The sequence below is a fragment of the Sebastes umbrosus genome, chromosome 4, assembly GCF_015220745.1.
Source record: "Sebastes umbrosus isolate fSebUmb1 chromosome 4, fSebUmb1.pri, whole genome shotgun sequence".
NCBI lineage: Eukaryota > Metazoa > Chordata > Actinopteri > Perciformes > Sebastidae > Sebastes > Sebastes umbrosus.
In genome coordinates, this window is record NC_051272.1 from 27,835,529 (window position 1) to 27,898,411 (window position 62,883).

The 62,883-nt window shown below is 39.7% G+C and overlaps 1 protein-coding gene across 1 annotated transcript; it reads right to left on the reverse strand.

Annotated features, from left to right (window-relative positions):
* Positions 1–1,031: 1,031 nt before the first annotated feature.
* n4bp1 (nedd4 binding protein 1) lies at positions 1,032–30,592 on the reverse strand. Its single transcript, XM_037767311.1, has 12 exons — positions 29,997–30,592; positions 22,532–22,759; positions 22,205–22,378; positions 20,501–21,024; positions 17,658–18,012; positions 15,193–15,528; positions 11,983–12,218; positions 7,209–7,339; positions 6,536–6,632; positions 5,637–5,744; positions 3,766–3,867; positions 1,032–3,573 (listed from the first exon to the last, which is right to left on the reverse strand). The coding sequence occupies exons 1-12, from the start codon at positions 30,327–30,329 to the stop codon at positions 3,198–3,200; spliced, it is 3,000 nt and encodes a 999-aa protein (XP_037623239.1). The 5' UTR covers positions 30,330–30,592; the 3' UTR covers positions 1,032–3,197.
* Between the last annotated feature and the right edge of the window lie 32,291 nt (positions 30,593–62,883).

Sequence of the window (62,883 nt, forward strand, 5' to 3'; positions counted from 1 at the left end):
TTGATTCTGTGGCAAAGTGCGGCCAAACTAAAAGTTGGGAAAAGTGAGGGGTAATGTTATACTGTATAATGCTGCTAGAGTTCCTGGAGAGCAGCATGTGGAATTCCAAGCCATTTTCTTTTTGAACACTAACAGACAGCAGCAATCGAATGCCCTCATGCCCTTAACTTGAAACACATCCATGCAAACCATTAAAACTAAAAAGGCACACAAAATGTTTCAGGCATTTCCACAGTACAAAGACATGCAATGGGGCAAAGTGTGCACCTTTAAAACATTGAAAAGCCAGAATCTGATCAAAGTACGATGAAGAGCTTCTGTTTCTAATTTCTTTTCCAAAAGATAAAGAAAAATCCACGTCTACTTTGCCTACAGTTATCAGCAAATCTTTATCGTCACACACAACTGAAACCATTCAGTCACACATCATTTTTTGTTGAAAATAAAACTATCCACCTGGGAACTGCATGTGCAACCAACCAATGTTCATGGCAGTTATTTTAGCTAATAATTCATTCTGAAAAAGAGACAATCCTTAATGTGAAGTTTTAGGATTTCTCACTGAACACACATCATCATGCATTAAAAGTAAGGCTGTCAAACGATTCAAATATTGAATTGTGATTAATCGCAAATTAATGGCACGTTTTTTTATCTGTTCAAAATGTACCTTAAAGGGAGATTTGTCAAGTATTTAATACTCTTATCAACATGGGAGTGGTCAAACATGCTTGGTCTATGCAAATGCATGTGCATAATTATTATTGGAAATCAATTAACAACACAAAACAATGACAAATATTGTCCAGAAACCCTCACAGGTACTGCATTTAGCATAAAAAATATGCTGAATCACTTTATATATTACTGAAAATGTCACACATTTTCTTGTAAATGGGTGATGCTTAACTTTTGGCCATCAAAGTAATGTTGTCTCTAAAAAAATTAATTAAAGAAACAACAATTTCAAACACTGTAGAAGAGAGAACAAGTGAATAAACACTAAGCACTGCACACTCGCGCAAAAAAAGTTTCATTGGGACTGCCGTGTTTATTTTGTTTTTTCACATACATAAAACCATATGTGCACCGTAGCCAAAAAAAATGCTTGTATTTACAAAAAAGAAATCGATATACACAAAAGAATTATAATACAACAAAAAAATCCTTCAGTAATCCTTACAACAACATAACGAGTACAAACAAAACATATTTGTTGACACCTTGTAAAGTTTTTGTGCAGAAATTCTTTTTCTTACAAGGAGATAAAGTGTGTGTATATTACAAAACTCCGATGCAGCTGCGGCCGACATTCTCCGGGTGTAGGAGGGTAAAAAAACCCACGACAAGCTTTCTGACGATTCATCGATGAAACCTTGTTTTACTCACTATACACCATTACTTACCATCAGTGCATTCAATTTAGCTATTTAACACTAATTACAAAAAGTAACTCAAGTATATCTGTCGTCTTTGCGAGATTTTTGTTCTGGTGAGCAAAACGTATGGTGTGTGATTTCAGATTTAAGTAGGTCGTTTAACTCAACAAAAAGGATAAATCCAAACTCTTGTAGTGTAGTGGACCGACATACGTATCGCCTGAAGACCGAGGCAGATGACTCGTAAAGCATCTTAGAACAAAATGCTAATGTAAAACTAGTGACTGCGACCTCCTGAAAACACAGTTTAACAGTGTATCGAACTGGAACTGGGAACACATTCAACCAAATTTCAAAAACAGAGCAGCAAATTCAGTTTCAGCGCCTTCCGATCAGAGATCATTTATAAACTAGCAGGTTTGAGAAGCAACGCAGGGCTACCAGAGGACATGTCTCCTCCAATGACAGAGGACATGGGGGTGGGGGTTATTGTCATAGTGGTGGTACTCAAATACACTATCATTTCCTTCTGATTATTGAGCCAATTTCAGCCAAGTATGTGTGATCAATCTAAAACACAAGATTTCTGACTATACTATATATACAGTATATACTGTATTTATATAACTTGTACTGAAAAAGTACTGATGAAAAAAAAATATCTATCTATATAGATATTTTTTTTTTTCAGTAATTTTTCAGTCAGAAATCTTGTGTTTATATACAGTAAATATATATATAAACAAGTGAAGGCCAGAATATACAGGTAACATTTTAAAGATATAGAGATGGGCCGTGCTGCATTAATTAGAGAAATGGATTGCTAAGTGCGAATAATTCAGCCTGTGCATATACACACATTACGTGTCATACATATAGTGAACTAAATCTGAAATGATAATGATAAAACTACACATTGTAACACTGCCCATCTATATAGCCTCAAAATGTCGGCGTTACATACGCCTAAAGGTATTTCTTAAATGTGGTTAGCTGCAAAAATGTAAGTTGTGTCTAATCCAAATATGGCATTTGGGGATTTCTGTCCAACATTAAACTGTCACTAATACTGATGTTATGATGTTAAAGCTAGTGATGTCATCATGCTTCCTGAAAGTACACCGCCAAGAAAATAGGGGAGAAAAAATAAATAAAAATCAATCGGTGGTTCTGTTGATAACTCCAAGCTGCTGAAACTGCTCACTGACATTGAGTTTAAATAACCTGATACTGTCGACAGAACATAACAAGTGTATAACTAATATGTTGAAAACATAAACATGCAAAACCTGTCTATGTCCCAGATTTTATCCATAAAAAAATTGAATATTCAGAGAGGTGTGAGAGTCTGATGGTAAACAAGGTTTTGAAGAGGAAACCCATCATGTGCTGAGTTCAGTGTCACCAATGTGATCAAGTTCGCTGTTGTTGGTCCAGAACATCTTCTCCCAGTGCTGGTCCCACATTCAAGGAACCTCTGGACTGTTTTTCAAGGACCTGCAATGATTTATGACCTTCTGAACAATAAACACTTTGCTGCTTGACAAATATGGCAACATTTTGGTTCTGTAGACGCCAGTGTTGATCACCTTAATCAATTTAAGAGCAAGAGGAGGGAGAGAAAAATATCTTTAAAAAAAATACTTTTTTTTTTGCCAATAGCAGCTAGTTTGAAGATCAGTCTAAAATAATATTAAATCTAACTTTCCATGCCCTCCAGGCTGGTAAAATAAAAGAACGAGAAGAAAATAAATTATTTTTTATGCTGTATATTCTTGCATATGTGTGCATTATGTACTGTGTGTGTGAGCCAGTTGTTTATCCCAGCAGCAGCCCAGACAGGGCGTTCAGGTCTCTCATGTACGGGTTGTCGCTGAGGATGCGGTCGATCCGCTGCTTCTGGTCGGGGAAGATGTCGTACAGCTTCCTCTTCAGCTCTGACGTCTCCCCCGGCGACCGCTGGGGAGGAGGGGAGGGCGAGGGGGACGGGGAACGGCGGGGTGGGTGCCATTCGGGGGGGCCGGAGTGGGGCCAGTGCGTGGTGGGGTGGGGAGTCAGGGAGGGAGGGGGCCGGGGCGTGGAGGCGGCGGTCCGAGGAGCGGAGTGGAGGGCCTGGACGTAAACCGGCTGCTGCTGCTGGGAGGACGGCCGGAAGTCTGGGGGTCTCATCGGGGGAGGAGTGACTGGAGCCCTCCTGACGGGAAGAAAAAGAGAGAGAGAGAGAGAGAGGGAGAGAGAAGTATTCACATGACGTTACAATCATAAAAAGGATAGATATCATGGTTTTCTTCTGGGCCCTAACCTTACACACACACACACACACACACACACACACACACACACACACACACACACACACACACACACACATGCAGGCAAAACATACCTGTTGTCTTTACGCAGGAAGATGTCGAGATGAGGTCCGTTTTTCCCCAGAGGGTCATCAGGGATCATGAAGTGGTCCTCCACAAAAGTAAACTGAAGCAACCTATCAGTGAAAAGGAAAGAAATATAATTATTACTTAAAGTGAAATATGATGTTTCCCCCTTCCAAACTCCGAGCTGTATTTAATGTGGCAATTTACTCGTCCTTCCACGAATTTGCGATCTTGCATATTGCAAATCCCCATCTCCAGATGGGGACTATTTGTGCCAATAAAACAAGAATATTGTGTCCATTACTCCCACCCACATTAGCTTTTGGGCCAATAAGCTCTGATAAGATTGTGACACACAACAATAAGTTCATAAGTTCATCCTCTGCCTCCTACTCCTCCTACCACTCTGAGCTGAAGGACCAGATGCATTCATGGTCAGTATGTAGTGTCCGTCGTCCGACTATCGATTGATAGCATGCCGCTGATACACCAAAATTAACAAAATGGGTAAATTTTTTTTATTTATTACTTAAAGGCTACATGCCTCTGTTTTTTGTAATCTTCACTGTTTTTAATAAAAGAGTACGTGTTGAATTACATGGGATTTTTTATTTTTATTTTTTTACACCGTGGTATCGAATTGGGTATCGAGAATCGTGGAAATTTATTGGTATCGACTACTAGATTACTGGTATCGTGACATCCCTACTTGCTACTGTTCATTTTCTGAAAGCTTTCATGATCAATTACTTGAAATGTAGACAATAAATGTTGTTGAGTCCCAATTCAATTTGAATAAAATCACCCCATTTAAAAAAGGTATATAAGTGGTATTAACATTCAATAACATTGAAAATGTCTGCTGTTGGACTAATAAAGGATCATCTCATCTTATCTTAACATGATTCAAATTGAAATGTGTTTCTGTTTATTACTATGCAACATGTCTGAAGTATTTAGGTTGAAAAGTTTAGAATACAAATAGTTCTAATGGCATCTAAGAGTACAAATAGTAGTAAGCATTATGCTTAATCTGTTACAATTAAGAGGGGGTCCTTGGGAAATGTTCTCCCCTGTAAGGGGTCCCTGGGCCCAAAAAGTTTGAGAACCCCTGATTTAGGGCATGATGGTCCCTCAAAAACATTCAACAACCACATAGCAACCGATACAGGAATGTCTACATTACCTACCACATTGTTGATTTACTGTAGCAATGAGATCTGTCCTTTTTGTGCTGCATGTTATTTTGCTTTAAAGTAGGATCATGTTTAAAATTTCTCGGAAAAGCTTTTGAGGTGCAACAATCCCACAAAAACACCATGAGATCCTGGGGGATTGAACTTTTGACAGTTAGACGATGACGTGTCGCAGTGGTCTGAAGTCGATGCTCATTATCCAACCTGGCTTCACAACCTCCCTCTGGAGGAGGGTTGAACACAGGACGGACTAGTTTAACCAGGAATTAGCCTGTGACAGCATCACCATATAGCACTGATGACACGGGTTATGCACAGGTTCAACCAGTAGAGTGTGTCAGAGGCTGGTTTCCTGGAGTCAGTCAAATCAACTCCTAGTGAGATATTTGTTTTGTGAGGTTGTTTTTGGTATATTTGAAATCAGTTGTACACCTCAGAAGTCAAACAATGCTTCTGATTAGTTTTCCTCCGTGTATGTTAATTTGCTCTTCAGGTTCTGTTTGTTCTTCCTTTAAGCACTGTTGGTAAATGTAGATAAACTGGCTTTAAATAAAAACTACATCCTTAACGTTTGTCATCCAGCTGGCAGTCTGCCTCGGTGGACTTTCCAGTATCATGTTGGGTAATGGAACGTATAAGTGAATGGCTGACTGAGCTGCTGTGTGTACGTAACGGGCAATCACCTCTCTTGAATGATCTTGCGCCAGGTGTCCGAGGTGTCAACAAAGTCCCTCAGGTTGTCATTGGTTACGATAATACCGTCTGTTTTTTCTGCTAGGTGGAGCAGGAACCTAAAAGAGAGAGAGAGAGAGAGACTGGATTAGACACTCTGGACTTTCCCTATTGTTCAAAGGTCAGAAGTTCACTCCCAGCTCACAAAGGGGAATCCACCGCTAGAGGAACACCTTGATTGCTGAGTCAGGATGAGTTTTCAGTTCATTTTTACACAGATGACGTGATATATCTGTGATCTGCAGATCTTGCTGATCAATTTTAAGTTGCTGAGAGATCTGGCTTTCAGAACTCACAATCTGGCCTTACCACCTTCCCAAAAATCACAAAACAGAAGAGTATTTTAAATCATAATACTAGGACTGTCAATCGATTAAATTATTTAACCGTGAAAAATCGCATGATTGTCCATAGTTAATTTTGTATCTGTTTAAGATGTACCTTAAGGGAGATTTGTCAGGTATTTAATACTCTTATCAACATGGCAGTGGGCAAATATGATTGCTTTACGCACATGTATGTATACAGTATATTTATTATTGGAAATCAATTAACAAGCCAAACAATGACAAATATTGTCCAGAAACCCTCACAGGTACTGCATTTAGCATAAAACAATATGCTCAAATCATAACATGGCAAACTCAAGCCCAATAGGCAACAACAGCTGTCAGTGTGTCAGTGTGCTGACTTGACTATGACTTGCCCCAAACTGCATGTGATTATCATAAAGTGGGCATGTGTGTAAAGGGGAGACTCGTGGGTACCCATAGAACCCATTTTCATTCACATATCTAGAGGTCAGAGGTCAAGGTCAAGGGTGTGTGTGTGTGTGTGTGTGTGTGTGTACCTGTCGTCATGTGAGGATATTCTCTGGCCACACACCTCTCTGGAGGGAGTGAAGGAGAGCAGTCTCAGGTCTTCTAGCTGGTTTAGAAAATGTTGCTCTGTAATAAAATAACAATTATATTAATATTACATGATAATGAAATGGAAAAGGAAGAAATACACAAACATAGTTTAGTATCAGTATTATTAGAAAGTATTAGGAAAGTTTGACTCTGGAACTGAACATCTTGGTTTCTGCCAGTGTTTTGCAAGTCGGGCCCAAGTTGACTGCCTGCTGGGCCTAAGCATAGGGGATTTTTTTTTCTTAATGTATTTTTTCTAAAAAAGACACTTAGTCGCTGGGCCCATAAATATAAAATTTTAAAATTTTAAAATAATAAAATAAAAATAAATTATATAAATATAAACATTATAATATATACAAATATTTGAATATAAATAATAAATATGAAATAAATAAAAAAATTATATCTATGGTCAGTCCTCAAAACCGCTGGAAAATGAGGTCTATACCCTTTTTAAACACCCTTAAAGCTGAAAGTCAAACACTTAAACCTGCTAATCATGGTTTTATTGGAAACACAATGTGCTAGAGCAAAGAGCCACAAACAATGAGAAACACATCACTGCTCTATTACTTGAAGACTGCCCTGTATACACCTGCACACACGTACCTGTTGTGAGTCGGTCTCTCTTCTGACGCCACTGGGGGACAAATACTGTGATCTCCCTGTGGCCCCGCCTCCAAAAGGTCTCAACAGCCAGCGCTATTCCTCGACAGGAGAAGAACCGGTGAAGGCCGTGACTGGAGAGATCGGGACGAAAACAAGAGGGGTACGGTGAGATGGAGGAACATGTGGATAAATCAGGAACATGTTTGACAACACTTTCAGTTTGCATTGTCCAAACTACTGAGGTCCGTTACTGATAAGCAGCGTCTCCAGTGATATGACTTGACATAGAGTGGGAGGATGAAGAGGAGGAAAGATGTTTACCAGTAAGGAGAAACAAGGCTGCATATTAAATGCCAACTTTTTGACTACCAATCACATACTGTATATACACAGATCAGCCATAACATTAGGACAGTATGGGCAACCTGACCGGTCTGCGGCTACGCAGCCCCATACGCAACAAACTGCAATGCACTGTGTGTTCTGACGCCTTTCTACCGGAACCAGCATTAACTTTTTTCAGCAATTTGAGCTACAGTAGTTCTTCTATTGGATCGGACAACACGGGTTAGCCTTCGCTCCCCACGTGCATCAATGAGCCTTGAGTCCGACCGCGTCACTGGTTCACCGGTTTTCCTTTCTTGGACTAGTAAGTCGTGACCACTGCAGACCGGGAACATCCCACAAGAGCTGCAGTTTTGGAGATGTTCTGACCCAGTCGTCTAGCCATCACAATTTTGCCCTCGTCAAAGTCGCTCACATTCTTAAGCTTGCCCATTTTTTTTGCTTCCAAAAAAAAGTTCAAAGTACAAAATAATCACTTGCTGTCTAATATATCCCCCCCCAAAAAAATTGAAACGGAAATAAACTACAGAATTAGGAAAATAAAGCAGTGCCGCAAGCACTGAAATCTAATCATGTCTTACTGATGAGATCAACTGACAGGAAGTTCGGAATATTTAAAATATTAGCAGGACCGCATTGAACGTCAAACTGGTTTCAATGGTCTACCCTGCAACAGAAATAATGGTTAACCTGGCGGTTATTTTAGTAGTGCTCAATACAAAACAGCACCCAAACTGCACGTCACACCATCAGCTGACCTAGATCGCTGGTGGTGACGTGCATGGTCTGTACGTGCACGTCAGACAGCTGTAATGCAACAAATGGGTCGCTAGGACAGAAAACCACAAAACAACACAAACAACAAACACCAACAGAGACGAGAAACTCCCTGAGAGCAGCCAGCCTCAGCGAGCAGGAAGCTGGCTGCTGCTGCAGGCCGCAGACTCAAAACACTAGTGACGTCCTCTGGAATGAGTATTTATATATATATGTATATATATATGTTATTCTTTATTTGATGGTATTAGGTGCGTGTGTGTTAAAAGGAAATTCTGCCTCATTACTACACCTCAAAACCCTTCCATCTATCTCACAGTGATAATCATTCAATCTATTTTCATGTTGGGGAAATCTACTTCCCACTAGCCATAGTGGCAGGTGGACAAAAAAAAAGTGAATTTCCAACCAATCTCAAGACTGAAGGGCCAACTAGATATGTCTATTGTTGAGTAGGGTGAGTCCAAAAGGCCAGACTAGTGCTGGAGGAGTATTCTGCAAACTGATGTTCTCAGAGAAATAATTATAAAACTGTTCTAAATGGTCAAATTGTTCCCTTATGAATGGAGCTTCTGTTCGCTCTTCTTTCTTTTTCCATGTCATGTGCATTTCTGTCAGTTATGTCTCTGCTGGTAACTTCCCTGTGCACCGAGTTACTATCTTGATCCTCAATCTGGCCTCACATGAGCTGCGGTGAAGCAGAGACGCAGAGCAAACAGTCTGTGCAGCTGCTTGTTACACACGGTGGAGCGACACTAAATATTTAGCAGGTCTTTAGCAAAGTGACGTAGGCCGGACGAAAAAAATGCCCCCCTTTACACAAACAGTGATGCTGATGTTGACAGTACTTAAGTGTCAACACTGGGAAAAAAAACACTGATCTATTTTCCATTCACTGTCTCAGTACATGTAACGGATTACAAACTTGTTTTCTGTGACATACAAACTAGGGCTGTCAAAATGAACGCGATAATAACACCTAACACAAATTCATTTTAAAGCCACTAATTACTTTAACGCAATAACGCAACTTGCGATTTTTAGGGTGAAGGAACTGGTATCATTATACAAAACCTAAGGAATCCACTGGTACCAACCATACTAGCTTGTCGAGAAGGAGGCTCTTGACCTCTGACCTCAAGATATGTGAATGGAAATGGGTTCTTTGGGTACCCACAAGTCTCCCATTTACAGACATGCCCACTTTATGATAATCACATGCAGTTTGGGGCAAGTCATAGTGAAGTCAGCACACTGACACACTGACAGCTGTTGTTGTCTGTTGGGCTGCAGTTTGTCATGTTATGATTTGAACATATTTTTTATGCTTAATGCAGTACCTGTGAGGGTTTCTGGACAATAATATATATATATATATAAACACGTTTGTAGAAAGCAAGCATATTTGCACACTCCACTCTCATGTTGATAAGAGTATCAAATACTTGACAAATCTCCCTTTAAGGTACATTTTGAACAGATAAAAAAATGTGCAATGAAATTGCGGTTAATCATGATTAACTATTTTAATCAATTGACAGCCCTAATAAAAACACAAGACAGAGAGCAAACACACACACAGACCAACAGTCCGAAATACACACAAACACACTAGAGAACAAGATCCTTTTCATCTTGCGGTCAGAGCCGCGAAGCAAACTCAAGGGAAGTTCCACCGACTGCTGAAAAGAGAAAGTGATGAAGGACACCACAGCAGGAAGAGATTGTGCAAGCAGTAAAATCACCGTGGAAACCTGGACGTAATCTGATGAGGGAAAACATCTCAGAGCTCAAGAGGATACGTTTACAGAACCTAATAACCTCGTTCAGGATCAGGACATACCCTGATAACCTGCGATAGGGACACCACCATCATCAATTTGAAGCAGTTGTTTATCAGCCTATTTTATCTGTAGTTTGGGATTTATCCTATAAGTATTATTACTGTCAATGTGTACTTTATTTATTATATTTTTTTATATCTTATTTTCTTATTTTTTATTTTTTTTTTAATTTAACTTTGTTTTTTTTTTTGCTTTGGGGGGAAAAATACCAAAATATGGAGGGACAACCATTTGTGCTTTATTCTTACCTTTCTGTACACCTTACGCTACTTCCAATAAATTATTATGGAAAAAAGAAAAAAAGGAGAAAAAAAAGAAAACAAAACACTACAAATAATTGGATTTCAAAAGGTTCCATAAAATTGTTTAAAATATTTTGTTTGTCTTGTTACTGCGGTTTTAACAGTGTGCGTTAACTAATAAAAACAATAATGATGAAATCTTTTCGTTCATTCAGTATGACAGATGTCGAGTCAGAGGTTTCTGTTTAGGCATATTTCTCGAAAGGAGGCACGGAGGACGGGCGAGGGAGAGTGGGAGCGAGGCAGACCGGGAAAGGAAGTGGTTGCGAAATTGAGAAGTCAAGACGAAGTGATCCGGGATTAAGACTGTGACGACACATTAGCAGAGAGTGAGGAAAAAATAACAACAGGCTACACTCGATCCTTCCTTTGTTGCACAAGTTCTTAATAAAACAGAAACTACAAACTGATTTTTACTAGAAAAGGCCTTTCTTCCCAAAAACACCCCCGTAGTACTCCCCCCGCTAATTAAATCGTGTTGTTACAACTGCTTTCGCTCTGCCGGGCTAACACACTGAAAAGGTGATGAGTAACAACATTGTGTGAATGCGTGGGCTAAGTTTTGGTGCACCTACACGATAAGGGTTGTAGCTGCAACCTACGCACCGTAACAAGTGCTTCATTTAGATTGAGATTATGACTGAGAGTGTGTGTGTGTGTGACCTTAACTGATGATGATGGCGATGTTGATGGGAAGGGTGATGGCTTCGTGTGTAAAAGGAAAAACGTGGTGCGTGTACTACAGGTGCGGTATTAGAATTGTCATTACAGGAGCTACAACTCTCTACACTCATACCAGTAAGCAATGCTGCATCGGAGTCGGAAGATAAAGCAACATGCTCTGATGAATTTTACCGGATATTTTGCCTGCAAGGTGTTCAGGGGAACATTTTGCGATACGCCAAGTATTGTGATAAGATTTATTGCTAAAAAAAAAGTGATTTATTACCTTTATTCAACTGCAAATTATGCAGTTTGTCAACATCTGTTTTTATCTAATAAGACACAGTTTTCACTCTGTTCATCTCAAGAGGTTTCATTCACATATCCTGAGGTCAGAGGTCAAGGGACCCCTTTGAAAATGGCCATGCCAGTTTTCCTCGCCAAAAAAAATGAAAACATAGTTACTAATATTATATTCGATGTCTGCCAGTAGATCCCCCTAAATGTTACACACGGGTCCTTTAAGAGTTGATGGTTTATGTAATAAAAGTGTGTATCGACAATATTGCCATGCAAAATATTGCAATACTATGCTGTATTGATTTTTCCCCCACCCCTAACATACATCCGGACAACCCGAAAACATAATGCGTCTCCCCCACCTCTCGCTGGCGCGGAGGCATACAAATTGAATTCTTTTTGACTTAAATGTCCTTCTCATACACCATGTAACGATAGATCCAGCTTCATACCAGTGCAAAGATGCCCGGCCAGTTTATAATTGCTTATGTGTGTGTGTGTGTGTGTGTTTGTGTGTGTGTGGGGGGGGGGTCGCAGACTCACGCCATAGCCACGTTGCTGCCGTCTATGATGATGTGTCTGAGCTCCTGACGTCCTGGCTCATTTGGCAGCTTCAGAGTGTAGGGAGTCCTCAGCGACTGATGGAAACGAGCGAAACCCGTCACCGGGGGCGCCGGCGGGTCGTTTGCAGGAGGAGTCCTGGCTCCGACGCCGTGAAACCCCATGTGGCCGATGGTCTGATAGGGAGAGGCTGAGGGCCGGATGATGGGCTGAGCTGACTGAGGGGGGGAAATAAAAATAAAAAAGACTTGTAAAATAACAGAAAAACAAGGAAGTGATTCATGATATGAATCAGAAGAACACCCATCCGCCATGAGTGGGCACGTTTAAGATCTCATTCCCAGCTCTGTATTGCAAAATTTGGGTGGGGAAGAAAAAAAAAAGATCTTAATATTTTAAGCCTTTTTTACATGGCTGAACAAGCAGATTTTTTCGTACGAAGGAAGATTGGACACACAAATCGAAAACATTCAACAGAATAAAAATCCGTATTGCCATCTACTAGCTCAGCTTTTTGTAGCAGACACAATTAATAATAACTAAATAAATATTGTCTCATTTTATTTCATTATTCATCAGTTTCATCCAAAAGTAAAACTGGTTCTTTAAACATCTAGTCGACAACCAGAAATGATTCATCAGTAGGAAAGTAAGCTAAATCTGACTAATTGTGACGTTATCTGACTACTGCTTTGTCAACTTCCCTGACTTTCCCAAGATATTCAAGAAAATCCAGTCCAGCAGGAGCCTTGGAAACTAATCCCCTTAAGGACCCGATCAGACAGAGTGTGTTTTTGTAATCGTTTTCAATGAGATCGAAGCGTTTTGAGCACCTCGTGTTTATCTGCTCTGTGCGCCTCGCATTTTCACAAGAGCGCCCTGAACACGTTGGGTTGAATTTCTTTTTAAATCAGAACGGAAAAGTGCCCGACGTCATCAGGGTTTTTTCAAGGGCTGTCAAAGTTACTGTGATAAAGCGTTATTTAGGTTGTGGCGGGCTGTTTTAAAGCTAAAGTGTAGATACTGGTATCCAATGAAACAAGAAAACCTTGTCATATTACCTTGTTGCGAAGGAGGTTAAATAACACTCTGAACTTGGGCTAAATTTTGCCAAGGAAAAACTGCCATGGCCATTTACAAAGGGGTTCCTTGACGTCCGACCTCAAGATACAGTATGTGAATGAAAATGTGTTCTACGGGTACTCATGAGTCTCCCCTTTACAGGCATGCCCACTTTATGATAATCACATGCAGTTTTAAGGCATCATAATCAGCACACTGACAGCTGTGGTGGCCTGTTAGGTACTGCATTTAGCATAAAAATATGCCTAACTACTTACCTACTTGTAATATTTGTCACTGTTTTGTGATAATAAATATATACCTACATTTGCATAAAGCAAGCATATTTGTACACTCCCATGTTGATAAGAGTATTAAATACTTGACAAATCTTCCTTTAAGGTACATTATGAACAGATACAAAATGTGATTAATTTTTGATTAATCGCGATTAAATATTTTAATCGATTGACAGCCGTAGTTTCTTCTCATTGCGGTGACTTTTGCTGGATACCCAGAGCTTTATGACTTTACCAACCCGTAGTTACCATGATCTGAACAGAAAAAAGCAGGAGGCAAATTAGTGCAGTACTCGAGATTTTGGGTAAGTTCATTCATTCAACATTCATTTAAACCTTGCTATTAACTATTTGGGTCGGGTACAGTTCATGGTTTGTAATAAGGTAACGTTAACACTCATTTGATGGTTGCCTAGCAACATATGCAATAAAAAGATGCAGCAAACGGCAAAAAATGCTCTGTCAGATCGGGCAACAAAAAGACAGTGAGGCACGCCTCGCGTTTTTCCACCCCCAAAACACACTCTGTCTGATCAGGGCCTAACACTCCTTCGTCACGCAAAAAACAAAGCAATACATTGTGGGGGATCCAGACATATTTTAAGACACATAAAAATACTCTTATAGAAATATTGTGCATTTACTGTTCACAAACTGCTTGACACAATTTGTCTCCTTTCCTACTTCACTGAAAAGTGAATTTGCAGTGTGTGTGTGCTGGAGGTTTGAAGTTGTCACATCACAATTGTTAAGTTTCGTATTGGACCATGATTGGCTTCCAAACAAGTTGTGATATTACAAATCATCTCGTATGTAAATGTCTTACAGCCGTTCACAACAACCACGGATTTTCGTCCTAAAAATTTGCATGGAAATTTATGAAAGCAGATTTTGCGGGTTCTTACGAATACTTGCACACCCCTGTTCGGACGGCCCTAGATTTCAGTGGATCTCCATCAATGGAAATATGTGTTTGACCAATGAAATCCTTTTTCTAACTGATCGCTGTCATTCTGCATAATAATTAGCCATGTGCTTCTGTTTGTTGCACGGAGAGTGTGTATTTTCGGGTAACGGACAAATTTGCTTTTTTCAGTCCAATGGGAAATTTTTTAGACTATTGGTGTTTCGGAATAGCAATGGGCCGTCCCCTTCTCAACACCCAATAATGTACGACAAACACTACTACCTCAACACAAAACACAGGGTTTTCACCCAGGAGACTGCAGATCGCATCCTGTGTGAAACCAATCACATATTCAGTTTCATTCAGTTTTACAACGTGTTAGAACGTGTTGCTAAGTTTCACTTTCACTTTGACAACGTAGTAGGCCCCTAATGACCCGCATCTATGGTGCTTATAGCGACTGATAACGGCTATTTAATGGCCTGATAACAGTTGAATCTGGTGAATTTGGGGTCCGATAGTTTATGTATTGTGTAGTTAATGTTAGCCCCTTCAGACATTCTCTGTCTGGAAAGGTTTTTGTGGAGTGGACACGGGCATCATTTAGGAGGAAACTCATTGAGCCTCATTGACAAAAATAAAAAACAGCAACACGGATAATTCGCACCGGAACCAGTGTGAATAGTCGTCATGCGGAAAATTAGCCGGCAGATTTTTCGTATTCCCGCACCGCATCTTCGCATCGCACTGGTGAGGAACGACTTTTAAACTGAGATTTTAAAACAGAGAAATGTTCCTCCTTCAGCACATTCATGTGAAAACATTAAAGTCTTCTAGTGCCAAGCTCTGCACATATATCATCCTGCACAGTGACGGCCAAACAGGCAAAACACATTTATGAGTGGACTTTAAGGTAATACCTACACTGGGGGTCGAAGCTAATGACGTGATGGTGGCGGCCAGCCACTGAGGCGTGCTGCGCAGCGCCGTCACAGTCTCAACTTTCACGACTCCTCCCAAAGTCTGAGTCCCGCCCCTCGACAGGTAGTCCCTCTGCGAGACGCCGCCCCCTCCCCGCGCCAAGTAGTCTGTTCTGGATCCTGACTGGGTGTCCAGGTGTGGCACTGTCATCATCCGGGACGTCCTACTATCAGCTGTTTTGCTATTGGTGGGGATGACATCGTCGTCATCGTCGATGGTAATGATCTCGTAGTTTCCTGCTCCTCCTTGAGCACTAGAGCTCCTCTTGATAGTGATGGCCTGAAATGAGATTTGATAGGATTTGTTTTTATTTTAGGAGAAAAACAGCAGAATGCATTACGCTATTCTGTTGTCAGAATGTTGATACCATTTAAAGATCACTCATTTAGCACGTTTTGATACAAATTAGTCAACATTATTAGAAATATTTGTATCATCTTTATGACTCATACATTTGTTAGCAGAGACCATCAATATGATGACTTAATGATTATCACAATTTTAAATGTATCCATATTGTCATGCCATAAGTGCGATGTTTCATTGATAAATCTGATGCCAGCTTGATGAGCAATGAAATGAGCTGACAGTATGTGGTGTGATAATATTGCAGATCCATTTAAGGTGAGTCATAAGGTATGAAGTGATTTATTGTAAATGATTTGAGATGAAGAGATGAAGAGATCAGACTGCAGGATAGAAGATAAAATGGGGAGAAGGCGGCTTTGAAGGAAACATTTAAATGCGTCATGGGAGTTAAGATATGAGAGATGTAAATGTGATGTGATTAAATGTGGATTTCACAGGTGAGATGAAGGAAAAAGATGGTAAAGTACCTCATGTTAAATTAGCCGAAATTGATCATGCAAAAGAAGCAAATCAGTCTAGTCAGTCAGTCTTGTTCCGTGACTTCAAATCTTCAACCTTCAGGTACTTAAAAATGGTAATTAGGTCAATCCCTCATCTCACGGTCCAATACAATGGGTTAGATTAAATATGGGTGTTTTATCGAAGGAAAAGAAGAAAAAAATAATGTTGAACTGATAATAAGAATGGGACGATATAGGATTTTATCATGTATCTCCATAAAAAACACTCACAATAAGTTGATTTTGTTGAATTTCCATTAATGGGATAATCGTGAATATTCTCACGAGCGACTTGGTAAAGCTGTCTAGCTCGCTATCATGGTAGAGTAGTGAAAAATAGAGCCCGAAGAAAGAACAGACTCACAATCTTGCTGTTTTTTATTTATTTATCCTGTATTTCCACAGGGGGGCCCTTATGATTTATGATGACCTTATTTAAAATGATTTGATTGTTTTTCACTTAAAAAAAGATGTGTGTCATGCAATACAAATATTTGTTTCTTAACAAATGTAAGGTAAAGTGATTATCAGTATGTTTTAGTGTCATTTTAAAAGGTCTTATTGATAACATTGTTATGTAGACAAATATATATATAAATATATATATATATATATATATATATAAAATACATCCACAGCTTTTAGAAAGGTGCCAAACAAAAGAATGGCTTTTCCTGAAAACAAATATTACGATTGTGAATGAATCATTTAACCAAATGAATGTTTTGTTTATCTCTGTGGAAGATATCCGATGTTTGATTCCCACTTCTAACAAAGGTTGCGAGCCAAAAGTAAAACAACGTTGGTATCAAGTGGTATCTTTGGGTCGTCAGTTAGTGTGGGAAAAAACAGATAAATGGCTGAGATTGACGGTAAGTGCCTGGCAACGACTTGTTGTGAAGTGAATGCAATGAAACGGGGGAGGGAGAATGCAACATCTAGAGGCTGAATGTTATCAATAGCAGCTTTAAGAGTTTTAAGCATATTTTGATGATTATTATAATAACATTAATTGCAATTGTTTTGGCCAAGAAAATCGCAATCTCGGAACTCACTGGCTATCGGTCCGACGACGAATAAGCCTCTGGGGGCAAGGGGCTCTATTTCTGGGGTTCCGGTGTAGCCAGCGGATATCCGGGTCAAAACTTCCTCTTCCGTGAACTGCTCATTATTTACTGTCTGATTAGCAACTTGAGATGCCAGACTTGAGTTTGAGTTGAGAGACAACGTGTAACAACTGGACTGTTTCACAAGTAGCCAGTTTACAAACTCATTTTAAACCAATAAAAAGCTAAATCATCCTCAGACGATAGCAGGTGGGTTCTGAGATTGCATTTTGGCCAATGTGTTCCGCCTCTTTTGCTCTCCACACACTCAAGCAAAGCCTGCTCCATGTGTTTGTGATTGGTCAATACTACTCAGACTACAAATGGAAACCAGAACGCTTCCGATACCAAAATCTTATGATCGCGACATGACATTTTCATATCGTACCATGTCTAGCTGAGTATCAACAATCTTTTTTTGAAGGGTTGTTACCTGCTGAGTGCTGGTCTCGCTGCCGCTGCACTGTCTCCGGTGCCCCAGACCGTTGCTGCTGCCTCCGTGCTGATTGGGCTTAATGTTCTCTTTAGACCGGCCTGGGTCTACCAACGCTCTGCTCAGCTCGCGCTCCTTCTCTCTGGATCGATAGACCGCAGAGGAGGACGACGACGATGAGGAGGAGGAGGGAATGTCTGTGGAGCGCACAGAGTTCAATCGTCTTTCTTTTTCCCCTCCTTCTTCACAACGTTTTGTTTCCTCAACGATTTTCTCCAGAACGAGGAAGGTATCTTCTGTCTGTCCCGTCTCCTTAACGACGCGCTCCACCACTTCCTGCTGGTAACCCATGGTTCTGAAGAAAAGCAGTTTTAACAATTTTTTGTTTTGTAGTAAGAGAGGTGTAGCAGAGTTGAAGGATAGCGTCACATTTTTTCAAAGCTGTCTTCAAACAATACTCACATGCCCATATGTACACTGAAAGAGTTATTGAAGGCTGTTATGGTTTCTTTACTGGTCCAATACTGGCTGTGAAGAAATACCTTCCTAACGCAATTCTAATGTAAAACACCTCTTCCTAACATACAGCGAGCAAGTGAACTCTGACGAGTGGAGAGTGAAAAAATTGTCCAGATATACTATGAGCGATGTCACTCTCTATTACATATAGAGCGCGATATTGATTAACTGTCAATTTTGACCTGTGAAAATAGGTTGGAGGTGCGTGAAACTTTGCATAAGTAGAGCCAGGGCAAGTGATTTTTCAAACAACCGACAGGTCACTCAGCCTGTTCGCTGACGCACGGAGCAGGTTAGGACATCTTCATTGGAAAAAACTGATGTTCGCTCGCTCGTTCACATCGCGTCCAGTTAGGAAGAGGTGTAAGATGCAGGACGGTTCCACAGTAGAGGGTGACACGGGAGTGGATTTTCACTCCTGTCCCATCCCACTCCCACATAAAAACTCCTGTCCCGTCCCAATACCGGAAGAATGACTCCCGTCCCATCCCGCTGCCGTGTTTATTCACATTAGAACAGCATATTTATATATAAAAGCTGACCTATTGTTATTATGACTCCCGTCCCACCTGCTCCCGTTGACTTTTTCCAGTCACATGATGAATAGTGAAATTGACTCCCATCCCACAGGATTCCCAAAAGAATGTCAGCCTCTAATCCACATTCCTTATTTTGTGCTCTAAAGCTTGTGCTCTAAATTTCAACTAGGGCTGTCAAAGTTAACGCGATAACGCTTTAACGTAAAATCGTTTTAACACCACTTATTTCCTTAACGCATTAACACTATTGATACTTTGGAGGTTGTAGCTCAGTTATAAAGTTAGAGTGAAGATACTGGGATCATATGAAACCTAAGGAAAACCTAAGGAATCCATACATTTCCCATAATCCAACATCCAAATTTTAGCATGGAAAAACTGGCATGGCCATTTTCAAAGGGGTCCCTTGACCTCTGACTTCAAGATATGTGAATGAAAATGGGTTCTATGGGTACCCACGAGTCTCCCCTTTACAGACATGCCCACTTTTTGATAGAAGAACCCATAGAACCCATTTTCATTGACATATCTTGAGGTCAAAGGTCAAGGGACCCCTTTGACAATGGCCTTGCCAGTTTTTCCCTCACCAAAATGAAGCGTAACTTTGAAGCGTTATTTAGCTTCCTTCACGACATGCAAGTATGATGTATGGTTGCTACCAATGGATTCCTTAGGTTTTCTAGTTTCTAGGGCGGACCCGAATGCTTCGACGTCCAAATCAGTATTCGAATGCTTCATTTTTTTTGGTTTGTTTGTTTGTTTTTTTATATATAAGTATGTCATCATAAAGTATAAATCCCAAAATAGGCCATGAAATAAGGAATAATCCCACAACACTATTCATTATTCATATTCAACATTAATTATTATAGTTGTGTGTAGAGGTGCGTGTGTACAGTAGTGCGGCAGCGGCACTGTCCCGGGGGATGAAACAGGGGAGATGGAGACAGACAGAAGAACAAGTCGAGAGCGAAACCTTGAGTACCTTCGAAAATTTCTATTCGAAGCCCAGAAAATGGTATTCGGGACAGCCCTACTAGTTTCATATGATGCCAGCTTTAAAACTGAGCCCGCTACAACATCCTAAAGACAGAAAAGCAGCCGGGCCCGGATTTTTAAGACGTTAATTAAAAATTGATACAGCGTTTTGGAGAATCGATACACCATCGCAAAACATAGTATCACGATACTCGTGTATCAATATTTTCTTACACCCCTACCTGTTCGTACAGAATTACCTTTTTTGTCACTATCCCACCACTGCTGCTCAGCAAGGAAACACAAGGAAATGTCATATTACAAAGACATCAACATAGGGACACTTGATTTGACTAACTTCAGTCTACTGAAGCCTCATATTAGCTTCAGCTGAACTTTAGAAATTAACTTTCTGCACAGAAATAGGACTGTGGATTTTAAACCCCATCTCCTATAATGAAATCACATTACAAAGGTATGATTTCACAGCCAGTATAGACAGGAGGAACAATTACAGCAACTGTTCAGTCTTTCTATGTAAATATGGGGATATGAGCATTGTTTTTAATACTGACTTGAAAACTGTAAAATCCTTTCACACACAAGAGAAAAAGATGAACAGTAAGTTATCTAAAACCCTGTATAGCCTGAAACAAAACCATGAATAGAAATTTAAATACAAAGTCAAACTCCCCATGTTTTACTTGACTACAACAACATATTCGGTTAACAAGTAATTCCCTTAATAGGCCTTGTGTAATAATGATGAATTCCTTTGCAAATATATCAAACTATCATGACCTTTACCTGAAGAAATTGACCAAGCAGCGGAGGTTGGTTTCCGGGCTTACTGCCTCCCCGTCATCTGAGACTCCTTCACTGGAGTCCAACATGATGGCACCGACTACTGTGTTTGCTTTTCCTGAGGAGGAGGAGCAGGAGAGGGACGATGAAGCCGAGGGGGTTTTGGATCTACAGCTGCTACTGCCCCCCCGGCCTTCTCTGTCCCTCTGTCGCTCCCTCTCTCTCGCTCTCTCTGGCGACTCGTCCCTCCGCTCCAGAGAGTACTGTCTCTTTGTGTCGCGAGTCTCGCTCTCAGATGAGCGCCGCTTGTGCGATGGCCGAGTGCCGTTGAGCAGGACGGCCTCGGTACCCAAGCCCGTCGCTCCTCCTGCTTTGCCGCCTCCGCCGACGGATGCTGCTCCGCTCCCTTTCTCCTCGAAGCTGGTGCCCAGGATGCGGTTGGAGAGTTCCGTCACAGGGGTGCTGCTCTGCGAGCGGTCCTGGTCCACCTCCGCCATGCTGGAATGCAGCGTCTGGTTGAGCTGAAGCTGGAAAAGGGAACAAAACGTCACCTCGGTTAAGAAAGTACAGGAAAAGTTCCCCCTCAAAACCCTCATGATCGTACTTCCCTGCGTGTCCTACATGGTTCTCCTTACCAAAACCAGAGTTTGTCACAAATTCTCTCTTTCACTTACTGCACAGCTGCCAAAATTATCAGACTTAAACTTTACTGCTGTTTCATAAGTTGCACTGAATTAGAACGGCTGCTAAATGCCAAAAAGTAACACTTAGTAACACAAAGAAGCTTTTATAAACTCTTTGCATGTTTGCAAGGATTTGAAACTTTTAAAATATAAGTTAAAGTGAAATCTATTGTCAAAGCATTTTCAAACTCAAAGAAGCATGGCAAAGACTGCACAACTACATCATAGAAGTGGATGTTTGTGCCAAATTTGAAGAAATTCGATTGAGGTGTTCCTTTGATATCATGAGAATGGGACGGACTTAAGGTCATAGTGACCTTGACTTTTGACTACCGCAATCTAATCAGGTCATCCTTCATTCCAAGTGGACGTTCCTGAGATAATGCTTTCACATGAATGGGACAAACATAAGGTCACAGTGACCAGTGAGGCATACAAATATGCATATTTAATTGTGTAAGACTGTGGTCAATCTGGCTAGACCTATCTTCCAGACATACCCTTGGCTACGCGCCTGCTTCAAAGACAAGAGTAGAAAGTAAATTCACTTTAGTCAGAGTGAGATATTTCACTCCAATACATCTAGTCAAAACGACAATGAGGTACAAAGGATGTCTATTCTTTAACAATCCAAACTGCATCCTTGCACCTTAGTTGAAAAATTACAGCTACACTAACTCTGACAACACAGAATTTGTACGTTTTTGGGTGAGCTGTGGCAGAATGCCATACACTGCCCAGGGTTTTACATATAACATAAATTAACATATGCAGTTACATTTTGAAGTGCAGCAATGGTCAATAATGGAATAGGACACCTCACCTTTTTAAAAACTAAAATTCCACAGGCCACTGGGAAATCATACAGCATGATGTTATATTCCCAACAACCCAGCAGATACATTCTGCTGTTTTCTAAATTTGCTGCAGTTATCCAAAGGCACTATAGGGACTTCAAGTTCCAGCTGGACACAGTGGTTATGCTGTAAAGTAATAAATCATATTAAAAAAGGCCTACACTAACCAGAGAGGATGTATTTGTGGTAGTGGGGCTGTGGGCCAGTCCCAGTAGCTCTTCCTTCAGGGCACTGGGCAGCAGAAGAAGCTCCATAGTGTACTTATCATCCCTTTCCTCCACAAAGGACTTGAACGCTCGTTTCACTGCGGGCTCTCTGTCGCTCGGTAGACTTCGCTTTTCCTGGATACATCACAAACACACAGATTTTCGATGGGACTAAGAACGTTGCTGTAAAGCCTTCTCCAACTACTAGATTTACAGTCAAAATACTTATCACAGATGTACAGAAAAGTGAAGAATGAAGATGGCTGAACAGATCATTAGTACCCCTACCTGGAATAGTGCTACAAATTGCTGAACTCTGCTCTGGGCCATCACTACGGGTTCAGCCCGGCCCAATAACCGCAGGCGGCCTGGCTCAGGCACCACAACTTCAGCACTTGTGTCCCGTATGAGCCTGTCCAGGAAGAGGCCGCGGGCACCGGCAAAAATACAGTGCATGTCCACTGGGTACCACTCTTCTTTCTGTAGTTCCGGGTCGCAGAGTCCTCGAACGTATTCCTGCACGACAATGAGAAGAAAAAACTGTGATACAGGACTATAATTAATATATATGACAGTAAGCCAAACAGGGCTCTCAAGAGTCCTACGGTACAAGAATTTTAGTGACACATGCTCCTAAAATATATCTGTGATCTCTGCAAAAATTCAGAATGAAGCACATTAACCCCCTGAGATCCGTGGGATCGTCGGCAATCCCGACCAACGTTACAGTCTTTCAGAGGCTATATCAGGTTGAGTTTTAGAGGTAGAAGGTACATACTGTATATCATATGAAGCTAGAAAACCTAAGGAATCCATTAGTAACAATGCTTGCCAGCTTGTTGGGAAGGAGGCTAAATAACGCTTCAAAGTTGGTCCCTAAACTGTCTTGGGTATGACTGTATGACTGTATGCTGAGACTCTTGTGGATCCAATGAGCCCAATTGGATTCATGTGTGATGATGTTAATCCCCATAGTAGCAACTTCCTTGGAGTGAGACAATTTTTTTTAAACTTGACCTCACTGTATAAAATGACCTGTGGTGACCTGGTGACAGCCTCATGAAATGTTACAACCACAAACTAGAGACCTAGGGCATTCAGAGGATGGATGGCTTTCCTAGGTAGATTGACAATAAGAGGGTTTTTGAGCAGTTTACAGGGCTAGTGCCAAAATTGCTGGTATGTGCTCTCTTAGTTCATGAGCACACACACACACACAGACACACACACACAAACGCCCCCGCAACTCGCTGAAACCAGCAAAACTGACACGTGCTGAAACTAAACACTTGTCATTGATTCAGGGAATCTCCTGGCTGCGGGAAATGTTTGGATGAATCAGCTGCAGGTGGGTGCGGTAACTTCCTCACGGATACTGTGTCACATTTCTTTAGCGTTAATGTGTAAACTCAATACTGAGAATGTAAAATGACTCAACTATGACTCCGCGGGACAGAAAGAAAGAAAGGACGTCAGACTTGAAAGTGAACAAGATCACAAATATTTGGGTGTGGCTTTTAAAATGAAACAACCAATAAAATTGGGAGGGATTTCCAGTAGGTATGGCCCCCTGCTATAACCACCAAATGAGTATGAGATACTGTAGCTGCTGGTACTATAACTAGAAATACAGTTAAAAATAGAAATCTGGTTTTTAGATTAGTTTAGTCATGGTTCATGACCTTCATCACCTGTCTTGCAAATGTCCCCACTGCGGGACTAATAAAGGAATATCTTAAAGCTGACCCAACAACTTTCATCATTTATTCCAAATGATATTAAACAGCAGCACACATAGACGGGCAGTCGCCGCTGCGAAGCAATGAAAGAAAAGGTTGATATTTGCCTATTAACAGTTAGGGATTGTAGTAAAATACACACCACATGAATCAAAAAGGATGCGAGTAGCTCTAGTAATTAAATTCTGGTCAGGCATTTTACGGCTATAGAGGGGAAACAGAGTGGCAATATTTTAGATTTATTTGAAGTTATGCTATAAAAGGAACAGTGTGTAACATTTCGGGGGATCTAATTGCAGAAAGGCTGTCCCGAATACCATTTTTTGGGCTTCGAAGCTTCGTGAGTAATATTCAAAAGGTATTCGGCGTTGCGCAGCAGGCTGACATGTTCTTCTGTCTGTCTGTCTGTCTGTCTGTCTGTCTGTCTGTCTGTCTGTCTGTCTCCATCTCCCCTGTTTCAGTGCCCGGGACAGTGCTGCTGCTGCTGCTACACACACGCACCTCTACACACGAACAATGATATCCGTCTGAGAATAACAGACAATAATTCATGTTGAATATGAATAATAAATAATGTTGTGATATTATTCCTTATTTCATGGGCTTTTTGGGGATTTATACATTATTATTACATTCTTATAAGTATATGTATATGTGGCGGCTGTGGCTCAGAGGATAGAGCAGGTCATCCACCAATCGGATGGTCGGTGGTTCGATCCCCGGCTGTCCTTGAGCAAGACACTTAACCCCAAATTGCTCGCGAAGGCATCTGTGTGTGAATGAGTATTTAGATTAGATCCTGATGGGAAGTAGGCACTGATAGCCTCTGCCATCAGTGTATGAATGTGTGTGTGAATGGGTGAATGCTGACATGTAGTGTAAAGCGCTCTGAGTGGTTGGAACATAGTACATAGGGAGCGGGTCCTCTTCACGGAGTCCGCCATGTTGCACTGCCATGTTTCTACAGTAGCCCATAACGGACAAACCAAACACTGGCTCTAGAGAGAGCCTTTCACGTTTTTACGTTACCTGAAGGCCACCGTAGTTCTCCGACATGCTTGTGAAACTGCAATAACGTGAGTCGCAGAGTGCAAAACCGGCGGCTCACGTTACCGCAGTCTTGGAAAGGGAGGAGTGAGCGGAAGGGTTCTCAGTTGGTTGCAATCTGCAACGACACCACTAGATGCTGCCATGTCCTACACACTGTCCCTTTAAGGAATCAACATTCATGTTCAAATTCAAACCATCAAACCAAAATGACTGATTTGACAGAAACTCTCCCTGTTTAGTCAAAGCCAAAATACACAACAAAGCAATATATATATATGACATATTCAGATATAAAAAGAAAATACTTGGCCGTTGATTCATTTCCAATAAAACTAAATACAATCCGTCACAAACTGTATTGCTCCTTCTGCAAGTAAAGCAGACAGCTTTTCATTGCCGACTTGCTGATGCTGTGAGAAGCAGCTTCAAACTGTGGCAGATTGTTGAAAGAGAAAATTACAAACGGTACTATTTTCAGTCACGTGCAGCATTTTTCTCGTAGTTAAACTTAGATGTAATCTTGTGAAACTACATTACTTACAAGAAAGGTTGTTTTGGGAATAATGGCAGTGCTTTCCCAACTAGAGGAAGCACCAACATACCTTGTGCAGGAAGCCATTTATGACTCCTGTGTCATTCTGACTTGAACAGAATGAATAGTAAAAATTACCATTTCCACATCACATTCTCGGTTGACTGGCAGAGCTTAGAACATCTGGTTACAGGGGGAGCAAGTTGCGCACTAAAGAGAGACTCATGACACAAGATGCAGAAGTGTGACAGATGCTCTGGTGTGGGAAATCACACAGGAATAAATACATGCTACAGATGCTAACGCAGCTATTTTGCATGTGTAAGTGTTGTGTATAATCTCTACATGAATCTCCGGCCCAGATGCCTTTTAAATTGATTGTTGTTGTGAAGTTTGTGAGTTTTTGAGGCAAAATTCCTTGGTGTTGTGATCGATCATAGATTAACTTGGAGACAATATACTGACTATATTAAAGGTACAATTTCAAAGGCAATAGCAATCCTGTATAAATCTAGGGATATATTTAATTATAAGGCCTTGTATATACTGTAATTCATTGCTCACTGATACTTCCTTATATATCTTGCTGCGTGGAAGTGTGGGGGGGGTCAACCTTTAAAACGACTATGAATTCAATAGTCTTATTACAAAAACAAGTTATACGTGCCATTAATAAGGCTGGTTATGATCACACAAATCCATTGTTTATAAAATCTCATGCTATGAAATTTAATGATTTGGTATAATATAAAATAAAGCAAATAATGTTGAGAGCTAAATTTGTAAGTAGTTAAAAGGAGATGCATTTCTATTGTTGGGGTTGAATTATGGAATAATGCTAACAAATGTAAGAATGTGTAACTCACTTTTGGTTTTCAAAAGAATGGTTTATAAAGCTTTTTTTGGAAGGTTACAAATGTGAATTATTTTCCTTTTTATTATCAATTGTATTTTCTGGAAAGTAGCTTAAATTGATAAGAATGTAGGATAGGCATATATAATATTATGCTTCTGCCTGTGCCTTTTCAGTCATATCATATGCTAGACTGTATATACTGTTTATATTTATTGCATTGTGTGATGACTGAATAAAATACTACTACTACTAAGTTCACTTTTGTGTCAGATAGTGTGATTCAGTCACACTAAGCATTGTTATATTACAAGTGCTGCCACATTGTCCCACAATTTTATTCATTAATTTCATTATGATTTGATTATTCCTTAAAAAAAGATTCTAATTAAGTGTATGATACAGAAATTAAGACATAAAGGAATATATACATGATTACATGATAGATGACAATTGTAATCGCAGGTTCATATCTAAATGTCAGATACAATTCTACAATAAATCCGTAACAACAAAACTTCCAATACGGACATCCCCAGGACCCGAAATCCTGTAAGATTGTAGTTTGCGGCCAGGAAATATATATATTTGGAAATAAGGGTTGCGTAACTGATACTGGCACACACTCTCTGTGATATCTACGTCCTCATAAAAAGAGGAATTAATAATTGAGAAAGAAAGTCATACAATATGTAGTAATAGCTGTGCACATATCCCCAAAATGGCTAAATACATTTTCAAAATGCTGAAATTGAATTGCAATATATTGTGATTTATCGATACATTATGTTTGCTTCTCAGACTGCAGACAACTGAACTCTAAACTATTTATTTTCCGTCACTTCTAGCTTTTTCCCTTTTATGGTTGCTTGGGGTCCCTTGACCTCTGACCTCAAGTAATGTGAATGAAAATGGGTTTTATGGGTACCCACGATTCTCCCCTTTACAGACATGCCCACTTTATGAAGATACCATGCAGTTTGGGGCAAGTTATAGTCAAGTCAGCACACTGACAGCTGTTGTTGCCTGTTCGGCTTGAGTTTGCCATGTTATGATTTGAGCATATTATTTTATGCTAAATGCAGTACCTGTGAGGGTTTCTGGACAATATTTGTCATTGTTTTGTGTTGTTGATTGATTTCCAAAAAATAAATACATACATGCATTTGCATAAAGCAAGCATATTTGCCCACTCCCATGTTGATAAGAGTATTAAATACTTAATAAATCTCTAATGTACATTTTAAAACTGATACAAAATGTGTGATTTAATTGCAATTAATCACGATTAATCATGACGCAATCACGCGATTAAGTATTTTTATCGATTGACAGCCCTAGTTAATACATTATTAATTGCTTTTGTTTCACAGATTTGTGATTTGAATGGCACAAGTCTATGGCGTCTGAGCTCTTTTAACACAAACAACTGCAACATGTAAACATAATGACTATATTTGAATGTGCAACAGCCATGAACTATTAAAGATACATTTGAAACTGAAAAGACATTATGTCCCTGACATTATGTCCCCCTCCCTCATTTGGTGGTTTCTTTGCCAACTGTTGGCCAGTGACAACTCTCAGGCTGACTACACAATGACAAAATCAAATGTCATGACATTTTTTTGCCTAGATACCGAGATGTTAATAGTGTGGTTAAACATTATGACTACTGTTGCTTTCACAGAATATCTGATCTAAATTAGGGGGTGGGTGATATTGTGTCTAAGAAAACACAGTTTGTCTTGCGGATATAGCAGCTAAGAAGGAGGAGACATTGATTATTTAACTATATCTCTTATGCTACAACTTCAGAAAGTTAACTTTGTGGCCAAGCCTTTATAGTAACCAGTAAAAACACAAACAAAACAGAAAATATCTAGGCCATATCTAATCTCAAATATGACATTCTGGCATAATATGCAGGACAGATAATAATGCACACAGTGCATTTTCATAGACTAAGCTACTGGAGTTACCCTGCACTATATTCATTTTTACCAGTCTCTTCTGCACTATATTCACTTTTTTTAATAGTCCTGTATCACAGCTGTTATTGTTTTATTTACAGTTGACGTGCATTACAATGTGTTATGTTAGTGTATCATGAGTAGTGTGAATGTGTATTTTTGTATTGTCACCATGTAAACTATGTTGACCCCAGGAAGAATAGCTGCTGCAATGCAAAAGCTAACGGGGATCTAAACAAACAAACAAACAAACCCTGCCCTATATTCAGTTTTAACATGTTTTCTTCATCTCCTTGTATTTTTATATCTGGTATATTCTTTTATACTTTGCACTACTAGCTATTTTACTGCCTTTTTACTAACATGTTTTGCACTATGGAACTGTGATGCTGGAAACTTGAATTTCCCTCTGGATCAATAAAGTTACTATCTATTGTAATGGCAATTTTCATATCTGCAGTTTAACACTGTACCTTTAGATAATCTCAGGGCCTCACATGTTCAACTTCGTCACCATAGGATAGTGACCTGACATTTTAGATCTCTGTAACTGCAAACAACAGATTGCTGAAATACCTGTTATGTCTTGTGATGCCCTGTTGTCTGCTGTGTGCTGACGCATTGATATACTTTCTATCCTTCTCTTCTTTGCACTTATCTTCATGTTATGCTTTAAATATATAAATACTGACTGCTGTTTGCTGGTTTCCTGAATGTGTCATGATCCGTTTCAATTGCACCGAGCAACAGCCTGTTACACTGCTTGTCGTTACAAAGTGACTTCAAGTTAGAGTGGATTCTCCAACAGGGACTAATTTTAACCACTTCCAAAGATGACGGTACAATTTAAAGATGCCTTTTGGGTGAGTCAGTGAGATTCTACTAATCTACTACTTTTTTATGTTTATGTTCAGAGCTCAAGTTGACAATGAATTATTATTACTGAGCCGTGAAGTCAGTGTTGTATTCGGTATGTTCACTGGAGTTTTGAGGTAATATCTGTAGTGTACCTTTATACTGCTACTGTATTTATGCTTTTTGTGTGGACAGTATCCATGGTACCATGCACTAGTAATGTATTTAGTTATCTGCATCGTTGACTACAGTAAACACTCTATCCTGTCTCTAGACTTATAATGTTCTTTGATTTATTTCCTTTTTCTCATTTTGAAACTCACTGAACTTGTATTGAATTGTTGCTTGGATTAAAACATTAACTATATATATATTTTTTTTTAATGTGTGCAGTCATGATAAGCAATACTCTTTGTATTCGGGGCTCACTTGCCACAGTCCACAACAGGTGGCTGTGCTCGTGAGTCCATCTGCAGATGTTTTAGTTATTAATGTATGCCTTTTTATTAAATTCACTGAAAGACAAGTTGTTACGTTGGTTTGTGTCTTGTTTTAACAGAAACTGCCACCACACTATCTATCTAAAAGTCCACACACTGGTGAGATGTCTGATAAACCAGCAGACACAGGTGCCAATCACATGACACTGACACACCTGTTAATCAGCCACCAACAGGCAGCCTAGCTAGCGTGGTGTTTACGTGGTCTTATCTTGTAAAATGCAAGTGAAACAGTCTTAACAGGAGCTCACCTTTGCCTTGGACACGTCGTCTCTGTTCCCTATGAGCTGCAGCCAGATCTGCCGTGATGTGTTGCTGCCGTGCGGCTGTCCCGTGTGGTCCAACAGACCGATGATGGTGAACGTCACTTTGAAAACCTGCTCCACTCGAGGCTTGGCGCACTTCAGCTCGTCTTGTTTCTCCTCCAGCACCGTGAACTCGTCCACGGTGGTGGTGTTGGTGGTGGGGCCCTCTGGCTGCTGCTGCTGCCTCCCGGCCGCCGCAGGGAGCCTGCTGGTCGGCTGCTCCGGACACGGTAGCTCGGTGACTCGTCTCATACCGAGGAGGGGCCGCGTTGTTGACATTCCGCCTCTCGGTCTGACCGTCGCTCCTGACAACCACGACTCAATATTCAAACCTCTCGCTGCTGTTTGAGCCTTTGAGCGTCTCCATGCTGTGTTGTGGTGTGTGTACTCCAGAGCAACGAGGCGTCTTTAACAGTCTATAACGACATGGACGCACAGAGAGGGAACACACAGCTAGCTTAGGAACTCGGAAGCCCCGAGTGACGTATCCGGAAAGTCCCAGTGATGGCGTCATCAAAACACGACAGTTAAAGCGTGCTCGAGATGCTTATCTACAGCTACAGCTACAGGCAGTGGAGGAGGAAGACAAGTCGTTCAACATGTTTAAGTACAAAAGCATTAGCATCAAAATATATTTAAACGTGCCAAATGTAAAAGTTATAATTTAGCAAAATAGTCCATTTCAGAATAATGGAGACTTATATAATACATTATTTATTATTATTATTATTATTATTATTATTGTAATTATTATTATTTTTTATTATATATATATATATATATATATATATATTGGTATTTGTATATTTATATATATTATTATTATTATTATTATTATTATTATTATTATTATTGTAATTATTATTATTTTTGATTATTTATATATATATATATATATATATATATATATATATATATATATATTGGTATTTTTATATTTATATATATTATTATTATTATTATTATTGTAATTATTTTTATTTGTATTATTGTTATATACAGTATATATGATATATATATCATATTTATATATATCTACATATATTATTATTATTATTATTATTATTATTAATAATAATAATAATAATAATAATAATAATTAATAATAATATTACATTATTGGGTGGTAAGTTGGGTGGTATGTAGGGTATATATATCCATATATATATATATATATATATATATATATATATATATATATGGATATATATCCATATATATCCATATATATATATATGTAAATGTATATATATATATATGTATATATATATATATATATACATACATATATATATATGTTAATATATATGTTATTACAGTTATTAATCTTACATAGCCAAAAAAATAGATGCATTACCTCTTTCCTGCAAAAATATATATATATAACATATATATATATATGTGTGTTATTACAGTTATTAATCTTACATATAGATGCCACAAATAGATGCATTACCTCATTCATGCAAAAAAAAGAAAAAAAGTATTAAGAAGAAGTGGCACCTTTCTTTCACTCGCTTCCAAAACAAATGCACGCGCTATAGCCAGATCATGATCATGATCTTTATGAAACAAGGCAGTGGTGCATGTTTTCCACAGGGGGCTGCCAAAATCAAAACAAAATGAAAGTTCCTTATAGTTCCTTTAAGTTGTGTTTATTCAAATTGCTATAAACAAACAAAAGTTCTGTATTTTTCCAGCACATTTCAGTACTAGTTGTACTGGACTTAATGGGAACATGAAGGCAGCAAGGTATACGTACCATATTGCTCAGAGATTGATAGGTGGGAGCTCAGTAGCGGCCTGTAGATTTTTGCCCAATTAAAGGATTGCAAAATAGCAACTAAATGCGCTGAATCATTTTGATGAAGGATCAGATTTGGCGCATTGGGTTGCTGTTTGTCAATCTCTTCATTTACAGTATTTCACAACAAAACTCAGTAGTTCCTGTATATTACAGGAAATGTTGCTGCATATGGAGGGCATAAGCACAAATAATGCAACAAACAGTCCATACATCAGGGCACACAGGCTTTTAATAGATCCGGTAAGGATCTAAAGGCATTATTTGTCATATAAACCTCATCCAGTGTTCTCCTTCTGGGATCATTCTGTGTTTGTTTTGACAAGCAAGAATGATAAATGTAGACAAAGGGCCTTTGTTATCGGACAATATGCACTCGTAGAAGTAAGCAAATGTGAAGTTGACATTAAGCAGATTGATTGATGGAACTGGAATAACATTTTAAAGCTTTGTGTTGTAAAGCAATCATCCAGTAAATGTTTCATGGAAACTATACCTAAGAAACCTGGAAGTACTCATCCATCAAAATGAAACACCTCACTCTCTTCTCTTCAACATAACGTGCGTCATGGCCCAAACGTTTTCTGCTATCTTTCCTTTAATCATTGTCCTATCTGACGTTGTTATTGGTTTCTTTATATATGGCCAATCAATTAGTCATGTGACATATGAATCATCAACATTTTCAATTTTAAAAGTGTTCTTCCTAACAGATACTTTTAATCCAAAGAAATTTTAAATCAAATAACAAAATTATTTTACAATACACTTGATATATCAGTCTTTCGAAATTGAGCTACATTTGTACTGAATAAAGCTGACTAAATGGGTAATCTATGTAACTTGACACTGTGACCACAAGTGACATATTATGGGATAATGACAGACTGCCATTATTTGGGACCCAAACTATTTCAAATGTAAATAATTTGGCGTGTGAATTATAGTGCTTTTAGTTATGTTAAAATAGCCATTATTGAAGGAAAGAAGAAAAACATCAATATAACAGGTGATTCCAAACTGTGAAGGGCAGTGTACATGCTAAAATGTATTGTGTAGATGAAGGAGTAATAGAGAAGGGCCATAAAGTCAATAAACTGACTCAGTACAAGACCAAGTAAAGCCGTGGTTGCATAACCCCTGAATATACTGCATTGATTAAGGGTGTGTTATTGCATATGAATTCAACTTCTCATTTTTAAATTGAAAAAGGTTTTATTTCGGCTTTTTCAAAAGTTACTTAGCCTAACTGAAAAGGAAAAGGTAGGAGGGTGAGTGAAACTATGCAGTTCTGGCTGGTAAGTGCAAAAAAAAAAAAAAAAAAAAAAAATCCTTTTTTTGTAAAACCACATCCTCCACTAAAAACAGTCAGAGTTCAGAAGCTCATCATCAAACACACTGCACCTACACTTACAGTAGGCCGACACCTGGAGAGTCTCACCCACCTCTTTGCCACTCTTTCTATCACTCTTCAAACGTTTGGGCCATGGGAACATTTGGCCCTGCTGGCTTGAAAAGGCCAAAGGTTGTGTGAGAAGATGATGTGTGAGAAGATCATCACACCCGTTTTGAAACAACACCAAGGTGGCAAACAACATGCAACATGGAGAATGGAAGGCACAGCGCTTGTACGTCCAATGTTCAACTATTCTATGATAAAGTCAAGCTTTCAGTCAGTAAAAAGAGTTAACTTGCTGCTGAGCTGTCAGTTCTGCTACTGTTGCCATGCCATTATTTGTTGCCGTTCCCTAAGTTTTGAACATTTTAGAGTGAATGCCTTTAAACCTGCAGTAGGCAGAATGTTTTTGGCATCATATGGCAAAAATTCCACAATAACCTTTCAGCATATTGTAATTCAAGTGTTCTGAGAGATAACTGGACTTCTGCATCTCCTCATGGCTCTGTTTTCAGACTAAAAAATCTAGCCCGTGACGGGAGACTTTGACCAATCACAGATCATTTCAGAGAGATGGAGCGTTCCTATTGGCTGTTCATTTAATGGAGGCAGCTGTCAATCACTTACAAACTCCGGTCAAACTAGGCAGCGCTGATCAAATATGAATGAGAAAGTTTGCTCCGGCTGGTGGGCGGTGCTTGGTATTTCCTCAACAGATCTCAACATGGCTGCCGGGTGACAAACTTTCTCATTTTCCATCTTTGTGTGTGATCACTGCTGCTCAGGGCCTCAAACTAACAGCAGCCAGGCGACAGTGAATTGTGTCTATAGAGCTTGTAGTCATGACCACTTTTCTAACAAAACAAAACAAAAAGATAAAGGGGGCGACCCGGTAGCTCACCTGGTAGAGCGGAGGCCCCATGTACAAAGGCTGAGTCCTTACCGCATGGCCTGGGGTTTGACTCTGACCCAGGGTATCTCCCCCTTTCATCACTATCACTGTCATTATCAAATAAAGGCAAAAAAGCCCCAAAAAAAGAATCTTTAAAATAATCTTTTAAAAAAAGATAAAGAAACCAGCAGTCACCATCTGGGTGAGTTGAATGTGTCCACAATCACTACTACAGTATCTTTTACTCAACCCCCTATTACATGCAATGGACAGGAAATTCGTGGAAAAATAACGTTTAATATTCCTTGCTCATTACTTTAAAAAAAAAAAAAAAAAAAGCCTCTTCCCGGGACTCAGGCCGATAAAAAATAAATTGCCTTTTTAATAAATAAAAGATACATTTAGATGAAGAACCATAATAATTTCAGGTTTTTCAGATGAGTGATGCTTTTAGATCTCACGATCCCAAGAATGCCAGAAGAAATCTGTGTACATTTACAGCAGAGAGCAGTTACAGCCTCACACTAAACAATGTGTGTTTAATGCACCGATACACACATGAGACGTTAAAAGGATCTAAATAAAATGACATGGTCTTTAATATGAAAAAAAATCTAAAATCAAACAGATAATTTCTAAAATAGAATAAATACATACATGATAGTATTCTCGCCTGAATTACAATTCAATTAATTTTTATATGGCGTTAAATCACATATTTAATGCTACAGCATGTGTTATATGTACTCTATAGTTTACAGACCCAATATGAAATGCCCCATGAGCAAGCACTAGGGCGACAGTGGCAAGAAAATATTTCCCCTCAAGGAATACAAACCTTGGGCAGAACCAGGCTCCTCCAATGACCCATTGTTGCTCCAGTCCTTGTTTTCCAACCTTTCATCAGCATCATCCACTAGATGGAGCTGTAAGCTTCCGAATGCTACTTGATCCTGAGCTCTCTTCTGTCCGTGCTCCCTGATGACAGAGAGTAATATCGACTTAAAGATGTTTCAAATCAATATTTTTCATTATTTGAGGTCCAGACGCACACAGCAAAGGAATATTGTCTTTATTAAAGTTCATAGTGTTGTATTATGTGTCGCAGGAGGTGGTGGGTGAGGGAGGGGGCAGAGACAGAGGTGACAGCCACTGTTGTACTGTTACTGCTTAGTTTTACTGTAATTTTAGCAGTATTGATGTGATGTGTTGTGCTGTTAGAGTTGTTGAAATCCTGCCAGTGGCTCCGTGCCGAATGTGTTACACTCATCAGCCACTTTTTTATGGACAGGTTAAGAATGGCCGTAAAATGTACTTACTCACCATTATTCAAAATTCAAGCATAAAGGAAAACACAGCAAACATTTTACACCACAAATTCAGGATGAGCTCTTGAGCTCCTGAGCTCATCACTTGTCCCTTTATCATTGTCACTTTACCAACATACTGTTTTACAAACTGTTACACCTCTTTGTGTGTGTGTATGTCTGTATGTAGGTGTGCAGGTATATATATTAGGGCTGTCAATCGATTGAAGTATTAATCGCGATAGTTAATCACGATTATTCACACATTTTTCCTCTGATCAAAATGTACCTTAAAGGGAGATTTGTTAAGTATTTAATACTCTTATCAACATGGGAGTGGGCAAATATGCTTGTTTTATACAAATGTATGTATATATTTATTATTGGAAATCAATCAACAACACAAAACAATGACAAATATTGTCCAGAAACCCTCACAGGTACTGCATTTAGAATAAAAACAATATGCTCAAATCATAACATGGCAAGCTCAAGCCCAACAGGCAACAACAGCTGTCAGTGTGTCAGTGTGCTGACTTGACTATGACTTGCCCCAAACTGCATGTGTTTATCATAAAGTGGGCATGTCTGTAAAGGGGAGACTCGTAGGTACCCATAGAAGCTATTTTCATTCACATATCTTGAGGTCAGAGGTCAAGGGACCCCTTTGAAAATGGCCATGCCAGTTTTTCCTCCCCAAAATTTAGTGTACATTTTATTTAATCTCCTTAACAACAAGCTAGTATGACATAGTTGATACCAATGGATTAGCCCGCTACAACCTAAAAATCGCAAGTTGCGTTAATGAATCAAAGAAATTAGTGGCGTTAAAACAAATTAACGTGTTAATATCGTGCGTTAACTTTGACAGCCCTAATATATACACAGTATATATATATATACTACACCCTGTTTACATTCAGTTTTCCCATCTGAAATACTGTCTTCCACAAAATTACAAATTTACATTTACATTACTACTTCATATTAACTTAAGTTTATTTTTAGCCCTATATTTTAACTGCTATATTTTATGCCTTAGATTATCATTTTGCTTTTACTTTTTCTTGTGTGATTTCCCCTTTTATATACATATACAGTATATACAGTATATTGAGCATTGTTGAAGGAACCTGAAACCAAAGATTTTCATTGCCAATGACTGCTTTGCTGGAATTGACATATGACAAATAAAGAAACCTTGAACCTACAGGTTAAATTGTTGTCAGTGCAAATATTAAAAACTCTAAATATAGAAATAGGACTGCCAGTGAAAACTCGCCCATTGCCTCAGTGCTTCACCAGGGGGCTCCATACTGCAGTTACAGGTGTGTGTGTGTGTGTGTGTGTGTGTGTGTGTGTGAGTGTGAACAGCTGTGACTGCCACCTGTGAGGTGAAAGAGAGGCTGACCTGCGACACATGCTCCTCTTTAGTTCCACATGACTGTGTGTGTGATAGAGGTGGAGAGAGAGAGAGTCGGGGACAGAGACAGGCTACAGTATCTTGGGGACCACTTAGTTAAAATGGCCTCGCTACACAAAATGAAAACCCAGCAGAATCAGCCAGTTGAATTTTGCAGTGACAGTTTGAACATCCAAAGGAAAATGCGAGCGAACGCCTGTAAGGCAGAAGTAGGTCTTGGATCTTTATTAATAATTACTTAAATTCTGCACTTGAAAAATGAATCAAAAAGCAAATATAACCCAAGAGAAGAACATTAAAGGGAGCCCAGAGGAAGCGGACATTATTTATTTGTATATTATGAACCTGTAAGCAAAATACTTCAAGTGTTTCAGAAGCAGTGCGTCTTCCAGCAGTTTGTTTTTCAGCAGCCACTTTACCAGTATGGTTTTGCTGACATTTTATGACTTTTACAAGCATATTGAACATTATGATTGATGTGGTAACAGATATCGTCTTGCTGTATTTGTTTGCCTCACGGACATTGCCGGAAATGTTGCATACACAAACACAAAATGAAGTATAGTGTTAAAGCTTCAGCAGGCACAATTTTTTTTGGCATCATTGGGCAAAAATTCCATAATAACCTTTCAGCATATTGTAATTGTAAAGAAAACTAGACATCTGCACCTCCTCATGGCTCTGTTTTCAGGCTTTAAAAAATCTAGAGAGACTTTGACCAATCACAGGTCATTTCAAAGAGAGAGCGTTCCTATTGGCTGTGTTCTGGCTGGTGGGCGGTGCTTGGTATTTCCTCAGCTGATCTCAACATGGCTGCCGGGTGACAAACTTTATATTTTACAGCTAAACAGTACACTACAAGATGTTTCTGAAAACATTTGAGGCGAGAAATAGTCATTACAGTAACAGAATATTGATTCATATTTGATCAGTGCTGCCTAGTTTGACCGTTTGATCGGAGTTCACGAGTGATTGACAGCTGCTCAGAGACGGCAAGGCTCCAGCTCGGCTCTGATTGGTTGTTTTCCTCTTGTCTGTGAAATCTTGCAGATGCCATTAGGAGCACCGGAGGACACCGGAGGACACAGAGACACATGTTTTTTCAGATTACCTGTCTCATGCACTACTATCAGGATATAGTGACCGTTTTATAAAAATAACTTTTATTCATCATATTTGCTACAATTCTACTTACTGCAGCTTTAATGAACGCTAAACGCCTTGCGCATTATCGTGACATTTACACGCCTTTTAGTGCGAACGGGCTGCTTAATTGAATTAGTCCAAAAACCTAACTTTTATAATGATAGTAAGAACAGGAAGAATCAGAAATGTAAGTAACAAAAAAAACCAAATGGGAGACAGAGGGACAGAAAGGAACGAGCAGAAGACGCATATGAAGAGGAAGAAAAGTGAAAGAGAGGGAAACGCAAAATGTGTCATGCAGGACTGCTGCGTGTGGTTTCTGGGCCTCATGGTGGGAGAATCGAAGGTAACGCTCACAAAAAAACACACATGCTCACACACAAATACTCAACCACACCCGCCCACTTAACAAATTTATTTATGTACAGCTCAGCTAAAGCCTCCCACCCCCTCCGAACACAGGAACACACTGACTTCTCCCTCCTCCCTCTTTCTCTTTCTCCTCCTCCTCCTCCCTCCTTTCTCTTGCAGGTCATGGGAGATAGCGAAGAGATAAATATCGCTGGCAATAAAAGGCCTGCATCATGAATAATAAAACAGCCGTAATCTCGACCAATGATTTATACATCTACAGGCTCTGATGGCCGCACACACACACACACACACGCGCACAGCAGCGAGTCACACATTGAGCGCTGTTAAATTGAGATGAATGGTGATGCAGAATGTGGGACTGGTGTTGGACACACACCCAAACAGTCACTTACCCATTCACACACACACACAGACAGACAGACACCCGCCCACACGTGCTAAAGAAGAACATGAGAGATTCAAGCTGAAAATATGGAGACGTGGAAAAAACACACACTCACTGGGTGAGAAGACAAGAGAGAAGAAAGAGGAACATTTACAGGCTTTTTTCTGAGTCAAAAAACAGTATGGTGGTATGATGGAGCAACCGGGTGCCACGGGAAGACTTATAAATGCCACAACATTACACGCAAGTTAGGTTTAGGCAAGAAAATCACTTAGTTAAGTGGTTGGTTAGATGGTTGGGCTTAAAGTAATTAAGTAAACTAAGTAAAACATGTATGGAAACAACGTAACACAACTACGGAAAACTTGTCACCAACGTCATTAAAAAATGTGACAGAAACATCACTAACGTAACTTACAAAACAAAACAGCGGTCAACAACGTCTCGAACACGGGTCTCCTGGTTAAAAGTCCTCCACAAGTGGACTTTCTTGCTTTTTATACTGCTCCACTAAGTCTTACCGTGGCATTTATACGGAGATGCGTTTACATTGCAGTCAGTACAGGATACATGGCGTACAAATGTTACGCGGAAATCATGAAAAGTGTACTTATGTATGCTAAACGCCTTACTCTTTATCGTGGCATTTGTACGCCTTTTTGTGCGAACGGGCTGAATGAAAATCACAAGAGAAGTGCAAATCTTCTCCCGCAGGTCTGTGTATCACTGATGGCGCGGGCGGAAAGGTGACCAAAACTGTCCAAGGAATGAGCGACATGTCATGTGACTTCTTACAGCTCGTGGTTGATTTGTAAGAAGGCAGCATGGACTCATGTGAAGTGCAACAATGGATCTTTTTCTGGAATGAGATCTGAGAACTGCGATCACAGCCTTTCACTTTTGATGAGATACAGCCAGGTGAAAGCTACCATCCCCCGCTGAAGTTCTTGACGGAATCTAAAAAGGAAGACGTGCTGTAATTAGAGAGGCACAATGAGCTACAATGGGACGTTGGTAAAATTGAGGTTTGGATTGTGCGAAAATGGTCTACTGCTCAATATCAGGAAGATATATCTAATATTTTGTTCATTCAAAAAAATTTGATAGTATGTATAGTATAGTCAAAATATTGTCTAGCACAAGGGTTTAAAAAGTTGAAGAATGAGCTAATAGCACAGATTGAGATGTTTCTTTAACCTACATTAACTGACTTGTTTGACTATTTTGGGGCAGCAGAAACAAGCTGTTAACACAACACTGACATTTTATCACCTTTTAAAGAGGACCTATTATGATTATCTTCAGGTGTATACTTGCATTTTGGGTTTCTACTAGAATATGTTTACATGCTCTACTGTTTAAAATGCTTTACTTTTCTCATACCGGCTGTGCTGCAGAACTTTTTTTTCTCACCCTAACGCTCTGTTTGAGCTCCCGCTCCACACTTCCGAAAAGCCCGGTCAGCTCTGATTGGTCAGCTGGCCCACGGTTGGGATGTGTCAACCAAACCAAATTCTTTGGACTCCGCTCCAGCTCTGCTCTCACTAGCTTTGTTTGAGGGCGTGCCAAACCATAGCTGCTAGGCAAATGTGTTACTTCGTGACATCACCACGTTACGGAAGGAAATGTGGGACTTCAAGCAAGGCGTGTCAGGAGCAGTGTTTCTGTGGGGGATAGTATCTCCCTTTGGCATGGACTTTGGGATTTGTTACTTTGCAGACCTTTTACATGCAGAAAAAACTATATAACCTGCTAAAGGAAAGGGATAAAGCACAAAAGCATAATAGGTCCCCTTTCTTCATATGATGAACTTGTTAGCAAACAACTGCTTTTTTACACATCAAGCATATATGGAGAAATATTAGCATTCATTTGGAGCCCTGTTCCTGGCTAACCTGATGAATGTAAATCAAACTCTTCTTTTAGTAGCGGCATGTGTGTGTCTCTCCACCAACTCCTGAGGGAAATATCTGGCTCTTAGTCGCTAACTTTGTCTGTCTGCTGTTTGGCACTGGGTACTGTACAGAGCGTTGAGAGTGAACCAAAACAGTGAAATTGTGGGCTGGAAAACCAAAACGATGAGCTGAAAGATACTAAAATGCCTCGTAGAGATGAGGGGAACTGCAGTCAGTTGATAATTCTCTGTGGGTTCATCACAAATGCATAACAATGACCATACAGAACAACTAATAAACTGTACAATTAACCAAAATAGAAAACACAATAACTGCTGGAAGTTTGTGTAAAACCAGCAATTTGGATGAATTTCCTGTGAATATTGTATCAGAGATGAGTTTTCCTGTTATTTGTAGGAACTTAATTCTCTGTATTATTATTTTTTTTTCTAATTTTTAACAACTATACATACTTGATAGGCTTTTATTTTTTTCAAATTGTTTTCTTCTCCCTGACACTTGTCCATTGTTCTATTCTATCATTCTGTAAGTTTATATCTTAATAATAATTCAAACTTTAAAAATAACAATTTCATTTATTATTCTTCACTGAAATGAATGAAATGCTGAGATATAGGCCAACTGTATATTCTTAAAAAAGTTGTCTTACACCCCTCAAAATAAAGAAGGCCTCGCGACCCCTTCTTACAGCCCGAAGCTTTGGCGACCCCTGGTGGCGAACCAGTGGTCTAGGAAAGCGCAATTTATATTTGTGAACATGAGTAACTCTCTCTCAATGCCAGAAACTAAGGAAGTAAATCTCAAACTTGTGATGTCTTAGACCATAGGTATAACATACTTGGATTTTGAAAATGGGCGTAGTTCCCCTTTAATGTAAAGTATTGATTGTGAGCTTTGAAGAAAAAAAGAAAAAAGATCTAAATGCTATCTCAAATCTTTCTCCACACTACCAGATATACTACTATAAAAAATAATACTTTAGTTATTGGCCTAAAAGTAGTCAAAACTAAATACATCAGCTCTTAAAAATACTGGAATCAATTATAAATATATAATTATATATATATATATATATAATATCCACCAATGTAGAATTTAAACTCCCCCTAGTTTCATAAAACCCAATAACACAATTATATTTTCTGTGCCTGTTCATTTTTTTCTTTCTCAATTTGATAATTAACTTATTAATAACCTCTAGAGGATTGATTTAATCAATAATAGCAATCCAAAAATATGTATAACATTATTAAAAGGAGCATTGTGAGTACTTTTATTTTTAACAGAGCATGTGACCAGTGGTGCATCCTACTATATGCAATTTTTTTTAAATTACACTGGTCAGTACGGTAGACTCAGGTGGTCCTGCTTTCCACCACCAGTAAGCCTGTCAGCATCTTTAATCAGAGTTGAATGACACATAATGTCCTCTTTAATGTCACTTAATGTATAATCTATGTTGCATTATACAGCATTATGTGTTTACTTGTACAGAGACAGATCTATCAGTGGATGCACATACACAAACACAAACATATTATATTTATTAATCATTTATCAAACCCTGATGTTCACTAACATACTATTCAGCCAGCCCTCACCGTTGTGTCTTTAATATCATCATAGGTCTAATATTTCTCTCACTATTGCTCTGTGTGTAGAAGTGGGGTGAAAACATATCTACACACACACACACACACACACACACACACACACACACACACACACACACACTGAATTCACAGCTTTATTGCCCGTGTACAGGAAATTTGGTTGGAGGCAGGATTTAAAATAAAAACACCATTTGAAGGATAAAAACAATAAAACACAAGACAAATCGCCACAACATTCAGTTTATAAGACATGGCAGGTAGTAAAATGTTGATTGTCAGTGTTAAATACAAAGTACTCTCAGAGACACCGGATGCTACATCAACTCATGTTTCACTTAACGGTGAATAATGAGCTCCTGGATCTTTCAACCTGTGAATACTAGAATGAGAACCGTTTAGTATGGTTGGGAAGACTTTTTATTTCTAGGTGATATCTTTAGGTAACACTCACACACACGTATGGCTGTTTCACATTAATAAGCAGTATATGACCAATAATACAAGGTTCATAACACATTGTAATGTAGTTGTAAGGAGATATAAGGCTATTTACTATTTATTAAGCTCCTCTTATGAAGAATCTGTAACAGATCACGAATGACTGACAATATAATAATTATATAAATTCTCTTTCTATTTTACATATATGTGGAATATGAAATATTTATTTATTTATGCATTATACATTGATCTATTATACTAATTACATATATTTATGATGTATTTATTTATTTAAAGATCCGTTTTTTTTCACTTTTCATGACAACTGGGTGAATTCCATTCACTGATGAAGGCCATGAGATGTGGCTGAAAGCCCCGCAAAAAAATCTAATAAGTGTACCTTGAGTTTTGCAAATTTTAAACTGAGCTGAGCCTTTTAGTTCAACATGTCTGTTTTGGACACATTTAAAAACAGTTTTAAACTGACTCGTTAAATATTTTATATATTATTATATTATGTACATGCGTATAAACAGGAAATGGTTTATTACAAACTGTGGATTATTATTATGTGTATAATCATATTTTGTTATATATAATTAGTTATGTTATTCAGTGTTATTAATCATTCCTTAATTGTTAATATGTTAATAAACTAGGGCTGTCAAAGTTAACGCAATAATAACGCCTTAACGCAAATTTGTTTTAACGCCACTATTTTATTTAACGCATTAACGCAACTTGCGATTTTTAGGTTGTAGCGGGCTAATCCATTGGTATTAACCATGTCATACTAGATTGTTGCTAAGGAGGTTAAATACAATTTACACTAAATTTTGGGGAGGAAACTGTTATGTTCTGGGTAACAAAATGTGGACTCAAATGCAGCACACAAACGAGAGTTTTAAAGGTAGAACAAAAGAATATTTATTTTAACAACAGGGTTCCAGGTTGAGGTAGAGCCGAGTGCAGGAGTGAGCAGGCAGGTTTGGAAGCAGCCACAGCTGGCAGGAGAACAGACCTGAGCACAGAGCAAAAAACGAGGTTTAGTCCAAACAATCCCAAAAACATAAGAGCAACCGCAAAGACAAGAGCAAAATTCCAGGGAGCCTGATTTAGTTATGTACCACTGTGGGTGACGGAACGATCTGGCGATGAGTGGCAGGAAAACCGGGGTAGATATACTGCAGGTGTGTGTGATGATTAGTTGATTGTTTTCAGCTGCTCCAGCAGTGCCCGCCCAGAGGAGGAGGAGGAAGAAGGCCACAACTCCCAACACACTGACAGACTAGACCAACAGGGAAAAACACACAGGAGACAAAAGGGCAGGGAAACAGAGGAAACACAAGGAAACACTAGGCTGCCAAGATGATAACATGACAGAAAAACTGGCATGGCCATTTTCAAAGTGGTCCCTTGACCTCTAACCTCAGGATATGTGAATGAAAATGGGTTCTCTGGGTACCCACGAGTCTCCCCTTTACAGACATGCCCCCTTTATGATAATCACATGCAGTTTGGGGCAAGTCATAGTCAAGTCAGCACACTGACACACTGACAGCTGTTGTTGCCTGTTGGGCTGCAGTTTGCCATGTTATGATTTGAGTATATTGTTGTTATTCTAAATGCAGTACCTGTGAGGGTTTCTGGACAATATTTGTCATTGTTTTGTGTTGTTAAATGATTTCCAAAAATAAATATATACATATATTTTCATAAAGCAAGTATATTTGCCAACTCCCATGTTGATAAGAGTATTAAATACTTAACAAATCTCCCTTTTATGGTACATTTTGAACAGATAAAAAAATATGTGATAGATCCCAATTTAATATTTGAATTGATTGAAAGCCCTAAAATATATATAATTACAGTTATGTTATTAAGTGTTATTAATCATACATTAATTGTTATTAAGTTGATATCCTTAAGTCCATTGAAAATGTCTCAATGAAACCAACAGAGATTCTGTTAAAGCGGGACAGTTGCTCTGCTCCTAACTGCGCTAACCTTGCCAATTCATGAGTAGGCATTTTAAAAACATAGTATTACAGACAGAAGCCATTTTGACTTCACACATTGCTACAGTTACATTACGACTGTTGAATGTATCCAGCAGGTCTTCAGGCTGCTGCTCCTTTAATGTTGCATTTCTGCTTTTTTGGATACAAAAATAGACCAATAAAGCAAATTTGCTTTTTACCTCTCTGTAGTATAAATCACGCAAATTGTATCTTGCATTAGGCTCAGTGAGATCATTTTCTTAAGCTGTGTAGGAAATGACAGCTCCTTTTCATTCTCACCCACTCCTGGCCTTTATTCCGCTTGCTTCCCCTTCTCCTCTGTCTCCTCCTCCTCCTCCTCTTATCCTTTCCCTCCTCACGAGCTGAAAAGAGACAAGAGGGAAGAGACGAGAAAAGAGGTATTAGAGCAAAAGACGGGAGGAAAACATGCAGAATGGTAACGATATGACAGAAAATACAGAGAGATTAATAATGTGAAACTGTGGGATGGGAGGCGAAATGATAAGAAAGATATTGGACACCTGAGAGAAAGAGCTTCACACACTATACACACACACAACATGTTAACATACACATAACATACATTTAGTACTTAACAAAATTGAGACAAATTTGCCTCCTTCTCGTCTTCTGTTTTTCTTCTTCTCTTCTTGAATTCTCTGCAGGTCAGCGGCAGAAGGCACATTTCCTGCTTCTTTCTTCTCCTTCTTCTCTTCCTCCGCTCTGCTTCTGAATCTTCTCTATAGGACCTCCTCCTCTTCTCCTGTCTTACATTTCTTTCCTCTATCTTCTCCCATCCCCAACCCTTCTCGGTTCCTGTTTTTCATCCCCTTGCTTTTCACTCTTCATCTTCTCTCTGGCCCAGCATTCTCTTCTTTCTCGTCCCTCTCTCTCCTCCTCCTCCTCCTTCCTCCTCTTCCTTCCCTCCCACTGGGCGATCCGTTGCAGACATGCTTGTTCGGTGCTACAACCCATTTAGGGCCCTGCTACCGTAGCCACCAGGTAATTGGAGCTGGAGCCAGAACCAGCACAGAGAACGTGGGACAGGGGGGTCATAAATGTGTGTGTGTGTGTGTGTGTGTGTGTGTGTGTGTGTTTGTTTGTCGGTGCAAAGGAAGAGAGAGAAAACAGAGAGGAGAAGCAAAAAAAAAAAGATAGTAAAGAGACAAAGGTAGTGACATATTCTAACCACGTGTGCATTTGAGCATGTCAAGGCTGCCGCGGCGCACCAACATGCTTTCACACCAACTGCAGCATTCAGGAGAAGGAAGTTAAATGGAAAGAGGCAGAAAGCGTCACACAATAGTCAGCGACTAAACACGAGTCTGGGGGAGAAAAATCACAGCAACAAGAAAGAGACTAAAAACACGCACTGAGGTGGGTGGGCCATTTATTAAAGTCAAAAATTAAGGCTGCATAACAAGCATAAGCAAGCAGATTGAGTATTCTTTGCAATTAATGTTTGACGACGCACATTAAATTGGGAGATAAATTATCAGTTGGACACCCTTTCCCTTATTGAACTAATAATATATATATATCTAATATATCTTAATTATTATTGTTTAAAACTATTTCCTTCTTTAACTTACGGAGACCAAAGGTTTTCAATATTAGATAATTAAGACATTATTTAAAGGCAGGGTTGACGATGTTATCCAGTAAACATTATTTGTTATATTGGTTGAAATGGTCTTCACACCCCGACAGCTATCCATTACTTATGAGCTCTGAAAAAAGGACCGGAAAAGAGCCGCCATCTGTAGCTGCTGTAATCTTGTAAAAACATCTACCAATCCCTGCCTCGCGGTCCGCTTGGAAAGAACCAATCAGATGCCTCCCTGCTTGTACTCTTCCCTTAGCATGCACCAGCCTGAACTCAAAGCACGTTGCCGCTGCAAGTTTACTGGAGAATGGAAGAGAAAACTCAGCCAAAAGTAGCACTGTACTAGTTACTAGGTACTCCCATGCTGATGATAAGAGTGTTAAATACTTAACAAATCTCCCTTTAAGGCACATTTTGAACAAATACAAAATGTGTGATTTATTTGTGATTAACTATGGACAATCATGCGATTTATCGCTATTAAATATTTGAATCGATTGACAGCCCTTATAGATATACATCTGCTTCTACACAACATTCTTTAAGTAGGAATTATTTGGCACATATCAGCCACTAAAATGTGAAAATCTATGCCAACAGACTTGAGCTGAGAGGAATGGGAGTACTATGTTGCAATAACACAACACATGCTATTTATTAATATGTGTTGTGTTAAAGAATAAAGTGTCGCAAAGACATAGGAGCGCTGTCACGGTGGCAGGTTTGGTAATTGATGGAAAGACTTTTAGCTTCAGTTCACTGAAAAACAAAGTGTCGGAGCTTAACATCGGGTGACTTAAAGGCTATAGTGGCAAACTCTTTGGGAATCACTCACATAAACTTGAGTTAAAATGTTTTATAGGTAAAATACTGACGTGTCACCAGGCTTAGACATTAAAACAGAGCTGCAGTCATTTTGTGTTTGTCTCTCCTGTCACTTCCACTCTGTGCTCGGTTTTAAAGGGGAATGCTGACCGTAATTAACCAGCTCATAAGACTTGCAAAAAGAGTCTGACTTAAACCTTTTGTATTGTGGATATGGCAGTCCAAAGCTTGATATGAAACCAGGCTTGGAAGAAGGAACCTGCCAAACTAAAAAATAAATAAATAAATAACTCGATAAATGAAAAAATAAATCCTTAAATATAGCAACAATAATATTGCATTTATTTTTTGTATTCATTTATTTTTGCATTTATTTTATATTTATTTTTAAATGTTTATTTATGCATTTAAGCATTTATGCATGTCTTCATGATTTTCCCTTTGCATTTCGCCCCATATTTATTCCCCCAAACTTATTTATTTCTGTATTCTTTTCTTTACACATTTCTTTTTACATTTCTTTATGCATTTCTGCCTCATTATGCAAATGTGGGGGCAAAAATAAATTAATGAAAGGTAAAATTTAACAGAAGAGCAAATAAATAAGGAAATTAATACAAAGATAAACAAATAAAGAAGCAAATTAAAACACATTTTATCAATTAATTAATGGCTACATTTATTTTCAATATTATTTTTGCTCTATTTAATGACATTTATTTATTTATCGAGTCATTTATTTATTTATTCATTTATTTTTGCAATAGGGTTGTCTCTGCATTTACTCAGATAGATATATATATATAATAATGACTACTACACTTGCCCTTTAAACTTGTTTAAAATCAGAATTGAATCAGGATTCAACAGTGCTGTGGTGCATTTACACCTGGATTTCACCCAATCTACACAGCAGCCAGATGTGAAATTGCATTTTTCCCCAACAATGACAGGAACTCTAGTACATGGCATGCTTTCCTTTCAGATCTGTTCATGTGAGAAGTTCAAATTCCACAGAGTAGAGAAAAATCCTTTTAACCGCTCACAATAACACAACATAAAGACCAACAAACATAAATACGGTGATAAGTCATCCAGACACTTCAGACATCACGTCCCCACTCTCTTCTCCTTCCACTTTCCTCATCCACACCTCGTCTCTGCCTCCACCTCTCCCTCCCTCCCTCCCTCCCTCCCTCTTTTGCTCTCCTCCTCCCTCGTCTCCTCCCTAATGCGTCCATCTTTCTCTCCCTATTCAGCGCAGTAGGGGAGAGCTGCATGAAGCTCATTAAGTAAAGACCTACAGAGATCTGTGGTGAGTGTGTGTGTGTTGTGACTGTCTGGTTTCTCCTTACGCATTAAGAATTTATGACATATATCTCCTTATATATGTGTCTGCTGCGGGACATACAAACAGATACCAGGTGAAATCTATTAAAAAGAATTGATTAATGCTGCTGACATTTCAAAAAAGTCCATTTCTGATTAATGATGAAAATTATTATAAGACAAATATGTATTTAAGTTTCTTTGGTGATTTCATTTAGTTACAAGCATCTGTTTCAGACCTGTGCAACCAAAATGCTCGACCTGCTTTCAGACCGACTATAGCGCTGGGTCAAAAAATGCATCCTGCTCAACTTTTGCAACAAAATGTCACATTTTTTAGCAACGCACTGCTTTGGCCAATACGTCAGACCGGCACGTTCGGGTAATTCGCAAAAAGTCAAGGCTATGGGGGATTTAAAACCAAAGATCCCATAGACTTCAATGCAATTTGACATTTGTTTGGATTGTAATTTTGACAAGTTCCTATGCATTCATCTCTTGTTATACAAATGTTTGTTTGAGAATTATCACCTGACTGCAGTTCCCCTCATCTCTACGGGGCATTTTAGCATCTCTCAGCTCATTGTTTTGGTTTTCCAGCCCGTAGCTTTATTGTTTTGTTTTGGTTCACTCTCACCGCTCTCTCAGCGTCGTTTTCAACAAAAAAGCTCTAAAAACCCACTGTATGGTATATGAATATTTCATTTCATCAGGTAATCCAGGAACACGACTCGAAATGAATGCTAATATTTTCCATATGTGCTGGATGCGTAAGATTGCAATTTAGCAAATCTGCTTCTATACACCCTGCGCATTGCCTCTGTGCATTGCCTGTCGGCACCTGTGTCCGATCGGACTTGAAGCTGTTGTTGGCACTTGCGTTGTTTCCTTCCTATCTAGATCCTTGCTTGTATTGTAGGAACTCTCAGATGTACAGTAAGTCGCTTTAGACAAAAGCGTCTGCTAAATGAAACTGTAGAATTGTAGAAGTTAACTATGTGAATTTAAAAGGTGCTAAAAAAATGTCTTTGCTTGTCTCTGCTGCCCCCAAGTGGCAAAACAAGTCAGTTAGTTAGTGCAGGTTAAAAAAAACATTTGAATCTGTGCTAATAGCTCATTCCATCATGATCATGATTGCCAAGGATCCAGCTGCCTGTCCGGTTTCCTCAAGTTGTTTACAAAGAACCACTGTGTTGAGTGAAGATTTTGTAGTAACGACAAAATCTTCCACTTAACCATCCACACACACAAGTAGTGACAGCGATCAGATGAGCAAGTCGGTAATCTTGGCGTTGTATTTGCTGCACCAAATTACAGTTATTTTTAGGCAGAAAAGTTGACCTCAATGGTGGGTATGTTTGCAGGGCTTTTAAGGTTAGGGAAAGATCATGGTTATGGTTAATAAAAGGACAAATGGTAAATGTAGGTTTGTTGCAGACCATGAACTCTACACTCTAGTGTGAAACTCACTATCTTCCACCCTGACCTCCACACCTTTACAATCCGCCTTGCTGCGTAAAGGGCGCACTTCTTCCTGCGTTCGCAGTGAATGTTGGCATTCATCGATTTCTTACTGTAGTGTTTCCTGATGTGTATTAGAACAAGTGATCACTTTCCTATATTTTAGGGCTGTCAATCAATTAAAATATTTAATTTTGATTAAACCCATGATTGTTTATAGTTAATCACAATTAATGGTTTATCTGTTCAAAATGTACCGTAAAGGGAGATTTGTCAAGTATTTAATACTCTTAAGTGGGCAAATATGCTTGATTTATGCAAAAGTATGTATATATTTATTATTGGAAATCAATTAACAACACAAAACAATGAAAAATATTTACCAGAAACCCTCACACGTACTGCATTTAGCATAACACATATGCTCAAATCATAACATGGCAAACACAAGCCCAACAGGCAACAACAGCTGTCAGTGTGTCAGTGTGCTGACTTGACTATGACTTGCCCCAAACTGCATGTGATTATCATAAAGTGGGCATGTCTGTAAAGGGGAGACTCGTGGGTACCCATAGAACCCATTTTTATTCACATATCCTGAGGTCAGAGGTCAAGTGACCCTTTGAAAATGGCCATGAAAGTTTTTCCTCGCCAAAATTGTTTGAAGTGTTGTTAAGCCTCCTTCTCGACAAACTAGTATGACATTTCATATCATACCAGTATCTAACCTAAAAATCGCAAGTTGCGTTTACGCGTTAAAGAAATTAGTATAGTTAAAACAAGTTTGCGTTAACGCGCTATTATTGTGTTAACCTTGACAGCCCTATATATATATACACATATATATATATGTATATATGTATATATATATATATAATGTATATATATATATGTAAACACAGAAATGGGATACTTATTTACCACTGGTCCCAAACAGTTTCATTTCCAATGACATTATCTCTTTTTTTTCTTTTTATGCTTGGACCAAAATAATTTAAAAACCACTTCCAGTATCAAGTGATTCATGTCTTTTGCCTACACCTCACATTAAGCTCTTTACCCTGTGGGCTTAGTTTTCGTTGTCCATTGTTCCTAATTTAACAACTGATGGGGGGAAATCACAAGTGTGTAAGTATGAACATTACAAAGATTATGCCCATTACAATACAGACATACAGAGATGAAAAAAACACCTCGTAGCAGGAAGGATAATAACACTGACACAACCATGGAATAAATGCTGGTACAACAATTATGCATATACAAAAACAAATCTAAATTTGTGAGCGTTAATATCAAGTGTACCACCACTTCAAAATCTTCTTTGAAATACATTTACAGTATTATAGATGTATATAAAAAATAAATGCAGTGGAGGAAGAGCTGACAATTTAATTTTCAACAGATGCCCAAAATATATGAAACAAATTACACATCTTTTATCTGCAACTGAAGTGCAGTTAGATGTCTGCAGCTAAAATGAACACCAACTGGAGATTCAGGCAATGCAGCATCTGTCCACTCACATAGTCTCATTTCATTAATCCTGCTTTCTCTGCTCCATTTTCATATGAGGGTCCTGGTGTTTATGTATGAATGTGTCTTTTGCTGTACTACGTGTGTGTTCATCTGTTTGCCCATCATTGCTCCTGTGTGTGTGTGTGTGTGTGTGTGTAGCAGTGGGAGTTGGGGGTGGGGAGGGTGCAGGTGAGAAGCTAAGCTGACAGAGATGGACCATTTCACTTACCTGAGATGACGGTTCCATCGTTAATGATGTTACGCACATCCGGGGGGCCAGTCACACACACACACACACACACAAACACACACACACACGCGGTACATGCTCACCAACACTGCAGATGGCAGACAAATAAAGACAAATATGTGCGCACACATATGGCACCAAGATTAAGGTCTGTTATTAATAACTTAAAGCGACAAGGACCGCTCCACTTCAGAAGGCTGATTTACACTGTAATCACACCTACATTAGAGACACATACACACATCACCATACCTGCAGCTACCAGCTGTGCATATATGAGGAAGCTGTAAAACAAAGTGTTGCTTAACACTTTGTATGCTAATGTGTTAACGGGTACGTGCTTTAACCATCTACTGGGACAAATTCTCCGGGTGCTTTTTCCAGTATAGGCCTAGTTAAAGCGTAGTCAAGTCGCGGCACCGTGGTGCAGTGGTCTGGGCAGGGCCTTTCTGTGGGGAAGAAATGAAAATGGCCTGTTTTGAACAAATATAAATATGCATAATATTACAACTATTTACTTACTTATTTATTTAACTTTTTTGCAGCCCATGGGTGTATTATGAGATAATAAAAGTGATGAATTACAGCTAATATATCCATTATTACAGCCGCATACAGCTAGCAGGAAGCTGGCAGAATCGGATATGTCATGAGCGTGCAGGGTGGCGCAGTCCTGTGGGTCTGATGCACGTTCATTATGCCGAGGAAAATAACTCTGGATTGGACTGTTAGTGAACAGCTTACAACTCCATGGACATAATGATTTAAATGAGGCCTATTTAAGTGTTTGTACTGAGAAGTTAATTTGCCTCGAAAAATAATTATCCTCTGGTTTACAGACGTCTCTTTATACATCCATGGCCACAGACTCATTGGAGTTTTCAGTCCAAAATGGCGGCAGCGCTACTGCAGCGGCTGTTGTCAAAAACGCGCCGGAGTGTTGTGTCTTTGCTTCTATACTCTTTGAGTGTAATGCCTGATTGCTAGTGACACTCTCCCTACTGTATATTTTCTCTCACCAAAATACCACCATCGCAGCATCACAGGTGAAGGAAAAAACTCCCTGTGTCTCAGGAAAATACCACTCAGCTGGTGCAAAGCAGCACTTTGCACAAACAAACTGACTGTTGACTAAAATTGTCATCCATATATCAACCGATAACCTGCCTTAAAAAACGGAGGAGGGAAAGCATTTTGCAGGAGGTCAGTCAGCGCTGCTCGGGCTCAAGCCTGAGCAGGAAGTGAGTGCTATCTTAACCTCTGACCTCGGACGGAAAGGAAAGCGGCCTCTTTCCATGCTGCCTCCCCCGGATGCTGTTTTGTTACTCTCAGTCTTTTCTCAGCTTCCTGTTTCATCTCACCATTTCACTTCTCGCCCTCCTGTGCTTTGATCTGCTCCCATTCCCCGACTTCTTTTCATCCCCCACAATGTTCTAACGTTCAGCTCCTGTTATTACTTTCTCTGTTTGTTTAACAATTTTTTCCCCACCGTTCACCTCTGTCTCTCTCTCTCTCTTCTGCCTCCTCCACATTGTTTCCATCACCTGTCCTCTTTCTCTTCTTCACACGAACCCATCAGCGTTCGCACCCCTCCTTCTCAATCTTTTCTTTCCGCTCCTCCCCATCCTCCTCCTCCTCCTCCTCCTCCTCCTCTTCCATAGCCGTATCCCCCTGTTCCTCACGGATTTCATATTTTCAAAGTCAAATAGCAGTCTCTGGCATGCCAAATAGGACCACGCGGGTCGGGCTCTCACAGGTTGCCATCTCACTTCAAATAAAGAAGAAATAAAAGACAGCCTGAGATGCAGACAAAAGAGAGAGAGAGAGACAATACAAACAGGATCTCAAATTGATCTCTCTCCTCCTGTACCTGCCTCCCTCTCTTCTCTACAGTGGGAGACCAGGTGCTGGAGCAGGGAGGTGCTTTAATTGTGTGGTGGGGAGAGATGAGAAGGGAATTTGAGCCGGGAGGGTGTGTTTTTGTGTGTGCTTGCATGCGTGTGTGTGTGTGTACTTTTGAGATACAGCAGCCAGCAGCAGATAATTGGAGAGGCACACCTGGACACTGGTCACCTCTCAACTCTGCCCTTCAAACCAGCACTATTCACTCTGGGTGCATGCTATGTGTGTGTGTGTGTGTGTGTGGTGAACTCTCATTGCCCATCCAACCAGGGATTGCATGTGTGTGTGGGTAACAGCAGGCTGCAGTGTGTGTATGCCCATCTTTACTGACTGCCCATCTCCAGTTAGTGTGTGGGCAAGTGTGTGTGTTTCTAGTTTACTGTTTCCGACGGACCATCTTCAGTTAGTGTGTGTGTGTGTGTGTGTGAGGTGGTGATGCTGGAGAGCAGTAGGTCATTCAGCTGTGCTATAAAAGATTCAGGACTGACTGATGACCTCGCCCAACTAAAAAGCTCTCACTTTTTCAAACACTCTTCTTTGGGAGACTTTGTTTTTTTTTTCAACCTTTACTTTGACAAAGAAAACACATTAAAAATTCTCTTTCACCACTGCACCCTGTATAGAGTCAAACCATCAGCGCAGTGCAAAAAAGCTTGGGTGCATTTTGGGGCTGATCTCAACGATGTGAAAACACGATGAAAAGATACAGATCTGGTCGTTGTGGGGGTCAAACTAATGCAGCTGGATACTCTACTGGAGTGTTTTCATTCAAAATAAACAGGCCTTCTGGCTTCTGCTCAGCATCGCCAATCATTTATGTGAAGCTGTGAAATATGAATATCACAGGGATCATTTAAAGGGACAGTGTGTAGGATTTGGCTACATCTAGTGGTATGGTTGAAGATTGGTACCAACTGAGTAACCCTCCTCTCACCCCTCCCTTTCCAAGACTGCGGTAACGTGAGCCGCTGAGTATAAAACCGTGGTAACGCTGTTCGCTTCCCTCAGAGGCCATCCTTACCATAACAACACTACTTTAGGAGCAACGGAAGACAGACGGCTCATGTTACGCGATTAAGTATGGACAATCGTGATTAATCGCGGCATGACAGCCCTAATAAAAATGTGAAAGGCTCTCTCTAGAGCCAGTGTTTGGTTTATCAGTTCTGGGCTACTGTAGAAACATGGCAGTGGAACATGGCGGACTCCGTGAAGAGGACCCGCTCCCTATGTAGATATGAAGGGATGATACTAGGCCAACAAAAACACAACGATTATTAGTTTTAGGTGATTATACACATGAAAACATAGATGTGGATATTATATTCCATTTCTAATGTGAGTGTGAATGGTTGTCTGTCTCTATGTGTCAGCCCTGTGATAGTCTGGCGACCTGTCTAGGATGTACCCCGCCTTCGCCCAATGTCAGCCATACACACTGGACCTTTAATGTGGATCAACTATCAACTTAATCTATTTAGCTTGTCATTTCTGGAATTTATTTTTTGCTGAAAGATGACAAAATTGATACCACTCTAATGTCTGTAAAATGAGAAAGTTTGCGCCGGCTGGTGGGCGGTGATTGGTATTTCCTCAACTGATCTCAACATGGCGGCCGGGTCATAAACTTTCTTATTTTACAGCTAAACAGTCCACTACAAGATGTTTCTGAAAACATTTGAGGTGAGTCATTACAGTAACAGAATATTGATTCATATTTGATCGGCGCTGCCTAGTTTGCCCGTTTGATCGGAGTTTGTGAGTGATTGACAGCTGCTCAGAGACGGCAAGGCTCCAGCTCGGCTCTGATTGGTCGTTTTCCTCCGGTCTGTGAAAACTTGCAGATGCCATTAGCAGCACCGGAGAACACCAGAGGAGGCACATGATTTTTTTCAGATTACCTGTCTCATGCACTACTGTCAGGATATAGTGACCGTTTTATAAAAATAACTGTTTTTAATCATATTTGCTCCAACCTGCCTACTTTAAGCAGTCAGAGAAAATCGGAACTTTGAGCATGGGGGCGATTGCATCTTGATGCGTGCCACATGTGTGTTTCTTGGTGTCACACATTTGTAAAAATAAAAGTTCAGGCACTCAAACATATTAGCTAACCTTTGGCATTGCATTACAAATAAATAATTCATATTTTAGTTTTTATATTGAAGGAATACGATTTTTTTCAATTTCAGTTATTCTCGTGAGCTGAATTCAAACTACAGACAGCGTGGGATGTGTAACACACAACACAGTCATTACGGTGCTACAATGGCTTCATCTCCACCTTGCATCCATCCTGCCTTTGTGTCTTCTAATCCTGCAGTGTGTGCCCCGAGCTTTAACCTTATTACCCTGCACACCCTGGGGACGTGTAATGAAACAGTTCCCTCATTCAGGAGGTCAATTTTCTCGCTTTCCTTTATGAAGTCTAAAGTCTCCTTCATCCCATCGGCATACCTGCCTGTCTGATTCTCCTCCACTCCGGCTTTCCTTTAATTAGCCCGTGGACTTGTGTGTATGTGTGAGAGAGTAATAGAGAGAGAGAGAGAATTCCTGTCTCGCACTGACTTCATTGATTTTAGGTTTGATCTATCAGTAGCAATATTCCTTCTTTCTCCTTCTTACATCTTAAAAAAAACCTTGCCTTGATGGTTTGACTGTTTGCCTCTTCACAGACAGATTGCTGCTCTGGTTTTCTGCCTCTCAAACAGGAAAATCAAGCGTTACCAATTACAGAAGACACACACAGAGCATCGCAGGCCCCGAGCTGTCATCAGATTCAATCCAACTGTCAAGGAATCAAAACAGATCAAATGCAGCAATACAAAGCAATGCAAAAAAAAAAAAAGGCTGTTCGCCTGGCAACGAGAAACAATTTGTTCCTCAGCACCCTTCTATGAAATCACTATTGCAATCTGTTACATCACAACACACTTTTTTCCTTTAGGTAATCCATCAGTCAATAAGTGATTAAATAAATGACATGCAGCGTATTTGCTCTAGAAATGTGGTTAATTGAAATCATAGGCGCCGATTCATGTTTTTGTCCATGGATGCCCAAATTTTGTGAATCTCACCGAGTTGATGATTGTCACAAAGTCACTTATTGCTTTAGCTGTTACTAACCAAGTGCAACACTGCTCTGCTACAAATTAAAATAGGATTTTGTGAGACTGTGGTGGGTAGACATCGGACCTTGTAGGGGGGGGTATTCCCCTAGTTAAATGCATCAATCGGGTGCACTTTGAGAGCAAAATTCAGAGGTTAGATCTACGAAGAACTTGATGGGTCGGGTGGGTTGTCGACAGGAGCACTACTGAGCCGCGATCCACCTTTACACTCGTGCCTTTCCAAGCTGACCTAGAGCCGGTCGCGGCAGAGGAAATGTGCCAGGCGAGGGCAAGCCAGCACCGGGAAGCAAGGCCGCATTAAAGTACCATGGGACCTGGGGTTTACGACTTTTTCCGCCTGTTCTCATTTCCAGGGCGTTAAATCCCGAGGCTTTGTCATGGCCATTGGCATTTGGTACCACTGCACAAGGCACCCTTCAGCGGCGGTATGAAACGCACCAGACATGCCATTCATTATAATGTAAACCCATCCACGGCAACAGTAAACACTCTGAGAAAGTACGCCGGGAGAGTGGTGACGTAGTTTAAAGAACGAAAGAGACACCGTGCGGGTAGAAGGGGAGGTGGATGGGTCCAACAAACACAGGGCTTTCATCCTGGAGACACACTGTTTGTGTCCTGGCGTCATTTTACAATCAGCTGTTTGTTCGTGTCCTGTGTTCACAATGTTCAGTGTCATTTTTCGCTGTCCAAACATAGTTGTTTTGAGCCCAACCATGTAGTTCTTTCCAAAACCTAACTATAGTGGTTTCGTTGCCTAATCCTAAAGTGACGCCAAGGGTAACTATAGTGGCCGGGGGCGTGACAATGCGGTGGTATGTGACGAGTTTGGATGAGAACGTGTTGAGTATTTGGACACATTGGACTACTGTTTTTTCCTAAAATATAATGGAGTCTGTATCAAAAACAGTAGTCCCATGTGACCAAATACTAGATATAGTATGATAAGAAAAACTCATATTTCAGTCAAATGGTTTGACTGATTTTTAATATTTATTGACATTTGTGCCCAGAGAACACTTCCACCACAGGAAATTTAAAAATTCAGTTGCAGGCACAAATGGGCTAATTACCACATGTGCAAACATGAAGTAACAGTTTAATTTCATTCCTTTGGGAAGGAAAGGGTTAAAATAGGTGATTGCTCATATTTGGAAAGACATTTTAGATGAGACTGCTTTTAGATGAAAAAGTGAAAATCAATTGTACATATAAGTTACTACTTAAGATGTGGATTTAGTGTTTTGTCTTTTTAATACAGTCTGAATCTGTTGACTCAATTTATAGTCCCCCCATGTTACCTTGTGTGTGATACTTTGTGAACACTTTTTAAGAGGTGTCATTTAAAACTAATTAATGAAACATAATCGTTATCTAATGTCACTTTCCTTTTCGTTTGGTGGACAAAAGAACAGAAGCACAAGAAGCAACTGAATCATCTAGTCCATAAAGCCTAATTGCCTTTTCTCTACCTCAGAGGACCCAGCTAACTCTGCAGGAATTAGGAAAAAAAACCAACAACAACTAAACGGCATAAATATGTACGTGTGTCTTTACATTAAATAAGATCATAAATGTGATGTTTGCTCGTCATGATAAGTGTGTTGATTGGTAGGTCAATATATGCCAACGAATGACAATCATGGTCTTAATCACCGGAGCATCAATGAGACGTCTAATCAATGCAGAGGGGGAGGAGTTTGGGAAAAGTACAAATGAGCTTTTAATGGTGCTATAGGGCCCTCAGAGAGGGAGAGAATTACGATAATCAAACACCTGATCTTTCCAATGTCTGATTCTGTTGCCTTCATCCATCTCCACTTGTATCCTGTTCTTCTTTCTTTTTTCTTTTTTTTCTTTTTTTTTTAAATCTCTCTTAGATCTTTCTTTTCTTCCTCCTCTCTACTCCTCTCTTTCCGTGTCTTGTCCTCTGTGTGCGAAGAACAAAGAAGGACATTGTCTGGCGGGCGATGAAGAGGGCTCCTGAGGGTCAGCGTGATATTTGGGTGTGATATTTCCATCGCCGGCCTAAATGTCTGGTGTCAACCAATTTATTACCTGGCAACCAGAGAGAGAAAGATTGAGCGATATAGACAGGCTATAAAGAATGGAACTTGGAGGAAGAAAAGAGGGGGAAAAGGGAGATGTTTTTTTCCTTAGTAAGGTCTGTATTCAATTTTCCAAGAGCAATCACAATGGAAACATTACAATATATTCACACACATGTGACACCACCAACCACAGAAAATAAGTGGAACCTTATCCTAAACTCTAGCAACCATGACCGGATCCCACACAGTCAGGAAATATATTTATCAAATGTATCAATCCACATTGACTCAGAGACACGGTTCTTCTTCTTCTTCTTCTTGGCAAACAAGCTAAAGGTGCTTACACCTCCAAATGGACTGGAGTGTGAAACCAAACTGGAGCATGCGCAGTCGGCGCGCTCGCTATGCGTGCAGTCCGTGCGGACACGTGGAAAGTATGAATTGTCCTTCAGTGTAACTGAATGGCGCAAACACTTCTGTAACGCTTAATCTCTTAATCGCATCTCGCTTTTAATGTGGATTCCCAGTAGCACAGTGGATGTGCTTGTGGTGAAGGAGGGGTTTAACGAGCGGTCAATTCTTTCAGTTTCTGTTTTACAATTCAATAAAATGTCAGTCTCAACCATTCAATACATTATGGATGTGTTTTAAATAACTTTCATCCTAATGTAGACCTCCTCATGTGCCTTACTGTAAATATTGCAGCCCATTTCAAATACACCAGAAAACAAGACTTTAATATGCCATTTATGGAATCTTGGACCATTCAGCATCCAGGGTTACACGTTTCCTCTCAGTGTGACTGTTATCATCCTGCCAAAACACATTACCTGGCAGGCCTGGATACTCCCACATTTGATTTTCTTCCCATTTTAATCCAATGAAGCAGAATAAGTCAGCCTTCCTTAGGCAGGGTTGCACTGCGGTCGCAATTCTACACAGTCTGTAGGAAACCTACTATGCCAGTGTGAAACAGTGGAAACTTCAATAGTGGATTAAAAGAGTGACTACGTCCTGAACATTATCTTATTGTTGTTGAGATCTACTTGCTGCTGCTATTGTTCCATCAACAGGTATGCTCCGGTGGATAGATCGCGTTTCTTTGTATAATGTTGTGTTGCATTTCATTGTTTAATAAACCATGTGACAGCCATCATTTTCCTCCTGTTTAAACTGACATGACAGTCTGTGATCAGAGGCAGCAGCTGAAATCAGATCTTTGTGCTCCTGTGACGCAGCCCCCCTGTACATGTCAGAGAAGGAGTGACTGCAGAGAGATGAGGCAGATTACATCTGATTAGATGACACAGTAGTGGAAAAAGAAAATTAGATTGAAACAGGAGTACACTTCACGTGTATTCTCTAGAAACATGCAGTAGTTCACAGAGTTTGAACTTGCTAACAAATCATTATAGACTTTTAGGGTCTTGATGGTGTTTGTTTTGACTCTGCTTAATTCCACTTAACAATCTTTTATTCTGAGACGTGTAAAAGTCTTTACTGTTCATCGATCAAAGTACAGTTTTGATTATTGTTTTTCCGCCTTCTGTCTCTTTTCATTTTCAGGTTTCAGGTGGGTGTCCATGTAGCCTTAAGAATCCCGTTGAACCTTTCGTTCCCATCATTCAAAATTGTAATTACCAAAAAGGAGAAACTTAAATTATATTTATTTTCCTGCAGCGAAAGCACCCTCCAATATTGGGGTCCTCCAGGCAGTGTTCATTTTTGGTACTACTACTAATCTTTTCAATTTGATTGGTGCAACAAACTTGGTGGTAAACATTGCTAGCCGTAGTTTGTCCCATCTGTGGAGTACTGCCTACATTACGCTGTTACTCCGTACAGTAACTCACTATATAACTCACCAGTTTAAATTTTATTAAGGCTTAAAGTTATGCATAATTAAGGGCGTGGCCACTTTGAGTGACAGATGGGTGCCATCACAGCAGCTAGGTGTCACCTCAGCTAATTCGAGTCACTGAGCTTAGCCTCTCGGCCGTGTTTGTGATGTTGGTGCCTTTTGGAGATATTTTCATGCACATATCGGACAAATAATATTTGTTTTGCGGTTAATTGTACAACGGGCATCCTGCTGGCCAACATGCGGGCGTTGGATGATGGGCTGCCGCTGGAGGACCTCCGTTTCAAACAGGATAACGGGAACTGTAATGTCCATGAAATGTGGCTAAATCCTGGCATACCGGACAGCACCATTCAACCCTGGCTCTTAAATATTCAAGTATGTAAAAATTCACCCCCCGTACAGTAACGAAACGGGATATTACTTATAGAGACCAAACCAGTTTTTTGTACCACGCTGTAAACATGTTTATTTCTGCTGTAAAGTTGGGCATTCTAACATGAGGTCTATGTGGATTGACTCCCTTTTGGAGCTGGCCTCAAGTGGCCATTTGAGGAACTCTGCACCTCTGCATTGGCATCACTGCTCAGCACCGAGGTTGCAGCTTGCGTTCCACCTCTTTGCCCATTTTTGGATTAGCTGGAATCGTCACTGTCATGATGGCAACTACCGGAGTCGCCGGGAGCCGCCCACTTTGAGCTTCATTTTTGTTCTTCAGATGACACAGAGACTACGTCCATATTTTATACAGTCTATGATAAAATGTTGCCATCTCAGGAGGCTTCAAGCAAATGTAAATTAGGCTGATATGTTAACATATACACATATGCACACGCACGGCAACACTAAATTAGTCCCACATTTTGCCTGCATTTGCCTGAATTTAGGGTTTCTGAGATGGAAAAGGGACATTTTACACAACTTTTATCTTGAGTTAGTCTAAGAAAGGAAACACAGAAGCTCCCTGTAAAGGGGAGAGGCAGAGTCGGACAGACAGAGGAAGGCAGTGCGTCTTTCCCCACTCTCATTCCATCTCATCTAAATGGACAAGCTGTACTTTGAGCTGTTTAGTTAGGTAAACTTCTCAGGTACAGTGTATCCAGTCTCAATATGACATGTAAATCCCAGAGGTGGGTGGCAGACTGAGAGGCAGGGGGGTAGGGAGGAGAGAGAGAGAGAGAGAGAGAGAGAGAGAGAGAGAGAGAGAGGAGAGAGTTACAAAGAAAAACACAGAGCAGTGAGAGAGAAAGTAGTTGTCATGCATTCTTCTCATCTGTTTTTAATAAAAACCCTTCATCCTCAGAGATTCACTGCACCAGTAATCACCCTTCCTCATTTCCTCTGCCTTCACTTTTTCTCTCCATCTCCCAACTTCCGTACTTTACTTTCACTTTATATCTTTCTCTGAACAGTGAAGATGCAGAGCAGTAATGGCTCATATAATATATGCACCGCAAATTTGCAGTGAGTCAAGCTGTTTATGATGAGATTGTTGCCTTAAAGCAGCATGTTATAAATGTATATGGCATGTGCACCAAATAGATGAAAAATTGACCTGTAAGCTGTCGTGAAAGTTACAACTATCTGCACAACCTGGCATCTCTGCCCTCTCCTTTTCACAGCTGAAAGTCAGACCCAAGGTCCGAAACCAAGGGTCGCATTTTTTGTTACATCGTTGATCCATTCAACTCTTTATAAGGTCCTCCCTTTGGGGCTAACCACCTTCACTTCACCCAGCAGACATGAGAACTTTACTTGGGTCTTGAGGAGCTGCAGCGTTAAATCAAAGACAAACTGAAACCTTAACATTTACTACCATTTGACATTTTTACTGCTAATTTCCTCTCCGCCAACACCTGTCTACTCTCTACCGTCACTCTCTCTCTCGCTCGACCACACATACGCACACGCTATGTACAGTACTAACAACACAGTCTCATGGCAGTTGGTAAAATAGTCACGAATTTAAATCTATTTTACAAATTTCCCTTTTTGTGTGCTTTTTCCTATGAATGTTCAGCAACACTTGGATGCCCATATCAATATCCGCTCCAGTCTTTTTAAACAAAATTACTTAGTTAGGTTTAGGAATAGATCGACTTGGTTAGGATTAGGCAACAAACTACTTAGTTAGCTTTAGGAAAAGATCGCAGTTTGGGTTAAAATAACTCCGGAAG

Excerpts from the sequence above, each read along its gene's own strand:
- n4bp1 (XM_037767311.1), bottom strand. The coding sequence starts at position 30,329 with ATGTCAACAACGCGGCCCCTCCTCGGTATGAGACGAGTCACCGAGCTA. Across the intron at positions 22,379-22,531 it reads AATTTGTAGCACTATTCCAG|GAAAAGCGAAGTCTACCGAG; the intron begins GTAGGGGTACTA and ends TGATGTATCCAG. Across the intron at positions 21,025-22,204 it reads CCACAAATACATCCTCTCTG|CTTCAGCTCAACCAGACGCT; the intron begins GTTAGTGTAGGC and ends TCCCTTTTCCAG.